Source organism: Oncorhynchus mykiss, chromosome 23, assembly GCF_057628025.1.
Source record: "Oncorhynchus mykiss isolate SJ-2025 chromosome 23, ASM5762802v1, whole genome shotgun sequence".
Classification (NCBI taxonomy): domain Eukaryota; kingdom Metazoa; phylum Chordata; class Actinopteri; order Salmoniformes; family Salmonidae; genus Oncorhynchus; species Oncorhynchus mykiss.
This window is the reverse complement of record NC_143044.1, coordinates 2422369-2494457: the sequence shown is the minus strand read 5'-3', so window position 1 is coordinate 2494457 and position 72089 is coordinate 2422369. Positions and strand designations below refer to the sequence as shown.

At 41.3% G+C, this 72089-nt stretch overlaps 2 protein-coding genes and 1 long non-coding RNA gene across 3 annotated transcripts; 2 read left to right on the top strand and 1 right to left on the bottom strand.

Annotated features, from left to right (window-relative positions):
- The first annotated feature begins 17902 nt into the window (after positions 1 to 17902).
- Positions 17903 to 53423, top strand: LOC110502234 (stromal cell-derived factor 1). The gene is made up of 4 exons (XM_021580108.3): positions 17903 to 18075; positions 32524 to 32641; positions 44303 to 44386; positions 53088 to 53423. Exons 1-4 carry the CDS (start codon positions 18009 to 18011, stop codon positions 53113 to 53115), a joined length of 297 nt encoding a protein of 98 aa, XP_021435783.1. The 5' UTR covers positions 17903 to 18008; the 3' UTR covers positions 53116 to 53423.
- Positions 21489 to 25620, top strand: LOC149972463 (uncharacterized). Its single transcript, XR_016490885.1, has 2 exons — positions 21489 to 21615; positions 23148 to 25620. It is a non-coding gene; the product is annotated as an uncharacterized LOC149972463 (long non-coding RNA).
- A 1217-nt stretch (positions 53424 to 54640) lies between the features above and the next one.
- Positions 54641 to 60204, bottom strand: LOC149972462 (uncharacterized). The gene has a single exon (XM_090218044.1). The coding sequence runs from the start codon at positions 55487 to 55489 to the stop codon at positions 54641 to 54643; it is 849 nt and encodes a 282-aa protein (XP_090074170.1). The 5' UTR covers positions 55490 to 60204.
- Between the last annotated feature and the right edge of the window lie 11885 nt (positions 60205 to 72089).

Below are 72089 nucleotides of genomic sequence, written 5' to 3'. Positions count from 1 at the left end.
TCAGATGAAGCAGATGCTAAACTACAGGACTGTTTTTATAGCACAGACTGGAATATGTTCAGGGATTCTTCCAATGGCATTGAGTAGTACACCACATCAGTCACAGGCTTCATCAATAAGTGCATCGACAACTTCGTCCCCACAGTGACTGTATGTACATACCCCAACAAGAAGCTATGGATTACCGAGCTAAACGGTAGAGCCGTCGCTTTCAAGGAGCGGACGCTTATAAGAAATCCCGCTATGCCCTCCAATGAACCATCAAACAGGCAAAGCGTCAATACAGAACTAAGATCGAATTGTACTACACCGGATCCTACGCTCATCGGATGTGGCAGGGCTTGCAAACTATACACTACAAGGGGAAGCACAGCCGAGAGCTGCACAGTGACACGAGCCTACCAGACAAGCTAAATAACTTCTATGCTTGCTTCGAGGCAAGTAACACGCAAACATGCATGAGAGCACCAGCCATTCCAAATGACTGTGTGATCACCCTCTCCGCAGCCGATGTGAGTAAGACCTTTTAAACAGGTCAACATTCACAAGGCCACAGGGCCAGACGAGTTACCTGGACGGTACTCTGAGCATGCACTGACCAACTGGCAAGTGTCTTCACTAAAATGTTGAACCTCTCCCTATCTGAATATATAGGACCAACATGTTTCAAGCAGACCACTGTAGTCCCTGTGCCCAGAAGGTAACCTGCCTAAATGACTACCGACCCGTAGCACTCACGTCTGTAGCCATGAAATGCTTTGAAAGGCTGGTCATGGCTCACATCAACATTATTATCCCAGAAACCCTAGAACCACTCCAATTTGCTTACCGCCCCAATAGATCCACAGATGATGCAATCTCTATTGCACTCCACACTGCCCTTTCACACCTGGACAAAAGGAACACCTATGTGAGAACACTAGTAACCGGAAGGTTGCAAGTTCAAACCCCCGAGCTGACAAGGTACAAATCTGTTGTTCTGCCCCTGAACAGGCAGTTAACCCACTGTTCCTAGGCCGTCATTGAAAATAAGAATTTGTTCTTAACTGACTTGCCTAGTTAAATAAAGGTAAAATAAAAAATAAAATAGTGGGCCGGGCGCAATGCATGCTGACACGTTCACCAGGTGTACAATGTTTCCTCCGACACATTGGTGTGGCTGACTTCCGGGTTAAGCGGGCAATGTATCAAGAAGCAGTGTGGCTTGGCTGGGTTGTGTTTCGGAGGACAAAAACAAAAATAATATTTAAAAAAGTTTGCCATTGACACAACAGTTGTCGGCCAGATCAACGTTAACGATGAGACAGCATATAGGGAGGAGGTAAGAGACCTGCCCATATGGTGCAAGGACTACAACCTCTGCCTCAGCTTGATCTAGACCAAGTAGATGATTGTGGACTACAGAAAAAGGAGGACCGAGCACGCCCCCATAATCGACGGGGCTGCAGTGGAGCGGGTTGAGAGCTTCAAGTCCGTTTCACCAACAAACGAACATGGTCCAAGCACACCAACCCAGTCGTGAAGAGGGCACGACAAAACCTATCCACCGTCAGGAGACTGAAAACTTTTGGCATGGGTCCTCAGATCCTCAAAAGGTTTGACAGTTGCACTATCAAGAGCATCCTGACGGGTTGCAATCACTTCCTGTTAGGGTGACTGCTCGGCCTCCAACCACAAGGCACAACAGAGGGTATTGCGTACGGCCCAGAACGTCACCGGGGCCAAGCTTCCTGCCATCCAGGAACTCTATGCCAGGCGGTCTCAGAAGAAGGCCCTACAAACTTTCAAAGACTCCAGCCACCCTAGTCATAGACTTTTCTTTCTGCTACTGCACGGCAAGCGGTACCGGAGAACCAAGTCTAGGTCTAAGAGGCTTCTAAACAGCATCTACCCCCAAGCCACAAGACTCCTGAACATTTAATCAAATGACTACCCAGACTATTTGCATTCCAAACCCCCCCCCCCCCCCCCCCCCGCCTCTACGATGCTGCTACTCTCTGTTATTATCTATGCGTAGTCACTTTAATAACTCTCCCTACATGTACATATTACCTCAATTACCTCGACACCGGTGCCACAGCACATTGACTCTGTACCGGTACCCCTTGTATATAGCCACGCTATTGTTATTTACTGCTGCTCTTTAATAATTTGTTATTCTTATCTCTTACTTCTTTTTTGTTTTTTCTTAAAACTGCATTGTTGGTTAAGGGCTTGTACTGTAAGTAAGGCTGTTGTATTCAGCGCATATGACAAATACATTTGTATTTTCTTCTGATCTATTTTTGAACAAATTCCAAACCATGAACATATCAATCAGAGTAAACCTCCCAGTGAGGAGAGAACTGGCTACCACTGATCTCAGACCAGCGTTGTGCCTTCATAATCCATCTTCACTCATATCCTGTCTGCTAGATATAATTTGAGAGAGTAAGAGGTTAAGAGAGAGAGTGAGAAAGAGAAAGAGTTTGAGAGAGTGGGTGAGAGAGAGAAAGATGGAGAGAGAGAGGTGGGAGTGAAAGAGACAGAGAGGGTAAAAGGTTGAGAGATGACAGACACACAAGACCTTTGTTAGGGATAACAGTTGTGGTTGGAAGTCAAGCCTGAGGCTCATTGTTTGTGTTGAGGTCTTAGGTTTCAGTGACAAAATTAACTTCTTTGTCAGAAGAGGAGTTTGTTGTTTATTCATGCTTGAGTGGGGGAATGTGTGTGTGTGTGTGTGTGTGTGTGTGTGTGTGTGTGTGTGTGTGTGTGTGTGTGTGTGTGTGTGTGTGTGTGTGTGTGTGTGTGTGTGTGTGTGTGTGTGTGTGTGATGTCCCTACTTCTGTAATTGCAACTTTATTGGATGTTCACTATAACGTTTGCCTTAAACCTTTCCATTCATCCAGATGCAAAGAATTATGAGGACAACCCTACTGTTTCTCTTTGCCAGACTCCCAGGACTTTACTGGAAGTCTAAATCTATCTCTGCCAGATCTACGCCAAACATGTATAAACAACACAATGAGAGACAGGCACACAACCCACACAGACAGAGAAGCATTTAGCCAAAAGACAGAGTAGCTTTAACAACTGGCAATGGAAGGGTCCACATTTCAACATTTGCGACATTGTTTAGATATGAACTTTCAAAAGAAAAACTGTATATCAGTATAACTAATATGTCATGACTGACCAGATTAACTGTTGGTGTCTTCTATAGTAACATCAGAGCAACAGGTGATAGACACAGGGTTGTGTTCCCGTGCCACACTAAACACCACAACACCAGGGGCCTGTCATACCACTGCAACCCTTAAATCAAATCCAATCAAATTGTATTGGTCACATACTCATGTTTAGCAGATGTTATTTTGGGTGTAGCAAAATGCTTGTGTTTCTAGCTCCAACAGCGCAGTAATATCTAACAGGTAATATCTAACAGCTTCACAAAAATACACACAATACAAACCAATCTAAACTAAAGGAATGGAATTAAGAATGTATAAATATTTGGACGAGCAATGTCGGAGCGGCATATACTAAAATACAGTAGAATAGATTACAGTATGTGCATATGAGATGAGTAATGCAAAATATGTAAACATTATTAAAGTGACTAGTGTTCCATTATTAATGTGGCCAGTGATTTAAAGTCCATGTATATAAGGCAGCAGCCTCTAAGTTGCTAGTGAATGCTATTTACCAGTCTGATGGCCTTGAGATAGAAGCTGTTTTTCAGTCTCTTGGTCGCAGCTTTGATGCACCTGTACTGACCTTGCCTTCTGGGTGATAGCAGGGTGAACAGGCAGTGGCTCGGGTGGTTGTTGTCCTTGATGATATGTTGGCCTTCCTGTGACATCGGGTGCTGTAGGTGTCCAGATAGTTTGCCCCCGGTGATGCGTTGGGCAGACTGCACCACTCTCTGGAGAGCCCTGCGGTTGCAGGAGCTGCAGTTGCCGTACCAGGCGGAGATACAGACAGGATAGACTCAATTGTTTCTGTAAAAGTTTGTCAGGGTTTTAAGTGCCAAGACAAAATTCTTCAGCCTCTTGGGGTTTAAGAGGCACTGTTGCACCTTCTTCACCATACGGTTTGTCTTGGTGGACCATTCAGTTTATCAGTGATGTGTGCGCCGAGGAACTTGAAGTTTTCTAACTTCTCCACTGTGGTTCTGTCAATGTAGATAGGGGGGGTGTTACCTCTGCTGTTTCCCTCATTTGTTTTGTTGATGTTGAGTGAGAGGTTATTTTCATGGCACCACACTACCAGGGCCCTCAACTCCTCCATGTAGGCTTTCTCGTTTGTTAGTTGTTAGTAATGTTAGTAATCAGGCCTACTACTGCTGTGTCATCTGCAAACTTGACCCACAAAACACCAGTCACAACGTCAACAGTGAAGAGGAAACTCCGGGATGCTGGCCTTCTAGACAGATTTGCAAAGAAAAAGCCATATCTCAGACTGGCCAATAAAAAGAAAAGATAAAGATGGGCAAAAGAACACAGACACTGGACAGAGGAACTCTGTGTAACGAACCTCGTCCTCCTCTTCTGAGGAGGAGTAGCGAGAAGGATCGGAGGACCAATTTGCAGCGTGGTAAGTGTCCATAATGTTTATTTTAATACATAAACTGAACACTACGAAATTCAAAACAGTAAACGTGAAATAAAGGAAACAGTCCCGTGTGGTACGAACACTAACACGGAAGACAAACACCCACAACCCAAAAGTGAAACCCAGGCTACCTAAGTATGATTCTCAATCAGGGACAACAATTGACGGCTGCCTCTGATCGAGAACCATACTAGGCCGAACTCAAAAACCAACATAGAAAAACAAACATAGGCTGCCCATCCAACTCACGCCCTGACCATACTAAAAGAAAGATAAAATAACAGCACTAAGGTCAGAACGTGACACTCTGCCTAAAAGGCCAGCGTCCCGGAGTCGCCTCTTCATTGACTGTTGACGTTGAGACTGGTGTTTTGCGGGTACTATTTTAAGCCTATATAAATATTCCATTAAAAAAATCTGCCATTTCCAGCTACAATAGTCATTTACAACATCAACAATGTCTACACTGTATTCCTGATCAATTTGATGTTATTTTCATGGACAAAAAATATGCTTTTCTTTCAAAAACAAGGACATTTATAAGTGACACAAACTTTTGAATGGTAGTGTATGTGGCAGGTTCTACAGACAATCAGACTACAAAAGGAAAACCAGCCACGTCGCACACACCGACATCTTGCATCCCGCTCACTTTGAGGATAACACAGTGCCACCTATGCGGCCAGCTTCCAAGGATCTCATTCTCTGTGGCCGATGTGAGTAAGACATTTACGCGTGTTAACCCTCACAGGGCTGCCGGCCCAGATGGCATCCCTAGCCACGTCCTCAGAGCATGTGCAGAGCATGTGTTTATGGACATATTCAATCTCTCCCTATCCCAGTCTACTGTCCCCACATGCTTCAAAATGTCCACTATTGTTCCTGTACCCAAGAAAGCAAAGGTAACTGAACTAAATGACTATTGCCCCATGGCACTCACTTCTGTCATCATGAAGTGCTTTGAGAGACTAGTCAAGAATCAAATCACCTCTACCTTACCTGACACCCTAGACCCACTTAAATGTTGTTAATAGATCCACAGACGATGCAATTGCCATTGCACTGCACACTGCCCTATCCCATCTGGACAAGAGGAATACCGATGTAAGAATGCTGTTCATTGAATATAGCTCAGCATTCAACACCATAGTACCCTCCAAGTTCATCATTAAGCTCGGGTCTGAACTTGGTCTGAACCCCACCCTGTGCAACTGGGTCATGGACTTGTTGTGTACTTGTGTACTGGGGCCTCCCACTCCTCTTTCTATTCTGGTTAGAGACAGTTTGCACTGTTTTGTAAAGGGTACACAGCGTTGTACGAGATCTTCAGTTTCTTGGCCATTTCTCAAATGGAATAGCCTTCATTTCTCAGAACAAGAAAAGACTGACGAGTTTCAGAAGAAAGTTATTTTTTTCTGGCCATTTTGAGCCTGTAATCGAACCCACAAATGCTGATGCTCCAGATTCTCAATTAGTCTAAAGAAGGCCAGTTTTATTGCTTCTTTAATTAACACAACAGTTTGTATCTGTGCTAACATAATTGCAAAGGGATTTTTTATGATCAATTAGCCTTTTAAAATTATAATATTGGATTAGCTAACACAACGTGCTATTGGAACACAGGCGTGATGGTTGCTGATAATGGGCCTCTGTACGCCAATGTAGATATTCCATTTTAAAATGCAACTGTTTCCAGCTACAACGTTTTGTGTCTGAGACGCTGAATTGCAACTCCACTTTCCCCGTACTGACGTTTTACCTGTTTGATTTCCTTACGGAGGGAATAACTACACTGTCTGTATTCGGCGATAATCCCAGTCACCTTGCCATGGTTACATGCTGTGGTTCGCGCTTTCAGTTTTGAGCGAATGCTGCAATCATTCCACGGTTTCTGGTTTGGGTACGTTTTAATAGTCACAGTCAACATCTCCTATAGATTTCCTGATAAACTCAGTCATTGTATCCATGTATTCGTCAATATTATTTTCAGAGGCTACCCGGAACATATCCCAGTTGGCGTAATCAAAACAATCTTGAAGCATGAATTCTGATTGGTCAAACCAGCGTTCAATAGTCCTGTTTGAGTTTCTGCCTATAGAAAGGGAGGAGCAAAATAGAGTCGTGATCAGATTTGCCAAAGTGAGTGCGGGGGAGGGCTTTGTAGGCATTTCAAAGTTGAGTAGCAGGGGTCCAATGTTTTCTCAGAGCGAGTGCTACAGTCAATGTGTTGGTAGAACTTCGGTAGCGTTTTCCTCAAATTAGCTTTCTTAAAATCTCCGTCTTCAATAAATGCGGCCACAGGATATGTAGTTTCCAGTTTGCATAGAGTCCACTGTATTTATTTTAGGGCCATCGTGGTATCGGCTTGAGAGGGAATATACACGGCTGTGACTATAACCGAAGATAATTTTCGTTGGAAGTAATGCGGTTGGCATTTGATTGTGAGGTACTCTAGGTTGGGTGAACAAAAGGACTTATTACAATCACAGCAAGAGTAGTTAATCATGGAACCTTATTGAGACTAAACAATGTCTCTGACCACTTTAGTGGTGGTCTATATGGTGGTGTGTGTGTGTTTGTGTGTGTATTGGTCTGTAAGGTTGTTAAAACCTCTTAGAACCACCCATTCCGGATCCGGTATATTTGTCATTAGCAACGCTGAATAGCATAGCGCAACTGTCAAATAATATTACTAGAAAATATTCATATTCATGAAATCACAAGTGAAATATAGCGAAACACAGCTTAGCCTTTTGTTAATCACCCTGTCATTTCAGATTTTGAAATTATGCTTTACAGCGACAGCAATACAAGCGTTTGTGTAAGTTTATCGATAGCAAAACAAAACAATAAGTACACCTAGCATCAGGTAACTTGATCACGAAAATCAGAAAAGCAATCAAATTAATCGTTTACCTTTGATGATCTTCGGATGTTTTCACTCACAAGACTCCCAGTTAGACAACAAATGTTCATTTTGTTCCATAAAGATATTTTTTATATTCAAATACCTCCGTTAGTTTGGTGTGTTATGCCCAGGAATCCACCGGAAAGAGCGGTCACGACAACACAGACAAAAATTCCAAATTATATCCGTAATGTACACAGAAACATGTCAAAGTTTTTTTATAATCCAGCCTCAAGGTGTTTTTCAAATATCTATTCGATAATATTTCAACCGGGACAGTTGGCTTTTCACTAGGACCGGGAGTAACAATGGCCGCCTCTCTCTTTTGCGCACAAATCACTCTGAGAGCCCCCACCTGTCCACTTACGCAATGTGGTCGTTCATGCTCATTCTTCAAAATAAAAGCCTGAAACTATGTTTAAAGGCTGTTGACACCTTAGGGAAGCGATAGAAAAAGTAATCTGGTTGATATCCCCTTCAATGGGCAATAGGGATGCATAGAAACACAGGGGTTTCAAAATAAGAGTCACTTCCTGATTGGATTTTTCTCAGGCTTTTGCCTACAATATCAGTTCTGTTGTACTCACAGACAACATATTTACAGTTTTGGAAACTTTAGAGTGTTTTCTATCCTAAGCTGTCAATGATATGCATATTCTAGCATCTGGTCCTGAGAAATAGGCTGTTTACTTTGGGAACGTTATTTTTCCAAACATAAAAATAGTGCCCCCTAGGAATTAGACTCCTATATCTTTATTTACAAATTCAATTAAACACTCTGCCCATTCCTAAGAATTTATAAGATACTTATTTGCATAAAATGGACAGAGGCCAGTCTCAAAATCAATCATTAGCGTTTATTCTCGAGAGTACTGATCATGGTACAGTTTACAACAGGTTATAAACTAAAAATTACTTCATAGGTTTTAAACTGTCCCTCCTCCACTCCGATACACATGGTCCACCACCTGTTAGATAATTTACAACCAGCCCAAGGTCTCTGCTCTCCCTGTGTAGATAAGCATTCTAGCCAGTCTGACGATAACTTAATTCGTTTCTACCAAGGAACAGACAGTCTTTGTTCTAATTCTTGATTATAATTACACACATTATATTCAGTACTAAGATTATAATAAGATTCATACATCCATACAGTAACATAATAGTATTCTGTTTAGTCATAGTTCTGATTGAAATGTATACATAATTAATTCATTCATGATAAAAATCCCTTAACAAAGGTTTGGAAGCTTGACTCTCCAGAGGAGTTAGAGAAAAAAAAAGACAGACACAACTAGCAGACCCTCAAGACAGCAGGGCTGTAGAGCCCCCATTGGGCCAGTCGCCTGAGTGCTCCCTAACACAGGATTGCTCTATGGAAACTGGCCTCCCTGCTATAATGCATGCAGTCATCCATACCTCAGCCATCTGAATCAAATCAAATAAAATTGTATTTGTTACATGCGCCGAATATGAAATGCGTACTGTACTTGCTTACTTACAAGCCCAACAATGCAGTTAAGAAAAAATATGTGTTAAAGTATTTATTAAATAAAGTGAAGTAAACAATAAATAAATAACAATAAATAAACAAATAAGAAAATAGAAAAATAACAAATAATTCAAGACAACAATATAATAACAGTAACAAGGCTATATATAGGGGGTTCCAGTAAAGAGGTAATTGAGGTAATATGTACATGTAGGTAGAGGTAAAATGACTATGCATAGATAAAAAGAGTGGTAGCAGCATAAAAATGGGGGGGGGGGGGGGGCAATGCAAATAGTCTGTGTAGCAATTTGGATAGCTGTTCAGGAGTCTTATGGCTTGGGGGTTGAAGCTGTTAAGAAGCCTTTTTGACCTAGATTTTGTACTCCGATACCGCTTGCCGTGCGGTAGCAGAGAGAACAGTCCATGACTAGGGTGGCTGGAGTCTTTGGCCATTTTTAGGGCCTTCCTCGGAAACCGCCTGGTGTGGAGGTCCTGGGTGGCAGGAAGCTTGTCCCTAGTGATGTAATGGGCCGTATGTACCCTCTGTAGTGCCTTGTGATAGGAGGCTGCCATACAAGGTGGAGATGCAAACAGTCAGGATGCTCTCGATGGTGCAGCTGTAGAACTTTTTAAAGACCTGAGGACCCATGACAAATCTTTTCAGTATCACGAAGGGGAATAGGTGTTGTCGTGCCCTCTTTACAACTGTCTTGATGTTTTTGGACCATAACAGGTCATTGGTGATGTGGACACCAAGGAACTTGAAGCTCTGAACCTGCTCCACTACAGCACCCATCAATGAAAATGGGGGAGTGCTTGCCCCTCCCTTTTTCTGTAGTCCACAATCATCTCCTTTAGGGAGGAGTTCAGAGACCACACTGCCAGGTCTCTGACCTCCTCCCTATAGGCTGTCTCATTGTTGTCGGTAATCAGGCCTACCACTGTTGTGTTAACGGCAAACTTAATGATGGTGTTGGAGTCGTGCTTGACCATGCAGTCATGGGTGAACAGGGAGTACAGGAGGGGACTGAGCACTCACCCCTGAGGGGCCCTAGTGTTGAGGATCAGCGTGGAAGATCTGTTGTTACCTTAGGGTTTCTGGGATAATGGTGTTGATGTGAGCCATAAACAGCCTTTCAAAGCACTTCATGGCTACAGACGTGAGTGCTATAGGTCAGTAGTCATTTAGGAAGATTACCTTGGTGTTCTGGGCACAGGGACTATGGTGGTCTGCTTTAAACATGTTGCTATAACAGATTGGTTGAACATGTCAGTGAAGGCACTTGCCAGTTGGTCAGTGCATGCTCGGAGTACCTGTCCTGGTAATCTATCTGGCCCTGTGGCCTTGTGATTGTTGACCTGTTTAAAGGGTGCCCGAGTGGCGCGGCGATCTAAGGCACTGCATCTCAGTGCAAGAGGCTCCTGGTTCAAATACAGACTGCATCACATCCAGTTGTGATTGGGAGTCCCATAGGGTTGCGCACAATTGGCCCACCGTCAACTGGGTTTGGCTGGGGTTGGCAGTCATTGTAACCGACTTGCCTAGTTAAATAAAGATTAAATAAAAAATGTATAAAAAGGTCTTACTCACATTGGCTATGGAGAGTGTGAGAATAGAAGTAATTTAGCTTGTCTGGTAGGCTCATGTCACTGCGTAGCTCGCGGCTGTGCTTCCCTTTGTAGTCCGTAATAGTTTGCAAGCCCTGCCAACTTCCGATGAGCGTCAGAGCCAGTGTAGTAGGATTAAATCTTCCTCCTGTATTGACGCTTGCCTGTTGATGGTTCGTTGGCAGCTTTACCCATTAGCTCAGTGCGGATGTTGCCTGTAATCCATGGCTTCTGGTTGGGTATGTACGTACGGTCACTGTGGGGATTGATGCACTTATTGATGAAGCCAGTGACTGATGTGGTACACAGCTCAATGCCATCAAACGAATCACGGATTATATTCCAGTCTGTGCTAGCAAAACAGGCCTGTAGCTTAGCATCTTCGTTATCTGACCACTTCTGTACTGAGCGAGTCACTGGTACTTCCTGCTTTAGTTTTTGCTTGTAATCGGGAATCAGGAGGATATAATTATGGTCAGATTTGCCAAATGGAGGGTCAGGGAGAGCTTTGTACACATCTCTGTGTGTGGAGTAAAGGTGTTCTATAGGTTTTTTTTCTCTGGTTGCACATTTAACATGCTGGTAGAAATTATGTAAGTTTCCCTGCATTAAAGTCCCCGGCCACTAGGAGCGCAACCTCTGGATTAACATTGTCTTGTTTGCTTATGGTCTTATACAGCTCATTGAGTGTGTTCTTAGTGCCAGTATCGGTTTGTGGTGGTAAATAGACAGCTACCAAAAATATTGATGAAAACTCTCTTGGTAAATAGTTTGGTCTACAGCTTATCATGACATACTCCATCTCAGGTGAGAAATACCTTGAGACTTCATTTATATAGCTGTACACCAGCTGTTTTTGACAAATAGATACAGACCGCCACCCCTTGTCTTACCGGAGGCAGCTGTTCTATCTTGCCAATGCACAGAAAACCCAGCCAGCTGTATGTTATCCAGGTCATTGTTCAGCCACGACTCGGTGAAACATAAGGTGAAACATAAGATATTACAGTTTTTAATGTCCCGTTGGTAGGATAGACTTGATCGGAGCTCATTCAGTTTATTATCCAATGACTGCACATTGACTAATAGGACTGATGGTAGAGGCGGTCCACAATAGGAGCCCGTAAAACGGCAGCCATCTCCTCCCGTGACATTATAATACCCTTTGATGAAGAAAATACCAAAAGGAATGATAAGTTAAGGAATGGTTTGCAATGGTTAGGAATGAGACATTCTCTCTTTATTTGTCAGGAAATTCTTCATGTTTGATGTTATATGGAGTGTGGTAAGATTCACCTCGGTGGATGTTTAAAATATTTAGGGAAGCGGTCATTTCTGAGATTAAATAAGAGTAATCCAAATGTTTGTTTGGGTCTTTGATTTTTCCAATGTGATGTGGTTTGTGTCACTTGCCTGTAGATTTACAGATTGGTTGGCAGTCGTAAACGCTAACAGAGGGCAGTATATCCGTGTGTCCTCTAAGTAATTTGTTACAGTTTTCTCCAAAGACAAGACATACGCTGTGCCTCTGCCCCACTGTCAAACATACAGACATTTACTTCCCTCTTATTTACATACACACACACCCACAAACCCACTCCAAAGAGATTCGGCTGTCTTGTCATTTGAAAGCACTTTAACTAATGACTCACACTAAGAGGAAGAGTTGGACACCTGGAATGAGAAATACCACAGAACACACATACCGACCGAGAGACACACAGACACACTGTCAGACACACCCGATCTCTAGATAGTAAGACAGGGTGAAGATAAACACCAACCAGTAACATTAATCATCTGCTCAGAGTTAAGTACAAAGTGTGGTACACCCGTGCAAACACGCACACGCTCGCACACACACACACACACACACACACACGCCTCATGTAAACAGAAAAAAAACACGTGAAACGTATATATATCTCAAACAGACTGTTTAAAAAATGCTTGCTATTTTGTCATATAACTGGATGTCACGTTGGCTCATTGGCTGACCAAGCCAGTCAGCTGTTTCACTTGTCATGAATATTTTTAATGAATGGCATGTGCCCACACCACCGGTTGAACCAAACCCTCTGTGTGTTTCATCAAGTTTTATGACGACTTTCACAACTACGTCTACGAATGAGTAAAAACGTTATAGGGTATAGGCATTCAGAAAATCATTGATTACACTATTCAAACATAGAAAAGCTGCTTTTAAACAATATGGAAAACCTGGAACGTTACTTTAAAGGTCCAGCGCAGTCAAACCCTAGTGTTTTATATGTATTTCCACACTATGAGGTTGGAATAATACTGCGAAATTGTGAAAATTATGATAATGTTCTTCTAGTGTAAGACCTGTTTGAAAAGACTACCTGAAATATCAGCAAGTCATGGTGGGGTGGAGTTTTGGCCTGCCTGGTGACATCACCAGGTGCTAAATTAGTTTACAGACCAAAAAGATAGACCGCTGCGCCACTCTGGAGCCTAAGGCACTGCATCTCAGTGCTAAAGGCATCACTACAGACCCTGGTTTGATTCCAGAATGTATCACAACTGGCCGTGATTGGGAGTCCCATAGGGTGGCGCACAATTGGCCCAGCATCGCCCGGGTTGGGTTTTGCCGGGGTTACATTTTTTTAAACTCTTCCAATAACAGCTGGTTTTCCCCTGCCCAATCAAACCACTCCTAGCAAAATTATTGCTTGTGAAATTGCTCTTTGTTTCTTTTTGACCATTTTAATTGAAAACAATCACAGTAGTACTTTATTACCCATCAATTATTTAATATTGAGATAAAAACGGCTTCATTGTACCTTTAGACTGTTCAAGCTTTCAGCACTCACTTTGAGAGAGAGAGCGAGAGAGATGTTGAAATGCATTCTCTTCATAATTTAATTAATGTGTCTATGTTTTAGAGTTTAGAACCAGCTGCATTGGTTTGAGTGGCAAGTGTTAGTTTAGATTGTGTATGTTTGCTTAGACAAGACATGTTCATATATTCAGAGCAGCCAGATGTCCATGTCATGAGGACTTCCATGAAATGCCTTGAAACCGGCCACAAGGGGCAACAGTGAGCGCTATTAGCATCAAGTAGGCTTGGGTTTTCGCTAGGGCACTGTGAACAGGGGTGGTGGATTGGCATAACATAATCCCATGACTCCAGCTCCGAAGGTCATGTGTTCAATTCCAGTGGTAGAAGGAGCAACCCAGCGTGTCAAAAACACTTTGAAATGTGATGTTTGGAGAAAAGTGCAAAAACGTCTAACTCTGCAGTGAGACTATAAGAGCTTGTTGATTCAGGGCTGTTAGGTCACTTACAGACACTAGTCGTCAGACACTATATGTTAAAACACCACCATCACCCCAAAGAGACACAACAACCGCCCATGGACTCAATACAGATAATGGCTGGCCCCTATCTGACACATCACAGAAGTGTTCAGGTGTAGTTAGAAGCTCTCTAATTGCTCCTTCAACGACTGTTTCATCATTAGTCAAACATGAAAAGCAAAAAGCGGTCAAGGCACAAAGACCTCACAGACATCACAATGACTGCACACACAGCATTTTTAATGTGTCATTGCACACTATACACCTCACTCACACACTGCACCCACTCGGCTTTCACACGCATATCACAGTCCCTCTTGCTCAGCTCTTTACTTTTCTTCTCCACCAAAAACTCACAGACAGCCCACATTAAACACACTCTCTCTCCCTCTCTCGCCCAGTATCCATCTGTTTGAGATAAGTCAACATGTGTCTGTGTGATATTCCTCTTTCTGTATTCAGATCTCAGTGTAAACAGTGCTCATCGGCCTCCCTGGTTCAATTAATTTCACTGCCCACAAACCTCTACAATCATACACACTCTCTCACACACATCATACACACACATACTGTTGTCTCTACGGTACCACTGACAGTGCTGGCATTCAAGGAACTCAAACACACAACATGTGCACTCACACACATGCGCACACACACGCACGCACACACACACACACACACACACATTTGCGCTGGTGGGCTAAAGCCAAATGTCTGGAAGTGGACTTCACATCTGCATCCTGTTAAACTCACTATTAACCCCCTCCAAACACAACACTGGACACACATTCTCCCCCCAACCCAAACTGGAAAGTTCCAGCCTGAGCTAAAGACAATTGTTTAGAGATTCACTTAAATTGAGAATAGCACAGATCATTCCTTTCTAACAGGACCATATGTTCTTCCTGTGGTTACTGTTTCTCCTATATTCATTAGCACACGTGTTGTAATATAAAGTAAGTCTGTAGCTTGGTGTGTTTTTACTCAAATGTAAATTTGATGTTTTGGCTGTTAGATAGTTGGGGTGTTGCAGGCTTATGGCAAAAAATTAACACACCAGAACTTAATATAAACATGTGTTAAATGTATCCTGCCATTTCTCTGAATGCAGCATGAAGACCATATACTGTAAAAGACAGAGCAGAATGCATAGATAATTTATGAGTAATGTGCTTTCTTCTCTGTATCATACTGTATCAAATGCACAGCCCCACTAAACACTGGCAATTTCATTCCCCAAAGCCAAATATACAAAATGTGCCATTATGCCACCATAATGGCACCAACTCTGGGAGTGTGGTGCCTGGAAAACAATCTCACACTCAAGGTCAACAAAACAAATGAGATGATCGTGGACTTCAGGAAACAGCAGAGGGTGCACACCACTATCTACATCGACAGGACCGCAGTGGAGAATGTGGAAAGCTTCAAGTCCCTTGGCGTACACTTCACTGACAAACTGAAATGGACCACCCACAAAGACAGTGTGGTGAAGAAGGCGCAAACAGAGCCTCTTCAACCTCAGGAGGCTGAAGAAATTTGGCTTGTCACCTAAAACCCTCACAAATTTTACAGATGCACAATTGAAAGCATCCTGTCGGGCTGTATCACCGACTGGTACGACAACTGCACCGCCCTCAACTGCAAAGCTCTAAGGGGGAAAACTACCTGCCCTCTAGGACACCTACAGGACCCGATGTCACAGGAAGGCCAAAAAGATCAAGGAGGTCAACCACCAGAGCCACTGCTTGTTCACCCCACTATCATCCAGAAGGAGAGGTCAGTACAGGTGCATCAAAGCTGGGACAGAGAGACTGAAAAACAGCTTCTATATCAAGGCCAATAGACTGTTAAACAGCCATCACTAGCACATTAGAGGCTGCTGCCTATAGGCATAGACTAGGAATCACTGAATGGAACACTAGTCACTTTAATAATGTTTACATATCTGCCATTACTCATATCATATGTATACATAGTTTTTCTATACTATTCTACTGCATCTTAGTCCATTCCGTTTTGACATCGCTTGTCCATATGTATATAGTCTTAATTCATTCCTACTTAGGTTTGTGTGTATTGGGTATAGTGGCAGATTTAGGCATAGGCGGCATGGGCAGCCGCCCAGGGTGGCATCTTGCCGGGGGTGCCACACACAAAACATTTTAAAAATAAAAATAATAATATTCCGAATGGTGACATATGTGCAATCTATTTTCTATCGCTCATTTGCACGTCACGTCAATGATATCATGTCACCATATGGGACGGAGTGGAGTGGGCGCCCTGATTCTAGTTTGTGAGCTAAGCAGGCTACTGCCTGGGAAGGTCTCCCACAAGTACGAGATGGGGAGGGGGCGGGGGTAGGTTTACCTCAGGTCTTCCCACTGGAAGCCTGAGGTGGGGGAGCAGGGGAATCTATCAGATAGCGCACCTTTAACTTTGTACAGTACTAATGCAATTAGTAATGAAAAAAGTTGTGCAATTTAGTTTGTGTGTTTCTTGTTTGAAGTGCAATAGTGTAATAAATCAGGTTCTCTTCTTTATAAGTGTGTTATTCTTATTTGTGTGATATAGGATTTGTGCAAATTAGTTTTATTTGTGTGTTTTTGTTAGCAATAGGGTAATAATTTGATTATCTTTTTTTATTTGTATTTATATAATACAATTTGTTTCTATTTATCTTTGTTACTTCTTTTTTATATTTACAGTTGAAGTCGGAAGTTTACATACACCTTAGCCAAATACATTTAAACTCAGTTTTTCACAATTCCTGACATTTAATCCTGGTAAACATTCCCTGTTTTAGGTCAGTTAGGATCACCACTTTATTTTAAGAATGTAACATGTCAGAATAATAGTAGAGGGAATTATCTATTTCACATTTTTGGAGCAGTGGCTTCTTCCTTGCTGAGCGACCTTTCAGTTTATGTCAATATAGGACTCGTTTTACTGTGGATATAGATACTTTGTTCTGGTTTCCTCCAGCATCTTCACAAGGTCATTTTCTGTTGTTCTGGGATTGAGTTGCACTTTTCGCACCAAAGTACTTTCATCTCTAGGAGACAGAACACGTCTCCTTCCTGAGTGGTATGATGGCTGCGTGGTCCCATGGTGTTTATATTTGCGTACTATTGTTTGTATAGATGAACGTGGTACCTTCAGGCGTTTGGAAATTGCTCCCAAGGATGAAGCAGACTTGTGGAGGTCTACAATTTTGGCTTATTTCTTTTGATTTTCCCATGATGTCAAGCAAATAGGCACTGAGTTTGAAGGTAGGCCTTGAAATACATCCACAGGTACACCTCCAATTGACTCAAATTATGTCAATTAGCCTATCAGAAGCTTCTAAAGCCATGACATCATTTTCTGGAATTTTCCAAGCTGTTGAAAGGCACAGTCAATTTAGTGTATGTAAACTTCTGACCCACTGGAATTGTGGTACAGTGAATTATAAGTGAAATAATCTGTCTGTAAACAATTGTTGGAAAGATTACTTGTGTCATACACATAGTAGATGTCCTAACTGACTTGCCAAAACTATAGATTGTTAACAAGACATTTGTGGAGCGTTTTAAATGACTCCAACCTAAGTGTATGTAAACTTCCGAATTCAACTGTGAGTCTTATTTTTGTTTATATTTTTATATACTTCCAGTTATATTCCCCATGCACTGTCAGAGCTAGAAGCACAAGCTTTTCGCTACATCCACAATAACATCTGCTAATCACGTGTATGTGACCAATAACATTTTATTTGAGGTAAAGCATGGGAAGTTTGCAAAGATTTTCGTAACACTTTGATTCAGGTCCAGAGATTTCTGATAGAGGAAACTCGCCTTGCCAGGGAGTCATAAATTAAATCCACACACACACACTTCCATCTTCTGAGAATGTGTGTGTATGAGTCCGCGTGCGTGTGTGCGTTCGCGCGTGTGTGGGGGAGGGGTAATTTGTTCATCCTCAGACACTCCCACTTTCCCTTTCCTCCTCTGCAGCGTGCATAACTTCAACACTCCGACCCACACTTTCACAGTGCGATCTGGACTCTACATTGGACAGATTATCCGACCGGTATCGTTAATCATGGATTTGAAATACTTGGCGGTTATGGCTGTGCTCGCTGTGGCGACATACGCTCCTTTCTCACAAGGTAGGTTACGGTGGATGAGTTTAGCTATTATTTGTTATTCGTTATTAACATAAAGCATTCATGTAATTGTCTGGATATGTTTTATGCCCCCGTGGGGTGGTTCGGTGTGTGCCCGAGGCGCTGCATGTTAAAAGGTTGTTCTAGTGCGATGCACCTGATCATTTTTGTCATTCTACTGTTTATGCCACTATCAGATATACATTAGCCACTCGTAATTAAAATAATTTAGGCTGTTTTATTTGTATTGGCCCTAGCCTAAACAATTGTCTGATCGTGGTGCAATTAAATATAGTGTAAACTATTTTATAGAATTTATTACTTCTGTTTTGAATAATTGAAAGAGTGGGATCACCAACAACCAACCTGCTTTATTTGATTATTGAAAGTCTAGTTCCTATGTTCACTTTGCTATAGCCTATGCACATAATTGTATTTTCAACTAAACCCTTCGATGAATGGCACTTTGAATTTCCCCTCGGAATATCATATATTTCCAGCTATATTCCCCATGAGCAGCAATAACAAGTGGCATAGCGCATGTATAGCCTACACGTCGTGCGTAAAGCAACCCCACCCGGGCACTAGAACTCTAGTAGTGTGTGCATATAGGCTGTCTGTAGCGCAGCAGACCTCAGTCGGATTGCTGATTAATATGTGTATTTGTCCTCCCTTTTGTTACCATTTAATTACCCTCAAATTAGCCTCCAACACAAAGCCAGTGCGATAGCGGTGCTGGCGACATCACTCAGCCAGGTAGATGGCTCTCTACTGCGGCTTCTTTCTCTTGGTAATGCGGCTGGTTCAGGTGTCGCGTCATTACAATGACCTCAGGGTACTTCTTTTGTGGAAGGAGAGGGTTAATCCAGGTTGTTATCACCTCACTTGATGACCGTTAAGCACCGGGGCTATAGTGAGAATTTGTCGATGAAGAGGGTTGAAACTGAAACTTGAAACGTTTTTAAATTGTGCAATAGCAGAACTACATAAAACATGATTTAATTGCGTTTGGCTATCTTTCCCTGGAGCTGCTCTATAAAATTCGTTGCGTCTCTTTTAATAAAGATAATCTATTAAACAGGCTGCAAATAACCCGAGATTGTATCTGGACAGGCAACGTGATCTCACCGATTTCGAGTAAAATCATGCAAGAACTATTGCAATATATTGTGCATTTTTGTGAGATCTCATTCATGGCAAAGATACAAATGAAACGAGAAGACACATGCGCCTCGAACAACCAACATGCACGAAATGCTGCAATAGGCCTACGTTTTGCACAATTTCACGGAAAATATGTGTGAGATTTAGGGACAGGATATAGCCTACTAACCCCTTTTCAAAAAATGTCTGATGGCTGTTATTTGCCAGGGTTGCGAAAGGTGATCACCCATAAAATATTTTTTTTATTAATGGTTTATACAAATGTCAATTCAATAGAGAATTGCATCAGAAAAACAATGGTCCAAACCCCATGTCTCTACCATATACACTGAGAATACAACACATTAACAACACCTGCTCTTTCCATGATACAGACTGACCAGGTGAATCCACTTCAATCAGTGTAGATGCATTTTTTAAGTCTTGAGACAATTGAGATATGGATTGAGTTTATGTACCATTCAGAGGGTAAATGGGGAAGACAAAATATTTAAGTGCCTTTGAAAGGGGTAATTATTTCTGTATTTCTTCCTCCAATATGATAACGAGGGGGTGTCAAGCAAATGTATGTGGATGGAATCTAACACACCGTTGGTTGATCAATGCCACGGCACGTTACTGGATTTGCCTTTGCCTGGGCTGCGTTCAGTATTACAGAATGGTGTTCAAAGTTTAAAGGCCATGTTTCACATTAGCACCCCCTCTCCATCCCCCCAAACAATAATGTGTAGCGTATAGCTATGTCTTAATATGATATATTTTGGGGGGGATAGCAGATAAAATCTATATGTTGCTGTGCTGCACGTGCACAATAAAAACACACAAAAACAACAAATGGAACATTGTCCTTGCTTGATGTAGAAACAGATCAACAGTTTTGGAACACTGAGCCATTGACTGCCTGCCTGCACTAGGTGGCTGTGTTACGAGTGGGCTGCTTTTGACAATAAGGCACCGGACTACAGCCATATCGTTTTAAACATAGAAGAAGATCAAGAGATGGGAGTGGTGGCCTACTCGTGTGGAGGCAAAAATAGATGGCGGAAGCGGACAATGAAGTGGATTCTGAATCCAATGGCGGTAGAATCAAGGAGAATTGGAATATTGTCCAAAAGAATGGATGACGGAGCAAATTAGTGTACAGTGATGAGAATGTCCCTTTGTATCTAGAGGGAGTTAGGGTTTGTTAATGAGGAGAAGCTGAGCAGATTACCAATCTTGAAGAAACCGTTTGAGATATCCAAACTGGTGGAGAGAGTGCTGGGTGAGAGTCAAGGGTTTCAGGATCAGGCTTGTTTAGATTTTTGGTGCTTCTGCTGATCAGAAGGAACGTACGTTGCGTCTCGCCCAATTTGATAAGTGTCATGTGTCTCTTCGGAACAAAGCACCCCTTATATCTGGCGTTTCGAGGGAAGTTGATTTTGAAGAGATGAAAAATATTCCTGGAGTGATTGATGCACGCTGGATGAATCGTGTGGTGAATGGTGAAAAAGTGAAGAGTAGTAGTCTTATCTGTTCTTTAGTTTTTTGATATGGAGTCTCCCCCTACTCAAGTGCAGTTGGATTATATAAAATACAGAGTCAGAACATTTATACCAAGACCAATGCAGTGTGATCATTGTAAAGTGTTTGCAGAAGCGAGAAGCCGATATGTCCTACTTGTGGAAAAGATAATATCATGTGTTTTAAAAGTGAGGAAAATGTTGCAATTGTGGTGGGAACCATGAAGCTATATCTTTCAATTGCCCGACAAGGGTAAAAGAGAATTAGGTGGCCAAAGTCAGGGCTGTCCAGAGCATTTCACATGCAGCAGCTTTTGAAAGGGTTGAGGATTTGAATGGCTCCTGAAGAGTCCATGGTGGTGGATAGGCCTTCACTGCAGGCTGCAGGGGCTGCCTTTCACCCGCAGTACCCTGACATTTTAAAGGTTAAGACGGTGGGCTTTGTGTCCTTTATAGCTATGGTGATTAATGGCACTATCAAGCTAGAGAAGGTCCAGGAAGATAGACATCATTGTGGATGCGGCAGAGCGGTTCCTGGGACTGAAAGATTTATCGGCGGAGGAGTTACATGGAATATTGTCAGTAAAGCCTGAGAAGGGAGATATGGAGATTTGAAAGAAGGAAGAAGTGAGAGTTTTGTTTTGGTTTTGCCAATGTACTCTTTTTATTTAGTTGGATTAAATTAGTTTCCCTATCACATATGGATTTTCTTTTACCTTGTTTTGGTTTTTCAACCTCTCCCGTTGGTGTCAGCAATACACCTTTTTGGGTTGTAGTCCGCCATAAAACCCACAGAAGAAGAGGAAGAAATGGGAGTATGCAAGAAGTAGTCGACCGGGATGTGCTAAAGGAATGTCCAGCTGGCCAGAAAAGCATGGTAAGCTAACGTTACTGAGTGATTATCAAGCTAGCTAGCTTGGTTACAACAGATAAAGTCGAGGTGGCTAGCTAGCTTAGTTTTACAGCCAGACTCTCAGTTTTACAGTTAGCTAGATAAGGAACTAAACTGCAAGAGTCATAAATCATTATTATCTAGCTAGCTACGGTAGATAAATATGTCAAATGTAAAGCAAGCAGAATTGTGGCATGTGTAAGAGGCAATGCATGTTTGCTAGCTCACAGTAGCTAGATAACCATGTTAAGTATCCACTCTATTACTAAATAAGTTATAATTTAGTTAGCTAGCTACATTTGATAATTCTTGACATCATCCATCTTTGAAGCAGTTTGGCTGCAAAATTCAGTGCCAACAATGACCAACATCTAAGCTAGCAGCTAGCTAACTACAGTCAAATAAGGAGGAGCATGTTGTCATGATGGAATAAGTCACCTATGTGAAGCTAGCCACAATAAGGATTAGCCACAATAGTGACATTTGCTGTTCGCCTTAGCAATTGTTAGTGAGAAGAGGCGCGGTGCCATAATATAAATAATATCTTAGCTAACGTAAACTCACCCCATTCCATACAAATGTGCGCAACCACAACATTCAAACGAGGCTACAAAGAAAACTAATGGGACTGTAGCGACTGTGTTGACTTCAAAATCGGGGGTGTGAACTAGGTTTCTATTCAAGCTTTGATCGACATGGTAATGGCTCTATAGTATTGGAGAAAAGTTTAAAAAACTGACCCTCCGTTACATCGTGACGTGTGATGTCGTAACGTATAGCACGCAAAAAGCAACTATTTCTGTCTTACAATCTCTCTCCACCAGGTATAGCACTTCTCTCATCGTTTAAAAACAAGAAATGGACATTGACAGGGGGTAAGGGGGGATACCTAGTAATTATTTTGCGTCATCATTGCATGCGATCATCATTCTCAAAGCCACCGTTTACTTCTACTTTAGCACCGCCCTAAAAACCCGATTCATATTCAACACAAACCTTCAAATAGGTATGTAATGACACATTATATAAACTCTTTATAGTGTTTTATTTACATTTTAGAGGCAATAAGGTGATAAGTTGGACAGATCGAGTGAAAAAAAAAATAAAAAATTCGCTTCCCCACCCGCCATTTTTAAAAAGACCCGACGTGGCTCATTGTCTTCTTGAATTATGCAGAAACGGGCAGCATGGGGGTCATGTAATTGATTCTGTTGGAAAGGGAAGAAATTGTGCTTTACAATGGTATTTGACATTACAGTTGATCTGGAAGTATTACGTTTTTGGGGCGCTAAAATAAGGTAAATTGTACAGACCAAGGCGATGTACAAAAGTGAGTGAGTTTGCGTTAGCTATAAATTCACATGTATGCCATGTAATTTGTCATAGCTGTTATCACAAATGGCATGTATACTTTTAATCAGATCTAATGTTGTCATTTAGAGACATGAATGTCAAGTAGGCAAACTGATGAATGAATCCTAAATACAGATAACATTTTATTTTGTTAATCATGGCAGGGTTGTCAACTGATTTATTGGAGCCTGGTGGAGATAGATGCAAACCTACCAGCAGGACATTCCTCTGCATCCAGGTTGAGGCTTGCTACCAGCAGGAACATGGAGCACTCTGTGTCAGTGAGTCATGATATTGTTTTCCTTTATATTGCATTAAACTAGGGAGGAGGCCCTGGGCCAGTGGGAGGTCAGGGTTGAGCGCTGTCTCTCTTTCTAGCACTCACCTTTCTAGCACTCACCCTTATCCATCTCTCTCCAGGTGCTACAGAGACAGAATGGTCCAAGGACTTTCAAAGCCTTCTGACCAACTAACTGCGATCTCTCCAGAGTACAGAGAAGTAGTCTACACTCATATTAGTATACTCGATGCACTATGTAAACCTACTTCACTATGGTAGTTCTGCCTGTGTGATAACATAGCATATTATCAAGGGCCACTGGTTGGATTGGATTTACTGTACTCACGCCAAAACTCTTGCTCTCCCCTCTCTGTAAAAAGCTCCCAAACATTTGTCAAAACTAACATGTGTCCATCCCCCTATCCCCAGATGAGTCTGCTAGGCAATGGAACTTTAGAGCAGCACATCAAAAGACCTGCCACCCTGTTGTCAGCTATCTACAATATCAAGGCTTTCAAAGGATACATTTTGGGGATGAGTTTTGTATAAACTCATTTTATTGTTGTTAGATTACAATACTACTTTTCATAGCATGTTTGTAATGTTGGGTCTTCACACTACCTTTGACTAACTTCTGTTGTAACTTAAACACAAAGACACTTGGAGCTTGTGATTCAAAAAGTCTAAAGTAAATGCAACGCAAGTCCAGGGTGAATACATTTTTATTCATGTACAGTGCATTCGGAAGGTAATCAGACCCCTTGACTTTTTCCACATTTTGTTACGTTACAGCCTTATTCTAAAATTGATTACATTTTTTTAAATCATCAAAACAACACCCCATAATGACAAAGCAAATTTCTAACAAACTTAAATATCACGTTTACATAAGCATTCAGACCCTTTACTCAGTACTGTGTTTTTGGCAGTGATTACCGTCTTGTCTTCTTGGGTATGACACAACGACCTTGGTAAACCTGTATTTGGGGACTTTCTCCCATTCTTCTCTGCAGATTCTTTCAAGCTCTGTCAGGTTGGATGGTGACTGTCGCTGCACAGCTATTTTCAGGAATCTCCAGATATGTTCAATCAGGTTCAAGTCTGGGCCTCTCAAGGGCATACAGAAACTCCCGAAGCCACTTCTGTGTTGTCTTGGCTGTGTGTTTACGGTCCTTGTCCTGTTGGAAGGTAAAACCTTCACCCCAGTCTGAGGTCCTGAACGCTCTGGGGCAGGTTTTCATCAAGGATCTCTCTGTACTTTGCGCCGTTCATCTTTCCCTCGATCCTGACTAGTCTCCCAGTTCCTGCTGCTGAAAAAAATACCCGCAGCATGATGCTGCCACCACCATGCTTCACTGTAAGGATGGTGCAAGGTTTCATCCAGACATGACGCTTGGCATTCAGGCCAAAGCATTCAATATTAGTTTCATCAGACCAGAGAATCTTGTTTCTCAGTCCTTTAGGTGCCTTTTGGCAAACTCCAAGTGGACAGTCGTGCCTTTTACTGAGGAGTGGCTTACGTCTGGCCGCTCTACCATAAACGCCTGATTGGTGGAGTGCTGCAGGTGGAGTGCTGGTTGTCCTTCTGGAAGGTTCTTCCATCTCCACAGAGGAATTTCCCTGGCCAAGACCCTTTCCCTCGGTTGCACAGTTTGGCCAGCTTTAGGAAGAGTATTGGTGGTTCCAAACTTCTTCCATTTAAATATGATGGAGGCCACTGTGTTCTGGGGGACCTTCAATTCTACAGACGTTTTTTGGTACCCTTCCCCAGATCTATACTTCGATACAATCCTGTCTTCGAGCTCTGACAATTCCTTTGACCACATGGCTTTGTTTTTGCTATGACATGCACTGTCAACTGTTGGACATGTGTGTGCCTTTCCAAATCATGTCCAATCAATTGAATTTACCACAGGTGGACTCCAATCAAGATGTAGAAACATCTCAAGGTTGATCAATGGAAACAGGATGCACCTGAGCTCAATTTCGAGTCTCATAGCAAAGGGTTCGAATATCTATGTATATAAGGTATTTTGTTTTTTATTTTTTAATACATTTGCAAAAATTTCTAAAAACCTGTTTTCATTTTGCCATTATTTGGTACTGTGTTGATTGATAAGGGACAAAAATATCTAATCAATTTTAGAATAAGACTATCGTAACAAAAGGTGAATAAATTCAAGCAGTCTGAATACTTTCGAAATTCACTGTATATCAGATACATCACACAGGTGTGTCAACTAAAATATATATACCAGATTGAAGAATGGGGAAGGTAGACAAAGTGAATAGAAGTCAGTGATTGTGTCCGTATGAATTTGAGTGGCTACATATAATAAACTCAGCAAAAAAGAAAACGTCCTCTCGCTGTCAATTGCGTTTATTTTCAGAAAACTTAACATGTGTAAATATTTGTATGAACATAAGAGTCAACAACTGAGAGAAACTGAACAAGTACCACAGACATGTGATGAACAGAAATGGAGTGTGTCCCTGAACAAAGGGGGATCAAAATCAAAAGTAAGTCAGAATCTGGTGTGGCCTCCAGCTGAATTAAGTACTGCAGTGCATCTCCTCCTCATGCACTGCACCAGATTTGCCAGTTCTTGCTGTGAGATGTTACCCCACTCTTCTACCAAGGCACCTGCAAGTTCCAGACATTTCTGGGGGGAATGGCCCTAGCCCCCACCCTCCGATCCAACAGGTCCCAGACGTGCTCAATGGGATTGAGATCCAGGCTCTTTGTTGGCCAAGGCAGAACACTGAAATTCCTGTCTTGCAGGAAGTCACGCACAGAATGAGCAGTATGGCTGGTGGCATTGTCATGCTGGAGGGTCATGTCAGGATGAGCCTGCAGGAAGGGTACCACATGAGGGAGTGGGATGTCTTCCCTGTAACACACAGTGTTGAGATTGCCTGCAATGACAACAAGCTCAGTCCGATGATGCTGTGACACACCACCCCAGACCATGACGGATCCGCCACCTCCAATCCCGCTCCAGAGTACAGGCCTCAGTGTAACGTTCATTCCTTCAACGATAAACACGAATCCAACCATCACCCCCGATGAGACAAAACCGCGACTCGTCAGTGAAGAGCACTTTTTGCCAGTCCTGTCTGGTCCAGCGACAGTGGGTTTGTGCCCATAGGCGATGTTGTTGCCGGTGATGTCTGGTGAGGACCTGCCTTACAACAGGCCTACAAGCCCTCAGTCCAGCCTCTCTGTCTGAGCACTGATGGAGGGATTGTGCGTTCCTGATGTAACTCGGGCAGTTGTTGTTGCCAACCTGTACCTGTCCTGCAGATGTGATGTTTGGATGTACCAATCCTGTGCAGGTGTTGTTACACGTGGTCTGCCACTGCGAGGACGATCAGCTGTCCGTCCTGTCTCCCTGTCTGCGCTGTCTTAGGCTTCTCACAGTACAGACATTACAATTTATTGCCCTGGCCACATCTGCAGTCCTCATGCCTCCTTGCAACATGCCTAAGGCACATTCACGCAGATGAGCAGGGACCCTGGGCAACTTTCTTTGTGTTTTTCAGAGTCAGTAGAAAGGCCTCTTTAGTGTCCTACGTTTTCATAACTGTGACCTTAATTGCCTACCATCTGTGAGCTGTTAGTGTCTTAAGGACCGTTCCACAGGTGCATGTTCATTAATTGTTTATTGAACAAGCATGGGAAACAGTGTTTAAACCCTTTTACAATGAAGATCTGTGAAGTTATTTGGATTTTTACAAATTATCTTTGAAAGACAGGTTCCTGAAAAAGGGATATTTCTTTTTTTGCTGAGTTTCATGTTGACAGAATGGCAGCGAGACAGAGAGACTGATGCTGTACATCCCAGTAAGGCCCTTAGGCCACAGGCAGGCAGCTTGTAGATTTGTCACCTTCCAGGCCCACGTCACAGCATGTAGTGATAGGGAGATGACAATAAGTGTATTATATACCTTTCAACACAAAAGTCATTTTAGAATTTACTGCACATGTTGCTGAACATTTCAACACTTTTGTTAGTGTAATTTGCTTGGTTTCCATCCAATTGGTGACACATTTTCATCCAAATATTCTAAAATCTGCATAAAAACAATATGTGCATTTTCCCACCAGAGATGTGTTTCCATCAAATTGACTTGTTGCAGATAAATGGCTGTGCATGATGATGTAGTGCACATAAAAATACATTGTGTTTAAATTCCCATATGCCGAAAAAAAAACACTAGTTAAATGAGTTTCCATCACATTTTCAACTCTACTGATAGTTTTCTCACAAAAAATGTTGCGTTACATAATGAGTGTGACCACTCTGGAATTGGCATGTGCTCTCTAGCCAACAACGCATTCTCACTAGTCATTATTCACGATGCAGTCAGGATTATCCACAATTATGGTAGCATCTACATTAGAAACATATTATATTCTTATTTACAATAAAATTGACTCATGACAATACATTATTTACCATTAATTTATATTACGCACAAAATAATCTGAAACACAACCGACACAAACAGCAAATGCACTCAACAAAGTCCTGCAATAAGAGTTATGAACTTAATATTTTGTAATCTTAACCGTTGTGTTCTGTGTGCGTAATTGAGTTGGCTGATACCCCATTTCATGGACCCAAGATCCATAGGTAAGGCTGTACATTTATATTGCAATGTCCAATACGCACAAAAGACTGACAGGTGAGGTGATTTCCCATAGTCAAAGTCCCGCAATATGAGCTACAACATAATATTTGTAAACTCTTCACAGTTGTGTTCTCTGGGTGTCACTGAGTAGGCTGATAACCCTTTTCATGGATCCATAGGTAAATAGGCTGAATAGTGAGGTGATTTCCCACAGTTAAAGTCCTAAAATAAGCACTACGATGCTAATATTTGTGTAAACTCTTCACAGTTGTGAATATTTAATGGATCCAAGATCTATTGGCAAGGTTGTACAATGCATGCAATTCACCACCACTATCTAGTCCAAATGTAGCATGATTCCACAATTTGTATCAGTGTCAATGAGGGATTTTTATTTTGAAGGCGAACCACAAATTATACTATCGTGGCTATTCGTTATTGTGGCTAGCTTCACATAGCGGGTGCAAAAGCGATCGAAGTAACGTGCCATTACATTGTTCAACCAATGGTGAGTTAGATACCACCCACAGACGTTTGATTGACACCCCCTCATTATCATATTGGAGCAAATAAGATTAAATTAATTAAAGTTTGAATAATTAGATATTGCAAAGAAGCATTGTTTTAGTTATCTATTTATGTGTGCATTTCTTCATTTAATTCTAATTAAGGCAGGTTTGGTCCTCCGTGAAAAAAGGGAAATCACCTGGCCATGATGGCCTGTCAGTTGAATTCTATAGACAGTTTTGGGAATTACTATAAGACTCGATTTTCAATATGATTCTAAACTAGCATTGGTCACGTAAGGGATAATCAACAAGGGGCTATGCGTTCTATGGAAAATAATGAACGACGTGGAGGTTGTGTTCCACGACTCACTAGCGGAGTGGAACTGACCTTCCACGGAGTTGCATTATTTTCCAGAGAACGCATAGAGCCCCGAGTTGATTCTCTTTTATACAATGGTTATAATTGAAAACATTTGCCACTAGAAATGTGTTCATTTGCTGGTAGAAATGTGTTGAACATCCACTGAAGTAGCTAGCAAGTTTAGTAGATTGCTACAGTAGTTGCCATGGTAACCAAACAGACATGCTAGTTTAGCCCGTTCAAATTCATGAAAGACATACCCTCAACCACTTAACCTTGCCTTATGCCATTGGGGGAATCCCCGCGGCCATATTTGTCGTTGGTCCAAATGATTAGCCAAGCAAGAGAAGTTTGCAACGTAAGCCCCCCAGCCCTCGTTTTTAATGGAGTATACAATTATGTTCACTTCAGACCTGAAATGCCCCATAGTTCAATTCGGGATGATAGTACATCCGCTAAGAAAAGTCAGTCAAAACTTAAAACCAACATTAATATGGAGAAGTCAACATACAAGTGTATATAATTTTTTTTAAGTAAGTTTAGAATTGTGCTACTCATGCACATGATGGCTCAAACCCTTCATTAAAGTAATGCTGTTTTTGTTCGGTTAACTTTTGTAAATTGTAAAAATAAAACATTTTCCTTCTTCAGAAGTTCCAGTTAGGCAGGCTAATGTTAGTTAGCTAACTAATTTGCTAGCTATCATACAGTAGGCATATATTAATAATTATATAGTTAATTTAATTTGACATCATAATTGACTGTATCGCAAATAAAGAACCCACATGCTACCAGTGGCTGAAAACACAATTGTTGCAGGATGAACGTGTGACAAATTTCCTGCCAAGGGCGGTCCATTTAAAATTAATTCCTTCCTTTCTCATCCCCTTGCCCTGTAAGTGTAAATTCATCAGACGTCATATATCATCATGGTAATAGTGTAACGACCCTGTGTTTATAAGCGCGGAAGTCGTCCCTGCCGCACGAGCATGCTTTTGCGGCACAGTCGATAGCGCGCCGGACCTCGGGCTCGAAGGTCGAGGGTTCGAGACTTGCTCCCTGCTGTTTCATTACAATATCATAATTTGTCAATTCCTTTAATGAAAACCTTTACAGCTCTCAATTTCAGGAAGATGGTTGTGAAAGCTACATTTGCCACATTCTGAATTATGTCCCTGTAATTGAGGATGATTTCCACTCAGTTTGCGATTCACCTGTGTCAATTGAAGAAATTAGAGAGCCTCTGAATTCAATGAAAAAAGGGAAATCACCCGGCCATGATGGCCTGTCAGTTGAATTCTATAGACAGTTTTGGGAATTACTATAAGACTCGATTTTCAATATGATTCAAGATTGCATTAAAAATGGGGAAATGGTCTCCACTATGAAACAGGACCTTATTTCATTGATTCCGAAGCCCGATAAAGACCCTTCTCTCATTGACAATTGGAGACTAATTACTTTATTAAATGTTGATTACAAATTGATTGCTCTGGTTTATGCCAAAATATTAAAGAAAGGAATAGATACCATTATAAATGAGACAAACCATGTAAGAATTAACTACAGCCATTGCTACCATGCTGATGTACTGTTCATTACAGGGAAATAATGCACGCTCTAGAATACACTTCAAGCCAATCAGGAATTAGTATTCAACAATGCCATGGAAAGCAAATTAACGTTCTTATTTCATCAACAACTGTCAAGTACATGTCTATTATGGTTATAATATTGTAGAGAACAATCTAATGATTAATTCAATGTGATTTATAATGACATAGGGCAAAAGAAAACAATGTTTTGACATTACTTTCATAATATCCCTTATTGAATTACCCCGTTTTTCTCTACATTCTAGAGCAGTGAACGCCCTAAACACTGAGCTTAATGTGGTATGAAATTGAATTAGGACTAGACCTACTCTCATTAAATTACCTTTTAACTTCAGAAATGTTCAACAAATAATGGGCTATTTAAGCCTATTTATCACAAAATGTTTATTTGTTGTTTAGTAAATTACCGACTTTGTATTTCTAATCACAAATCTAAATGTCCTTGTCTTGAAAATGGTATGATTAACCACAGAACAGTAGCCTACTGTCGGTCTGATATTGGGACATTCTGTTAAATGATTTCAAACATCCACCGCCTCACCAAGTTAAAGAAAATACAAAGCTTACCAAACAACATGATTTACTAAACAAACACACTAATATACACAATATACATGTGTGAGAGAGAAAGTAAGAAAGTGAGGGGTTTAGTAGTATAATATTAATATTCTCCATGTTCAACTTGACAGTGGGGGTACTCATGTTGCCTTGCTCATCTCTGACAGTATTATTTGACTAGGCCTTGGGTTCTCTCCTGTTGTCTGAGACAATGAGTGGTTGTATTCATATTCTCCACGTATCTCTTACTGTAGATGTTTCTCATTGACTTAAGCAGTTGCTTAGGGCCCCCAGCTGCTAGGGACCCCCTGACAAATATATATATATTTGTACAGTACCAGTCAAAAGTTTGGACACACCTGCTCATTCCAGGGTTTTTCTTTATTTTTACTATGTTCTACATTGTAGAATAATATTTAAGACATCAAAACTATGAAATAACACATGCAAAGGAGATTTTGGATACCCAAAAGTGAGTTCATCTGCGCCTTCTTTGCATTATATATATGTCGGTGTTCAGGCCAAAGTCAATAGCATTGCTTTGGTGGTTATCGTAATAAAGCTATGCAACCCATTAATTTCGCATTGGCTATGCTTCAACAGCTTCTTTATCTGTACCTGCATCCACACTGAAGATCATGGGGCGTTGGTCATCTGCTTCCTACGAACGCTATTTTAGATTAAATGCAAATTAGATTTTGGATGCCCTTGAGTGTTCATCTGCGAGTTCCATGCATCATATATAGTACCAGTCAAAAGTTTGGAGACACCTACTTTTTCCAGGGTATTTATTTATTTTTACTATTTTCTACATTGTAGAATAATAGTGAAGACATTAAAACTATGAAATAACATGTGGAATCATGTAGTAATTAAAAAGTGTTAAACAAATCAAAATATATTTCATATTTGAGATTTGTTAAAGTAGCCCCCTTTACCCTTTACCTTGATGACAGCTTTGCACACTCTTGGAATTCTCTCAACCAGCTTCACATGGAATGCTTTTCCAACCGTCTTGAAGGAGTTCTCACATGTGCTGAGCACTTGTTGGCTGCTTTTCCTTTACTCTGCAGTCCAACTCATCCCAAACCATCTCAAATGAGTCGAGGTTGCGTGTTGCGTGTTAGAATAGTAGAATACGCAAAGTGCAAGTTTCAAATTTGGTTCGGCATTAGCAGTTTGTCTCTTGTTATGTCAGTCACTGACCGTCACTCAATTAGCCATGCCAGCTATAATTTTGGGGATTGGTAAATTAGTCTAGCCAGTTATCTAAACGAGCATGCTGGGCATGTGCCCAGGGGCCCTGACCTCCAGGAGGCCCCCCTTGATTTGGTTAATTGTTCTCACCAGATATCATTAACATGGCATAAGTCTTGACAAAACGTGTAGAATTGCAAGAAATTCGCTTTAAAACTAATGAACTTCTCTCCGTCCTGTGACAAAAATTTGTAGAATTGCAGAAAGTTTGCTTTAAAACTGCAACAATTTCTAAACTCGCCATGGCAAAATGTGTAGTTGAAGGATATTATATTCATGTTACTGTACATTACATTCATGTTCTCTGTTCAACCCCCTCCTCAGCTAAACCAATCAGTCTGGTGGAGAGGTGTTGGTGTCGTTCTACAGTTAACACCGTCCCCCAGCGCAACATCCGAGAACTGAAGTTCCTGCACACACCCAACTGCCCCTTCCAAGTGATGTGAGTACCTCCCCAACACACACATGTACGGACGGACAAGATCACAGAACAACAAGCTTTCAGAGCCTCACTGCAAAATAGACATTTCTCCAAACGTCACATTTCGAAATTGCACCAAACATCAACATTTGAGGTGTTTATTGATACCGCAGTGCCTATCACTGGGATTGAACACATGACCTTTGAATCCAGCATCCGCCCATCTGCCAACCACAACACCCTAGCAAAAGCCAAGCCTACTTCATGATAGTAGTGCTCACCGTTGCCCCTAGTGGCCGGTTTTGACTTATTTGGTTTTACATTTATTTCAACAGGGGAGTCCCATTGTGACCAATGTCTTGATTTAGGCATTGATTCTGACTTCGTTAAAGATGAAACATGCAGAAATTGCTAAGCCATTTCCTGGTTGCTAAAATTCTAACAGTAAGCCTCCTTTCAGTTTATGTGACAAAAAAAGCAATCATTGTGTGGAGACTCATTGTACCATCTTAACAGCTGTGAAATACATTTTCCATAACCAAAAATATTGTATTTTCAGCTGTTTGAAGAGGGTGTACAAAACCGACCGAAAGTAAAAGACGCAAAAATTAAACTTAAGCACGGGCAGCATAGAAATTGTGCTCATAGACCAGATCTACCGCTTCTAAGACTTGCTTTCAATGACAGATCTATAACTCACATTTCTATGTGAATTTGGTCTGGTCGCCATATTGCAGCTTTAAGTAAAACAGAAAGGCATTAATTCCGATTGGTTAACAGTCAGGCATTAATTCCATTTGGTTAGGGTTAAGGTTTGGGATAGGGTTCATTTTATTCAGGCATTCATTCTGATTGTTTATGTTCAGAAAAACAACTCCATTGTTTAGTTTAGCCATTAATTAAGACTGGCCTTGCAAAGTTCGTATGGATGGATGTACCGGTGGTCTAAGCAGCTGACTGCTCTTTTATAGCCCCGGGTTCACCACAACACTTTTTAAATGTTGGCCGTAGTGGACAGATTTGATGTCATCTCCCGATGTCCTGGGGTCTTACAAAAACTCGGCATTTTGAAAAATCATGCACATACACACACCCAAGACCTTCTGGCTCTGAAACATTTCATACCATCAATCTCATGGAGCTGACAGCCAGTGAAAGGAGACGCGCGCGCACACACACCACACACACTGCTGATGCCCATCTCATTGTCCATTCTGTACGCCATACACACATAATTAGACACATCCACAGGAAGCGTTATTGTGAAAAAGAGTGAGTGTGAGTGAGGGGGGTTGGGAATTGGATGCAGTTTTGTTTTTCTCTAAATATTTGGTCTGTGTTCTCACGCACTGGCTTTTCTCTAGCTCCTAACTCACAGGGTCTGGTACTGCTCAACATTATAAGATTAAGATCTCTTTATTGGTCATTTGCACACAAGGTCCAACTGAAATTGACTTCTGCTTCTAACCCAACCATCTGAAAGTCACACATACATATACAGGTTTTTGGAGAGGTGCTGTGGTCTGCCACACTGGGCGCCCAGGGAACTTTTGTTGTGGGGGGTTAAGTGTCGAGATCAAGGGGACAACATAGCAGTGCTGGCAACAATAACTGCAGTAACCCATGGGGTCACACTCAGATAATGAGAGAGGGGGCAAATTATTGTGGCCCTGGTGGAAAAAATGTATCAAAGTTCTGTCTGCACAGAGATGCTTGTGGAAATGGTCAAAATGGGGGACCAGCGTGTGTGTGTTTCAAGGGAATGGGGTGTATCTGAGCTCCATCAGCTAGGACTTGGCATTGTTTAATCAAATCTTCCCATACATGCTAAATGTTGCATGCCGTCTCAATCAGCTACAAGCGTATATGCATTCGCACATCAAGTATTTTCTTGAGGTGGGCACGGGGATGGAACAACTGTTGAACTTGTTGAGCTTGTGGTTGTTTATGGGGGAAGGGTGGAGAGTGTGTATGAGTGTGTGTGTGTGTGTGTATGTATCCCACATCTGTTGCTATGGGGTAATGATGTTAGGGACAATATAGGATGAATCACAATAATTGTTTGCCAAAATAATAATTGCAATCCTGGTAACAAATCCTTCACATTAACTGCCTACATTATTACACATGTTATTAGTTAATTGTGGAAGTAAATTAAGATATGAAACATATTTTAATATATATACAGTACCAGTCAAAAGTTTGGACACACCTAATCGTTTAAGGGTTTTTCTTTATTTTTTACTATTTTCACATTGTAGAAAAATAGTGAAGACATCAACATTATGAAATAACACAGATAAAATCATGTAGAAAACACTTTTTTTTTTAAACAAATCAAAATATATTTTATATTTGAGATTCTTGATGACAGCTTTGCACACTCTTGGCATTCCCTCAACCAGCTTCATGAGGTAGTCACCTGGAATACATTTCAATTAACAGGTGTGCCTTGTTAAAAGGTAATTTGTGGAATTTCTTTCCTTCTTAATGTGTTTGAGCCAATCAGTTGTGTTGTGACAAGGTAGAGGTGATATACACAAGATAGTCTTATTTGGTAAAAGACCAAATCCATATTATGGCAAGAACAGCTCAAATAAGCAAAGAGAAACGACAGTCCATCATTACTTTAAAGGTCAGTCAATCTGGAAAATTTCAAAAACAATCAAGCGCAATGATGAAACTGGCTCTCATGAGGACCGCCACAGTAAAGGAAGAGAGGGAAGTTAGAGTTACCAGTCTCAGAAATCGCAGCCTAAATAAATGCTTCACAGAGTTCAAGTAACAGACACATCTCAACATCAACTGTTCAGAGGAGACTGCGTGAATCAGGCCTTCATGGTTGAATTGCTGCAAAAAAACAATATTGAGGGACACTAATAAGAAGAAGAGACTTGCTTTGGCCATGAAACACGAGCAATGGACATAAGACCGGTGGAAAAATGTCCATTGGTCTGATGAGTCCAAATTTGAGATTTGTGGTTCCAACCAAAGGCACACAAATAAACAGCATGGCTACCACAGCATTCTGCAGCGATACGCCATCCCATCTGGTTTGCGCTTAGAGGGACTACCATTTGTTTTTCAACAGGACAATGACCCAACACACCTCCAACCCAATTGAGATGGTTTGGGTTGAGTTGCACTGCAGAGTGAAGGAAAAGCAGCCAACAAGTGCTCAGCATATGTGGGAACTCCTTCAAGATGGTTGGAAAAGCATACCAGGTGACGCTGGTTGAGAAAATGCCAAGAATGTGCAAAGCTGTCATCAAGACAAAGGGTGGCTACTTTGAAGAATCTCAAATATAATAGAACACTTTCTTGGTTACTACAATTCATTACTACATATACAGTGCATTGCGAAAGTATTCGGCCCCCTTGAACTTTGCGACCTTTTGCCACATTTCAGGCTTCAATCAAACATGCTGTTCACAAATGCTCTCCATCCAACCTCACTGAGCTCGAGCTGTTTTGCAAGGAGGAATGGGAAAAAATGTCAGTCTCTCGATGTGCAAAACTGATAGAGACATACCCCAAGCGACTTACAGCTGTAATCGCAGCAAAAGGTGGCGCTACAAAGTATTAACTTAAGGGGGCTGAATAATTTTGCACGCCCAATTTTTCCGTTTTTGATTTGTTAAAAAAGTTTGAAATATCCAATAAATGTTGTTCCACTTCATGATTGTGTCCCACTTGTTGTTGATTCTTCACAAAAAAATACAGTTTTATATCTTTATGTTTGAAGCCTGAAATGTGGCAAAAGGTCGCAAAGTTCAAGGAGCCCGAATACTTTCGCAATGCACTGTACTTCTCCCATGGGCAAAGAAACTCCAAAGGGGTGATGCTATTAATTAACAGTAATTTTAATCCGAATTTGCAAATTGTCCAAACAGATCCGCAAGGTAGATGGATTATTTTAAATATGTTATTGGACCATAAACAAACTATCACCCACATGCACTGGGTGATAGTGGATATATGGAGGCTTAAAAATCCTGACCTATTGAGATATACATGGTGGAAGCTCAATCAAGCTAGTCGTCTTGACTACTTTCTTATGTCATTCTTGCTGGCACCAACGTTTAGAAAGTGTTTATAGGGGACAGAATGCAGAATTCTTACAGAATTCTTACAGAATTTCCATGTCGGTGAGGATATTGGAAATGTAATCGAAGCTTATTGGATGATAACTTGTTTTTAACTAGGACAGAAGAATTCATTACTGACATTTTCCGACATAACATAGGAACAGCAGATCCCATTATTGTATAGGACACTTTTAAATGTTCCTTTACAGGCCATGCAATTCATTACTCATCTTTAAATATAGAGGCACAGAATAAGTTATGGAAAAAACTAAAATAAATGGGAACTTATCCAATATGATCAGGTCTAATGGGGCGGCAGGGTAGCCTAGTGGTTAGAGTGTTGGATTAGTAACCGAAAGGTTGCAAGTTCAAACCCCTGAGCTGACAAGATACAAATCTGTCGTTCTGCCCCTGAACAGGCAGTTAACCCACTGTTCCTAGGCCGTCATTGAAAATAAGATTTTGTGACTTTACCTCTAGTTAAATAAATGTAACAAATTTATTATAAAATAAACCGAACTGGATGGAATATGGGGGGAAATGCAGCAAATCATTTTTTAATCTTCAACATAGAAGACTGGGAAACTGATCAAAATTGAAGTAATGATGGATGGCGCTAAATACAGGGAAATTCTTGAGGGAAACCTGTTTAAGTCTTCAAGAAATGAGAGAGGGACAATGACCCTAAGCATACTGCTAAAGCAACACTCAAGTGGTTTAATGGGAATCATTTAAATGTCTTGGAATGGCCTAGTCAAAGCCCCAGACCTCAGTCCAATTGAGAATCTGTAGTATGACTTAAATATTGCTGTACACCAGCAGAACCCATTCAACTTGAAGAAGTTGGAGCAGTTTTGCCTTGAAGAAGGTGCAAAAATCCAGGTGGCTAGATGTGCCAAGCTTTTGTGCCCCAAGAGGCTAGCAGCTGTAATTGCTGTGAAAGGTGACTCTACAAAGTATTGACTTTATTTTGCATCTTCAAAGTGGTAGGCATGTTGTGTAAGTCAAGTGATACAACCCCCCCCCCCCCCAAAATCCATTTTAATTCCAGATTGTAAGGCAACAAAATAGGAAAAATTCCAAGGGTGGTGAATACTTTCGCAAGCCACTGTATTCCAAACATTTTTTGATATACTCAGAGGACAGTTTTAGCATGTTTTAACCACTCCTATTACATTTTAGATAATTAGATACTCAACAAGTATACAGGTTTTCTACATGGATGATACATTGGAGATAATATAAGACAAGTACTGTAAACAATAGAACACTATTACAAATCTGGGATTGAATAGCTGACATTGAAAAGGCTTTTGATAAAGTACGACTGGAATTCATATACAGTGTGGCAAAAAAGTATTTAGTCAGCCACCAATTGTGCAAGTTCTCCCACTTAAAAAGATGAGAGAGGCCTGTAATTTTCATCATAGGTACACTTCAACTATGACAGAAAAAATTAGATTTTTTTTCTCTCCAGAAAATCACATTGTAGGATTTTTTATGAATTTATTAGCAAAATATGGTGGAAAATAAGTATTTGGTCAATAACAAAAGTTTATCTCAATACTTTGTTATATACCCTTTGTTGGCAATGACAGAGGTCAAACGTTTTCTGTAAGTCTTCACAAGGTTTTCACACACGGTGGCTGGTATTTTGGCCCATTCCTTTATGCAGATCTCCTCTAGAGCAGTGATGTTTTGGGGCTGTTGCTGGGCAACACAGACTTTCAACTCCCTCCAAAGATTTTCTATGGGGTTGAGATCTGGAGACTGGCTAGGCCACTCCAGGACCTTGAAATGCTTCTTACGAAGCCACTCCTTCATTGCCCGGGCAGTGTGTTTGGGATCATTGTCATGCTGAAAGACCCAGCCACGTTTCATCTTCAATGCCCTTGCTGATGGAAGGAGGTTTTCACTCAAAATCTTACGATACATGGCCCCATTCATTCTTTCCTTTACACGGATCAGTCGTCCTGGTCCCTTTTCAGAAAAACAGCCTCAAAGCATGATGTTTCCACCCCCATGCTTCACAGTAGGTATGGTGTTCTTTGGACGCAACTCAGCATTCTTTGTCCTCCAAACACGACAAGTTGAGTTTTTACCAAAAAGTTATATTTTGGTTTCATCTGACCATATGACATTCTCCCAATCTTCTTCTGGATCATCCAAATGCTCTCTAGCAAACTTCAGATGGGCCTGGACATGTACTGGCTTAAGCAGTGGAACACGTCTGGCACTGCAGGATTTGAGTCCCTGGCGGCGTAGTGTGTTACTGATGGTAGGCTTTGTTACTTTGGTCCCAGCTCTCTGCAGGTCATTCACTAGGTCCCCCCGTGTGGTTCTGGGATTTTTGCTCACCGTTCTTGTGATCATTTTGACCCCACAGGGTGAGATCTTACGTGGAGCCCCAGATCAGTGGGCTTGTATGTCTTCCATTTCCTAATAATTGCTCCCACAGTTGATTTCTTCAAACCAAACTGCTTACCTATTGCAGATTCAGTCTTCCCAGCCTGGTGCAGGTCTACAATTTTGTTTCTGGTGTCCTTTGACAGCTCTTTGGTCTTGGCCATAGTGGAGTTTGGAGTGTGACTGTTTGAGGTTGTGGACAGGTGTCTTTTATACTGATAACAAGTTCAAACAGGTGCCATTAATACAGGTAACGAGTGGAGGACAGAGGAGCCTCTTAAAGAAGTTACAGGTCTGTGAGAGCCAGAAATCTTGCTTGTTTTTAGGTGACCAAATACTTATTTTCCACCACAATTTGCTAATAAATTCATAAAAAATCCTACAATGTGATTTTCTGGATTTTTTTTTCTCATTTTGTCTGTCATAGTTGAAATGTACCTATGATGAAAATAGAGAGAATAGAGGCCTCTCTCTTCTTTTTAAGTGGGAGAACTTGCACAATTGGTGGCTGACTAAATACTTTTTTGCCCCACTGTATACATTCCTGAAATATAACAATTTTGGGGAATCTTTATACAATGGGTTAAAGTTATGTATAGTTACCCTAGGTCTAAAAGAGTAAATGATGGTTACTTCTCAGAACGTATAAACTGTCAAGAGGAGTAAAATAAGGTTGTCCACTATCGGCATACAGTGCCTTGCGAAAGTATTCGGCCCCCTTGAACTTTGCGACCTTTTGCCACATTTCAGGCTTCAAACATAAAGATATAAAACTGTATTTTTTTGTGAAGAATCAACAACAAGTGGGTCACAATCATGAAGTGGAACGACATTTATTGGATATTTCAAACTTTTTTAACAAATCAAAAACTGAAAAATTGGGCGTGCAAAATTATTCAGCCCCTTTACTTTCAGTGCAGCAAACTCTCTCCAGAAGTTCAGTGAGGATCTCTGAATGATCCAATGTTGACCTAAATGACTAATGATGATAAATACAATCCACCTGTGTGTAATCAAGTCTCCGTATAAATGCACCTGCACTGTGATAGTCTCAGAGGTCCGTCAAAAGCGCAGAGAGCATCATGAAGAACAAGGAACACACCAGGCAGGTCCGAGATACTGTTGTGAAGAAGTTTAAAGCCGGATTTGGATACAAAAAGATTTCCCAAGCTTTAAACATCCCAAGGAGCACTGTGCAAGCGATAATATTGAATTGGAAGGAGTATCAGACCACTGCAAATCTACCAAGACCTGGCCGTCCCTCTAAACTTTCAGCTCATACAAGGAGAAGACTGATCAGAGATGCAGCCAAGAGGCCCATGATCACTCTGGATGAACTGCAGAGATCTACAGCTGAGGTGGGAGACTCTGTCCATAGGACAACAATCAGTCATATATTGCACAAATCTGGCCTTTATGGAAGAGTGGCAAGAAGAAAGCCATTTCTTAAAGATATCCATAAAAAGTGTTGTTTAAAGTTTGCCACAAGCCACCTGGGAGACACACCAAACATGTGGAAGAAGGTGCTCTGGTCAGATGAAACCAAAATTGAACTTTTTGGCAACAATGCAAAACGTTACGTTTGGCGTAAAAGCAACACAGCTGAACACACCATCCCCACTGTCAAACATGGTGGTGGCAGCATCATGGTTTGGGCCTGCTTTTCTTCAGCAGGGACAGGGAAGATGGTTAAAATTGATGGGAAGATGGATGGAGCCAAATACAGGACCATTCTGGAAGAAAACCTGATGGAGTCTGCAAAAGACCTGAGACTGGGACGGAGATTTGTCTTCCAACAAGACAATGATCCAAAACATAAAGCAAAATCTACAATGGAATGGTTCAAAAATCAACATATCCAGGTGTTAGAATGGCCAAGTCAAAGTCCAGACCTGAATCCAATCGAGAATCTGTGGAAAGAACTGAAAACTGCTGTTCACAAATGCTCTCCATCCAACCTCACTGAGCTCGAGCTGTTTTGCAAGGAGGAATGGGAAAACATTTCAGTCTCTCGATGTGCAAAACTGATAGAGACATACCCCAAGCGACTCACAGCTTTAATCGCAGCAAAAGGTGGCGCTACAAAGTATTAACTTAAGGGGGCTGAATAATTTTGCACGCCCAATTTTTCAGTTTTTGATTTGTTAAAAAAGTTTGAAATATCCAATAAATGTCGTTCCACTTCATGATTGTGTCCCACTTGTTGTTGATTCTTCACAAAAAAATACAGTTTTATATCTTTATGTTTGAAGCCTGAAATGTGGCAAAAGGTTGCAAAGTTCAAGGGGGCCGAATACTTTCGCAAGGCACTGTATATACATTTATTATGGTCATTGAAATGTTAGCTTTTAAAATCAGATCTAACAATAAATCAAGGGTCTAGAAATCCAGGGCTTAAAAACAAAGGTGTCTTTGTATGCTGATGATTCATGTTTTCTTTTAAATCCACAATTTGGATCCCTCCATACGTTTTCTAACCTCTCTGGATTAAAACCAAATTATGACATATTGGATCACAAAAAAAAAAAACTTTTACATTACCGTGTCGTTTATCAATAACATGGTCAGACGGTAAAGTGGAATTATTCTGTATTCATATCCCGATTGAAAGAAATGATCTAATTTTAATAGAAAGTTAGCAAAATAGCTTGCTACCATGTAAAGGAAAATACCTGTCTAATTGAAAATAAAATAATCTCAGAAAGTTCACTGTTTTTTTTAACAAGCCAAAGAGAGTACATTGCAATTTCAGTTTAATGCACCTGAAAAGACAGAATATATCATACAACAAATATTGTGGTTAAACTCAAATATACTAATCGATTAAACAAACAATATTTTTTTATTTATTATTGTTTTTAAAGTACGATTTTTGTAAATTATATAATAAATAGTACTGATGGAGATATTTCACACATAGAGCTAACAAAAATATATGGAATATCTGCGTCAGTAGAAAGCCCTCTTTAGTGTCCTAAATTTTCATAACTGTGACCTTAATTGTCTAAGCTGTTAGTGTCTTAAGACATATTGAGCAGGGCTGGAGAATCTACAGTGAAATAAGACAACATTACTAACCAAAACAGCAATAGACAAGGCATATTGACATTAGGGAGAGGCATGTGTAGCCGAGTGATCATAGGGTCCAGTGAGTAGCTAGGCGAGCTGGAGGCACGGCGATTTAGACAGCTAGCAGGCCAGGGATGCTTGGAGATGGTCCTCAGGGGAACGTCGCAACGGGAGAGTCTGTTGAAACCCCCTCGGACTGTTATGTCGGCAGATCAGTCGTGATGGATCGCCGGGTCTCCGTTTCGGCAGCAAAAAGTCCAGGCCAATTGGCAGAAGAGGTATTGAAGCCCAGGAATTATCTGATGGAATTCTTTGGCTAGCCAGGAGAAGGGCCTAGCTCCAGGCTAACTGATGCTTGCTTCGGGACAGAAACCCCCTCGGGCGGTTACCTTGGTAGACCAGTCATGATGGATCAGCGGGGCTCCGTGTTGGCAGAAAAGGGTCCAGGCTAATTGCCCGAAAGAGGTCATTTTAGCCCAGGGATTGCTTGATAGTCTCTTCTGCTAGGCGGGAGATGGGCCTAGTTCGAGGCTATCTCCAGGCTAACTGGTGCTTGCTTCGGGACAGAGACGTTAGACAGGAGTAGCGACTCGGATAGCAGCTAGCTAGCTGTGATGATCCGGAGTAAAGGTTCAGAGCTTGCGGTAGGAATCCGGAGATGTGGTAGAGAAAAGCAGTCCGATATGCTCTGGGTAGATTTCGCACTGTGCAGAGTTGCCCGGGCTGAGGCTGGCAGTCTGAGTTAATTAACGGTGATGACCGCTAGCAGTGGCTAACTGAGTCCTAGCTAGTAGCTAGTTAGCTGGCTAGCTTCAGAAGGGGGTTTCCAGTTCAAAAGTGTAACAATATCAGATCCATACCACATTGGGTGAGGCGGGTTGCAGGAGAGTATGTTCAGTCCGTAGATGGAAAATGAGATAAAAAAATAAATAATCAAATATATGATAGAAAAAACGATATATACAAGGGACTGGACAAGACAATCAAAACAGACATCCCCACTGCTATGCCATCTTGGAAAATAAAAACATGTGTTCATAACATGTGTACTACACACTTCAAGCACTGACCCCCCACATAGAGACACATGATCTAACCCATGACCCATCTGCAAATAGATTAGGGTTATTCTGGTCTAAGCCAATTGCCACAGGTTTTTCTGGATATAGCCAATAGGCACATGGTTAGGGTTATTTCGTCAAAGGGCAAGAGGGGATGGATCATGGATCCCTTTAAATACCAATCTTGAACTGTCTATAATTAAAACCAATACAACATAATGCTTAAACGTATCCTGTAAATACAATCTGTGACACCTTTAAATATCCACTTCTCTAATGTGTTTATCTGTAGAATACCTGGCTACATCTGAAACATATCTCCTCCCAGGGAACTATTTAACACTGGAAACAGGGATAGGGATGAGGAATTAACTAGTTGATAGCTTTATGAGTGACTGGTTGACTGGATATCTTTATCTAAACCGCCAAATGCACAGTTGTCACTTTTTAAAACTTAGAAGGTAGTGAAAATTCAATCTTCTAGCCTAGGGCAGATAGGTGATAACATGATAATGGTGTGTGAGGATAGGGGTTGGGGAACACACATAAGAACAATGGAATGCACCTGGGGTGATGACAGACCAGCATAGCTTTACCTGGTAAACATATGGAGGCAATGTGGAGTTCAGCCAATTTATGTAACACTAATGTTTATTGACTAAGTCAATTACTGTATATAGATATCAAGAACCATGGCTAAAATGTAGAGAGATATCTCCCCCATTTAGAACTCCAAGTCTGAATGCAGCTCAGTTGCTCAAGGGTTGGTTTAAGAGATAAGCACATGTAGATGTTAGATATAAAATCAAATCACTGTTTATTGGTCACGTGCACAGGATACAGGTGCAGTAAAACGGTGCAGTAAAATTCTTACTTACCAGCTCTCCTCAACAGTGCATATACACAGCTTTCCATGTTACTGCACATAAATGTGGATTGAATGGAGGTGAAATTGAGGCAGTCTGTGCTGGAATGGAACAGCGCACCAGAAACTATTAATCTCATCACTCTCCTCTTTCTCAACTAATCTTACCCCTCTTTCTTTTCTTTCTTCTTAGTGCCAAGCTGAAGAACCACAAGGAGGTTTGTATCAATCCCGAGACCAAGTGGCTGCAGCAGTACCTGAAGAATGCCCTCAACAAGTAAGAAACCCCTTGAGAGAACCTATAACCTAAAAATGATTCTCTGCATGTCTACACAGAGACACGGTATCTGAGAGTAACGGAAAATTACAGTCTTCCTGAAAATGTCATTCACCCAATTCTCCAATTCATACAGTAGTAAAGTAGTACACGCTCATGGCCAAATCTGGATTTGATCTGCATACGTGTGTAAATCCCAATTTTCACGGACGTCTGCCACTGACATTCATAGGCCTAGGCTACATGATTCAGGAGAAAGTCAGAGTTATGTGTGCAAATATGAAATGATTAGGATTGGGCTCTCAGCCACAGACTGCTCTACAAAAACAGTAATACATTTAACATTTAACTAAATCAGATAGACTGGTCACATAGACTGGTCCCCTAAATGATCCCACCAGACTGTTCCCACAACCTAATCAAGCATTCTGGGAACCATTTATAGAACAGACTAAATGTGTTCTGAGAATGTTCTTGCAACGTCAGGCAAATGTTTTATACAAACATTGTACAATCACCAGCACACCTGCACAGTTTTGTGTTATGAAAACAGTTGCTTTAAACTAACGAATGTTCTGGGAACTTTCACAGAAAGTTCAGAAAGTTCACATTATGCAAGGGATAATCAACGAGGAGCTATGCGTTCTATGGAAAATAATGAACGCCGTGGAAGGTGTTTCCAACGACACGCTAGCAGAGTGGCACTGACCTTCCACGTAGTTGCATTAGTTTCCAGAGATCGCATAGAACCCTGAGTTGATTGTCCCTTTTATACCATGGCTATAATTTAATACATTTGCCTTTAGAAATGTCTTCATTTGCCGGTATAAATATGTTATAGGGAGTTTTTCTTAGCCGCCGTGCTTCTACATCTGCATTGCTTTCTGTTTGGGCTTTTAGGCTGGGTTTCTGTATAGCACTTTGTGACATCGGCTGAAAAGGGCTTCATAAATCAATTTGATTGATTGATTGATTCAACATCTACTGAAGTAGATAGCAAGTTTACTAGATAGCTATAGTAGTTGCCGTGGTAACCAAACCATCAGTCCTAGCTTGCTATTATGAAAATGTATTTTGATAACAAAATTAAATAAAATAAAAATAAATAAATACAAAAAAAAAAAAAATCTACATTTGCTTTCAAAAGCAGCTTAAACAAAACAAGTAAGAATGAACTATAGCTATTGCATTTGACTGTGCTTATATGCCATGTGTTAGAGGGAAATAATGCACACTCTAGAATGCCCTTCAAGGCAATCAGAAATTAATATTCAACGATGCCATAGTATAAAGCTCAGTATTTTAATTATTTGTTTTATACATTCATTTTTGCTCTTTATCAAGGGTGTCAGTACAAGAGTGTCAATAATTTTGGACCCCACTGTATATGTTTTCTTCCTGTTTTCTTCCTGTGTAAGGGTTAAGACAGGAATACTAATTAGAGACGCACCCATAATTCAAACTTCCTCAAACATGAGCACAAATCTTGCTCTGACATCAGTGCATGATTTATTTATTTAAGTTCATCACGCATGTTTTGTAACGGTTGTCTTCTGACGAGGAGGAGTAGTAGGAAGGATCGTAAGACCAATGCGCAGCGTGGTATGTATCCATGTATTTTAATAGGAATGAATACGAAAATACAAAAAAACAAGATAATCAAAAATGAAAACCCGAAAACAGTCCTGAATGGTGCAAACACTGAAACGGAAACATAATCACCCACAAGTCAAAAGTGAAACCAGGCTACCTAAGTGGTTCTCAATCAGGGACAACGATTGACAGCTGCCTCTGATTGAGAACCATACCAGGCCAAACACAGAAATCTCAAAACATAGAAAAAGGAACATAGACAACCCACCCAACTCACGCCCTGACTATACTAAAACATAAGACATAACAAAATAACTAAGGTCAGAACGTGACATGTTTGCAGTTATTCAATTACCATCTATGTTATAAATATAGCTACCTGCCATCTATGTTATGTATATGTGTTCTCGACTTTGCCTTCCTTTACTTTGAACTCGGTTGACTATCATCGGGAATACGTATTCTTATTTTTTCTGGACACTCTTCCATGAAGCCCAGCTCTGTGCAGTGTATGGCTTAAACTGGTCCTATGGACAGATACTCCCATTTCTGCTGATTTTATTTGATTTGGAACTTTGCAGTTCCTTCAGGGTTATCTTTGGTCTCTTTGTTGCCTCTCTGATTAATGCCCTCCTTGCCTGGTCTGTAAGTTTTGGTGGGCGGCCCTCTCTTGGTAGGTTTGTTGTGGTGCCATATTCTTAAAGCAATTGAATAATAGATTTAATGGTTATCCGTGGGATGTTCAAAGTTTCTGGTATTTTTTTATAACTCAACTCTGATCTGTACTTCTCCACAACTTTGTCCCTGACCTGTTTGGCGTGCTCCTTGGTCTTCATAGTACCCCTTGATTGGTGGTGCCCCTTACTTTGTGGTATTGCATGCCTTTCAGAACAGGTGTAATATATACTGAGATCATGTGACACTTAGATTGCACACAGGTGGACTTTATTTAACTAATTATGTGACTTCTGAAGGTAATTGGTTGCACCAGATCTTATTTATGTGCTTCATAACAAAACATATGAACGCACCACTTTTCTGCTTTTTATTGTATTGAAACAAGTAATTTTTTTCATTTCCCTTCACCAATTTGGACTATTTTGTGTTTGTCCATTACATGAAATCCAAAAAATATATATTTAAATTACAGGTTATAATGCAACAAAATAGGGAAAACGCCAAGGGGGATGAATAGTTTTGCAAGACTATATTCCACATTTTTTATGATACAGCCTGAATTCAAAATATATTAAATAAATACAAAACCTCTCACCCATCTACACACGATACCCCATAATGACAAAGTGAAAACATGTTTTTAGAATTTTTTGCAAATGTATTGAAAATGAAATACAGAAATATATAATTTACATACATTTTCACACCCCTGAGTCAATACATGTTAGAATCACATTCGGCAACGATTACAGCTGTCTTTTTGGGTAAATCTAAAAGTTTTGCACACCAGGATTGTACAACATTTCCACATCATTCTTTTAAAAATTATTCAAGCTCTGTCAAGTTTGTTGTTGATCATTGTTAGACAGCCATTTTCAAGTCTTGCCATAGGTTTTCAACCCGATTTAAGTCTACATTTTAAGGCCACTCAGGAACATTCAATGTCAACTTCTTAAGCAACTACAGTGTATATTAGGCCTTGGGTTTCAGGTGAATGTCTCCCAGCTCTTTTTGTTTATTTTTTATCCCCCCAAAAAACTCCCTAGTCCTTGCCAATGTAAAGCATACACATAACATAATGCAGCCACCACCATGTTGGAAAATATTTTGAATGCTACCCAGTGATGACTTGCCCCAAACATAATGCTTTGTATTCAAGGACATAAAGTAAAAAAAATTGCCACAATTTATTTGCAGATTTACTTTAGTGCCTTATTGCAAACAGGATGCATGTTTTGGAATATTTTGTATTCTGCACAGGCTTCCTTCGTTTCACTCTGTCATTTAGGTTAGTATTGTGGAGTGACTACATTGTTGTTGATCCATCCTCAGTTTTTTCCTATCACAGCCATTAAACTCTAACTGATTAAAAGTCACCATTGGCCTCATGGTGAAATTCCTGAGGATTTCTTTCTCTCCGGCAACAAGTGTCTTTGTAGTAACTGCCGGTATTGATTCACCGTGCTCAAAGGGATATTCAATGTCTGCTTTTTTATCTTTACCCATCTACCAATAGGTGCCCTTCTTTGCGAGGCAATGGAAAACCTCTCTGGTCTTTGTGGTTAAATGAGTGTTTGAAATTCACTGCTCGACTGAGGGACCTTACAGATTATTGTATGTGCTGGGTCCAGAGATGAGGTAGTCATTCAAAAAATCATGTTAAACAATTATATTGCACACAGTGTGAGTCCATGCAACTTATGTGACTTAATAAGCAAATCTTTACTTGTGAATTTCACACATTTTAAATGCATTGCTTTTCACCGACAGCCACATCTTATTAATCAGCTAGACCTATTGCCACGCATGCTGCTCAAATTACGGGCTTCCCAACTAGGCATATAGACCTACACACATGTGATTTGAAACAATCCACAGCTTTAAAAAAAGGTAATGAGCCTTTGTGGGTAAGTCATGCTCGCCGATTAAGTATTTCATTTGTTTCTGTATAGACTGGAGTAATTATATAATTTTAGCAAATTTATTTCAAATTACTTTTGTTACCCCTTTTGTTGCCCTATGCTTAAGTGATATTTTCAAAACCTTGAGAATGCCTTCGTTCAAGAAGAATTGGATCAGTAAAAACTGTTTCTCTGTTCTGTGGGTAGAGAAAAGAGAAACAGAGAAATATGGAGTGCAGAACCAGGGTAGCTCAGATGAATTGTAGAAATGTGAGGTTGGAGTTGGCTGAGTTGAACAGGGAAACAGGTCCTGAGGGGAATCCAAGGTAGTGGTGGTGAATGATATCCAGGGCAAGGTGGTTGGGTGGTGAGTTGTGGAACAGGAGACAGGGACAGAGCGGTAACTGCAAGAGAGGACAAAACGGTGTAAGGAAGGGAAAAAAGCACAGCAGAGCAACAGGATCTTCAGAACTAACAAAGGCTAGGACTGATGACTGACTCAGTCAGGCTAATGACTGACTGAGCAGAGATTACGATCTGGCAGGGTGGACGTTGCTATCACTTCCGGAACCGACAGAGATGGCCTGCCTCGCTTCGTCTTCCTAGGAAACTATAAAGTATTTTGTTTTTTTATGCGTTATTTCTTACATTGTTACCCCAGGCAATCTTAGGTTTTATTACATACAGTCGGGAGGAACTATTGGATATAAGAGCAACGTCAACTCACCAAAATTACGACCAGGAATACGACTTTTCCGAAGCGGATCCTCTGTTTGGCCTACCACCCAGGACAATGGATCGGATCCCAGCCAGCGAACCAAAACAATGGCGCCGTAGAAGGGGCAGACGGAGCAGTCTTCTGGTTAGTCTCAGTAGACGGGCACATCGCGCACCGCTCCCGAGCATACTACTCGCCAATGTCCAGTCTCTTGACAACAAGAAATCCGAGCAAGGGTAGCATTCCAGAGAGACATCCGAGACTGTAACGTTCTTTGTTTCACGGAAACATGGCTCACTTGAGACACGCTATCTGAGTCGGTACAGCCACCTGGTTTCTTCACGCATTGCGCCGACAGAAACAAGCATCTCTCTGGTAAGAACAAGGGCGGGGGTGTATACCTTATGATTAACGAGACGTGGTGTGATCATAACAACATACAGGAACTCAAGTCCTTTTGTTCACCTGACTTAGAATTCCTCACAATCAAATGCCGACCGTATTATCTACCAAGAGAATTCCCTTCGATCATAATCACAGTCATGTATATTCCCCCCAAAGCAGACACACTGACGGCCCTGAAAGAACATCATTGGACTATGTAAACTGGAAACCACATATCCCGAGGCTGCATTTATTGTAGTCGGGGATTTTAACAAGGCTAATCTGAATACAAGGCTCCCCAAATTCTATCAGCATATCGATTGTGCTACCAGGGCTGGCAAAACTCTAGACCACTGTTATTCTCTAACTTCCGCGACACATATAAGGCCCTCCCCTGCCCTCCCTTCGGAAAAGCTGACAACGACTCCATTTTGTTGCTCCCAGCCTATAGACAGAAACTAAAACAGGAAGCACCCACGCTCAGGTCTGTTCAACGCTGGTCCGACCAATCAGGGTCCACGCTTCAAGATTGCTTCGATGACGTGGACTAGGATATGTTCCACATTGCGGTGAACAACAACATTGACGAATACGCTGATTCGGTGTACAAGTTTATTAACAAGTGCATCGGTGATGTTGTACACACAGCGTCTATTAAAACATTCCCCAACCAGAAATCGTGGATTGATGGCAGCATTCGCGCAAAAATGAACGCACGCACCACTGCTTTTAATCGGGGCAAGGTGACCGGAAGTATGACCGAATACAAACAGTGTAGCTATTCCCTCTGCAAGACAATCAAGCAGGCTAAGCTCCAGTACAGAGACAAAGTGGAGTCGCAATTCAACGGCTCAGACACGAGTGGTATGTGGCAGGGTCTATAGTCAATCATAGTGTACAAAATAAAAACCAGCCCTGTCGTGGATCACGATGCCCTGCTCCCAGACAGACTTTGAGGACAATACAGTGCCACTGACACAGCCCGCTACCAAAACCTGCGGGCTCTCCTTCACTGTAGTCAACGTGAGTAAAACATTTAAACGTGTTAACCATCGCAACCCTCCCAGATGGCATCCCCGGCCGTGTCCCCAGAGCTTGCACAGACCAGCTGGCTGGTGTGTTTACAGACCTATTCAATCAATCCTTATCCCTGTCTGCTGTCCCCACATGCTTCAAGAGGGCCACCATTGTTCCTGTTCCCAAGAAAGCTAAGGTAACTGAGCTAAACGACTACCGCCCTGTAGCACTCACTTCCGTCATCATGAAGTGCTTTGAGAGACTAGTCAAGGACCATATCACCTCCACCCTACCTGACACCCTAGACCCACTCCAATTTGCTTACCGCCTCAATAGGTCCACAGACGACGCAATCGCTATCACACTGCACACTGCCCTAACCCATCTGAACAAGAGGAATAGCTATGTAAGAATGCTGTTCATCTATTACAGCTCAGCATTTAACACCATAGTACCCTCCAAACTCGTTATTAAGCTCGAGACCCTAGGTCTCGACCCCGCCCTGTGCAACTGGGTCCTGGAATACCTGGCGGGCCGCCCCCAGGTGGTGAGGGTAGGTAACAACAACAGCCCTCTCCTGTACTCCCTGTTCACCCACGACTGCGTGGCCATGCACGCCTCCAACTCAATCATCAAGTTTGCAGACGACACTACAGTGGTAGGCTTGATTACCAACAACGACGAGACGGCCTACAGGGAGGAGGTGAGGGCCCTCGGAGTGTGGTGTCATGAAAATAACCTCACACTCAATGTCAATAAAACAAAGGAGATGATTGTGGACTTCAGGAAACAGAGGGAGCAGCCCCCTATCTACATTGACGGGACAGTAGTGGAGAGGATGGAACGTTTTAAGTTCCTCGGCTTACACATCACAGACAAACTGAAATGGTCCACCCACACAGACAGCGTGGTGAAGACGGCTCCTCTTCACCCTCAGGAGGCTAAAGAAATTCTGATTGCCACCAAAAACACTCACAAACTTTTACAGATGCACAATCGAGAATTTCACCACCTGGTACGGCAGCTGCTCCCCCCATAACCGGAAGGCTCTCCAGAGGGTAGTGAGGTCTGCACAACGCATCACCGAGTGCAAACTACCTGCCGTCCAGGACACCTACACCACCCGATGTCACAGAAAGGCCAAAAGATCATTAAGGACAACAACCACCCGCGCCACTGCCTGTTCACCCCGCTATCATCCAGAAGGCGAGGTCAGTACAGGTGCATCAAAGCGGGGACCGAGAGACTGAAAAACAGCTTCTATCTCAAGGCCATTAGACTGTTAAACAGCCATCACTAACATTGAGTGGCTGCTGCCAACATACTGAATCAACTCTAGCCACTTTAATAATGGAAAAATTTATGTAATCAATTTATCACTAGCCACTTTATATAATGTTTACATACCCTACATTACTCATCTCATATGTATATACTCTACGCTATACCATCTACTGCATCTTGCCATCTTGATGTACTGTATCACTAGCCACTTAAAACAATGCCGCTTTATATGTTTTCATACCCTACATTTCTCATCTCATATGTATATACTGTACTCTATACCATCTACTGCATCTTGCCATCTTGATGTACTGTATCACTAGCCACTTAAAACAATGCCGCGTTATGTTTTAATACCCTACATTACTCATCTCATACTGTATGTATATACTGTACTCTATACCATCTACTGCATCTTGCCATCTTGATGTACTGTATCACTAGCCACTTAAAACAATGCCGCGTTATGTTTTAATACCCTACATTACTCATCACATACTGTATGTATATACTGTATATACTATCTACTGCATCTTGCCTTTGCCGTTCGGCCATCGCTCATTTATATATTTTTATGTACATATTCGTATTCATTCCTTTACACTTGTGTGTATAAGGTAGTTGTTGTGAAATTGTTAGGTTAGATTACTCGTTGGTTATTACTGCATTGTCAGAACTAGAAGCACAAGCATTTCGCTACAGTTGCATTAACATCTGCTAACCATGAGTATGTGACAAATAGATTTGATTTGAAGTGGCAGGAATGAGCATTTGTAGAGATCTTGATTTATGGAACAATTTGCAGCTGGTAGGGATCTGCTCCGACTCCAGCACGTGTGTGTGTGTGTGTGTGTGTGTGTGTGTGTGTGTGTGTGTGTGTGTGTGTGTGTGTGTGTGCGCACGCTGCAGGTCAAGAGAACACCGGATGACCACCAGAGGGCGTAGCAGGAGCAGATGTTACAAGTATAACTCTGGGAGGCAGACTATAACTAAAACAAATAGTCATTAATCTAAATACAGTCGCGCAACAGTCAAGTGGTTGACCTGAACTCACAGGGGGGAAACAAGAAAAAAATTGATGGCTCTGTTAACTGTCTTATATTAATACTCTGTTTTGTTCTTTCAGGATGAAGACATCCAAGCAGACCAACTAGAGAGCCTGCAGGAAGACCTACCAACAGACATGTAACATGAGACGTGTAGGTTGTAATATGTAACATGTACTCTCCCATCACGCACGCTGAACAGCACTTATCCTGTCCATCGCGGAACCTTATCCTGTCCTTTCCAAAACCACCACCTCTGTTACCATCACCACTGGCACCCCTTATAGACTCCACCCCTGCTAGCGCCAAGTGCAATTATATCTGTGTGAGTGTATGTTTTTATCAATTATGTATATACCATTTTTTATTATCCTATTTCATCAGTAAAGAGCAATTTTTTGTTGCTGTTTTGGCCACCGGCTTCTCTGTCATTCAGGAGTAAGGACTGGGTTTAAAGTACGCATTGATGGGGCTGAGCTGGAGAGAGAGGGAGGATTCATAACAGGATTCAAGCCTCACAATCCAACTCTATCAGCTTGTCCAGGGGAGTGTACAAGGTTCAATAGTACATTCTGGGAAAGATCTAAGGGGCATGGAGGTGTTCACACATGCATGGCAGAGCCACTAGAACATACAATGGCTCAATCCCTTAGCCCTCCCCCTCGTTTTCTGTGGGGGAGTGGCACTCAAAAATGGAGCAACTAGTGGTATGGAGAGCTATAATAACACTTGGGAATGGGACATCGCTACATCACTTGCGCACATCAGAAACAGCCACGGACACCACGCAATTAATTGACGATGAACCTTGTGTTTTTCAGAATGCCAGTAATAACTTTCCTTATATTTCTCATGCAACAAATATGTACCATATGAACATCAAATGAGAACAGCAGAACAACAATGTACCTGTATTGTACCCATCCTCTGGCTGCGGTTCAATGTGGAGTAGTACAGAAGCAGGACTTATATTCCATAGCGGTTTAACAGTCACTTTTCCTTCAATCATTACCAGTGAAGTCACTTTAGCTAGAACAATTAAAACTACTGTTCTGAACTAATATTTATACCAAACGTTTTCAGGGTCAGTACACAGATCGGCTACATAGCTACACATCCATAGCATACAGGTATTTTTATCCTCCACTACACAATAAGGAAGAAAATCGTTAGCTAGGGGTAGCAGGGGTTGGAACAAATTATTTTCCAATCTCTTCGTTCTGAACCACCATTCTTTTTTGTTTCTTTCCACTGTTCCGATTGGAAAAACAAAGTTCTGAACCGGTTTGATGTCACGTTCGTTATAAGAATCGGACAAAGGCGCAGGGTGGTATGCGTGCATTCTTATTTATTAAAAATAATGAACACTGAACAAAATAACAAAACGAAACGTGAAGCTATACAAACGAGTGCTGACAGGCAACTACACATAGAGAAGATCCCAAAAACACCAAAGGGAAATGGCTACCTAAATATGATCCCCAATCAGAGACAACAATAATACCATAGACATACAAATCACCTAGACCGAGGAAAAACCCTAGTCATACAAAACCCCCTAGACAAGACAAAAACTAGTGTACCCACCCCAATCACACCCGGACCTAACCAAAATATAAAGAAAACAGATATCTCAGGACCCCCGCCAAAGGTGCGGACTCCCGGCCGCAAACCTGAACCTATAGGTAGGGTCCGGGTGGGAATCTACCTTCGGTGGCGGCTCCGGTTCTGGACGCAGCCCCCCCTCTTTACGCTGATTCCTCCGCCTCTGTAGAACCGGACCATGGATCATCGCCGGAGGCTCTGGACTGCAGATCATCGCCGGAGGCCCCGGACTGGGGACCGTCGCCGGAGACCCCGGACTGGGGACCGTCATTGGTGGTTCCGGACTGTGGCCCGTCATTGGAGGTTCCGGACTGTGAAATGGCGTTGGAGGTTCCGGACTGTGAAACGTCGCCGGAAGCTCTGGACTGGGAACTGTCGCCGGAAGCTCTGGACTGGGAACTGTCGCCAAAAGCTCTGGACTGGGAACTGTCGCCGCAAGCTGTGGACTGGGAACTGTCGCCGCAAGCTGTGGACTGGGAACTGTCGCCGGAAGCTCTGGACTGGGAACTGTCGCCGGAAGTTCTGGACTGTGGAGGCGCACTGGAGACCTGATGCGTGGTGCTGGCACTGGTGGTACCGGGCTGAAGACACACATCTCAGGGCGAGTGCGGGGAGCAGGCATAGGAGGTGCACTGGAGATCTGGAGCGAAGAGCTGGCACAATGCAGCACAGGACGCACTGGGCTGTGCAGACGCACCGGAGACACAGTACGCAGAGCCGGCGCAGGATATCCTGGTCCAAGGAGGTGTACTGGAGACCAGGAGCACTGGGCCTGCACCATCCGTCCTGACTGGATGCCCATTCTAGCCCGGCAAATGCGAGGAGCTGGAATAGAGCGCACCGGGCTATGAATGCGAACTGGAGACACCATGCGCATAACTGCGTAACACGGTCTCTGACCAGTCACACGCTCCCCATGGTAAGCATGAGGAGTTGGCTCGGGTCTCCAACCTGACTCAGCCAACCTCCCTGTGTGCCCTCCCCGCAAAAAATGTTATGGGGCTGCCTCTCGTGCTTGTCTCGTTGGTACAACTCCTCGTAATATCGCCGTTCCGCTTTCACTGCCTCTATCTCCTCCTTAGGACGGCGATACTCCCCAGCCTACGTCCAGGGTCCTGCTCCACCCAGAATCTCCTCCCAGGTCCATTCCTCCTGACCACGATGCTTGGTCTATTTTTGGTGGGATCTTCTGTCACGTTCGTTATCGGACAAAGGCACAGCGTGGTATGCGAACATTCTTATTTATTTAAAAGAATGAACACGGAACAAACAAACAAAATAACAAAATGAAACGTGATGCTATACAAACAAGTGCTGACAGGCAACTACACATAGACAAGATCCCAAAAACACCAAAGGGAAATGGCTAACTAAATATGATCCCCAATCAGAGACAACGATAAACAGCTGCCTCTGATTCGGAACCATATCAGGCCACCATCACCTAGACCTACAAAAACCCTAGACATACAAAAAACCCGAGACAATACAAAAACTAGCGTACCCACCCTAGTCACACCCTGACCCAACCAAAATATAAAGAAAACAGAGATATCTCAGGTCAGGGCGTGACATTTGAACCAAAATAAAGGACCGATTTATATTGTTCCTTTCTGTTTGTTTTTTAACCTGTGAAATCAACATTTAAAAAAACAAAACATTTAATAAATCAATCAAATGTATTTATAAAGCCCTTTTTACATCAGCAGATGTCACAAAGTGCTTATACAGAAATCCAGCCTAAAACCCCAAACAGCAAGCAATGCAGATGTTGAAGCACGGTGGCCAGGAAAAACTCCCTAGAAAGGCAGGAACCTAGGAAGAAACCTAGAGAGGAACCAGGCTCTGAAGTGTGGCCAGTCCTCTTCTGGCTGTGTCGGGTGGAGATTATATGAGTACCGCACAGTACATGGTCATTAAGGCCAGATGGTTCTTCAAGATGTTCAAATGTTCATAGATGACCAGTAGGGTCAAATAATCACCAATCAGTGCGGATAGAGCAGGTAAGCTAGTTGTTTACATGCATGATGGACAGACAAGTGTCGCCTAAGGCACTAAATGCGACTGAAATTTTGCAGGTGGGGAGAGAGGGTTGAGGCTTGAAGCGCTGGGAATCTTGCTATGACATGCATTATCTCTAACTAGGCGTATAGTATCCTTAACTAGCATTGAAAAAGTTTACCAATTCTCTAGCTAATTAAAAATCTCTCTCCCTATCTTCTGAATCAAGCTTGTAATGTCAGTGCAGTAGCCGATGCTTGGGTGGGGTGAGTGGCAGGTAGCCCAAGCACACACAATCAAATATTTTTGACTTAAGTAAGTGAAAAAGAGAGGGCTTTGCATAAGCACTTTGTTGTGGGACTAGAAAAAATGCTTGGAACGTAAATAAAGTTATTAACCAGTTCCAATGCTTTTAAAATAATGTTTCTGTTTCGGAACATATGGATCACTTTCGTTCCAGGTTTCGTTTATGAATCTTGATGATTTTTTTTCCACTTTTCAGTTCCCTGAACCGGTTCCAAGCCCTGCTGCTACGATACCTGCATTGGCAAATATCTCCAATCTCTAACGTTAACGTTACGTTACTACAATAAAGTGACTGGCTTTGAAATATTTTTTAATAAAGGCAAAATTACAAAAATTCTACATTCAATTTGCAGCAAGTTAGCCAGGTAGTTAGTTAGCAAGTTAGATTCTTTACATCAGCTGGATTTCTCAAGATGACTGGCTGGATTGTTCAGGATTCCCTAAAACATTAAACAACACAAATTACAATTCATATAAATGTCAAATGCCCATATAGCAAACTAAATGTTTAGCTAGTTGGATAATGTTAGCTAGTCAGCTAGATAGCTTGTTAATAAGTAGGTTTTTGTGAATTAACTTTGACTTAAAATATGCATAATCACTTGTCTCTAGATTAACTAACATATTTCTCTGAACTGTACATTTTTTGCACGATTCAGTATGAAGTAATCATGCATCTCAATTTCCTTTGTTTGGAGGGCCAACTATATCTTTTTTTTATTTAACTAGGCAAGTCAGTTGAGAACACATTCTTATTTAAAATGACAGCCTACCGGGGAACAGTTAACTGTCTTGTTCAGGGGAAAAATAACAGATTTCTACCTTGTCAGCTCAGGAATTTGATCCAGCAACCTTTCTGTTATTGGCCCACCACTCTTACCACTAGGCTACCTGCCACCCCAAACTAGAGTGCTGAAAAGGCACTACCACTCCCTTAAAGTTGAATTGGGACAGCACTGCGACTCGATGAGGATCGAGGGATTGCACAAAATGGAGGGGGAGGGCTATAGGGGGGTATTTGGATTGAGCCTATGTCTGCCTATGTTTACACACAGGAGTGATTGGACATCCAGGTCTAGTACCCAATCAACCAATACTTTTTGTTTGGTATCCAGCCATGCTGCATGTTGAAGTATTTTATATTAACAGTCTTAATGTGAAAAATAGTCTTGATGTTATTTTCCGAGCAGCTTCAGAAGAGACACAGATATACACAGTTTGCCAAAGTTCATTGGAGATTTAGAATTTCAGTCAGTGACACATTGGCACTAAAAGTTCCAAGATAATTACTCTCTAGTTAGAATTATAATTACAATGTTGTTGTCATGTTTGGTGCCAACAGTTGGTTGATAACTGTGGAACTGTGACTGGTAGTGAGACCATGTATGACCCCGTCACTGCATGTGTGTGTTTGTTTGTGTGTGGGTGTATGTATGTGAACGTGTGGGCTGTTTTAGCTGTTAGGGGAACACGGTCAATGAGCGATAATGTGGAATGATATGCTGCTTTTGCATTTCCGGTCTCTCTGAAAATTCTAGAACATCTGGAGTCAGAACTCTGCTAATTGAGCGACCAATGAGAGGGTAGCGTTCCGTAGCTCCGTCACAGTTCTGGAAACATTAAGGGAACAGTATGACCAGATGCTATTAAAGGAACAGTTAACCCAGATTGTTAAAATAACAGTACTGACATATTTTATTAAAGGGATAGTTCACCCAGATTACTTAAAAGGGATAGTTCACTCAGATGACTAATAACTTTGTAGTTCAGGTTTCCCTTTAATTCTGACATTGACCAGAGTACATTACTGTATGAAAATCTCAAACACATGCAGTGGGTTAACCAAATCATCTTTGTTGTCAGCCAGACTACCATGTAAATGTTTCATAAAACATTATGGAATTTAGAAAGTATCGTATTTAGCAAACCACACACTATGAAAATCAATGTTATAGTAATAAAGAACAAGTCATAATCTCATCAACAGTTGTTGTGTGATAGTATTAGTAGCAGTATAGTAATAGTAGAAGTAGTGCAGGGGGGGACTCTTTTTAATTGGGGGGAACTCAGTTGGGGTCTCAACTCACTGTATATTTCGAAATTTGTGCATTAATAGTCACTCATTTAGCCCATGAGTGCTCATTTTTAAATTATTATTGCTAAGTTAGTATGTCAGCCAGCTATCTAAACTTGTGGTAAGCACGGTCGTATTACAGACCGGGGTGGGGCCCATTGATCATCAGTTATCATACTAAAAACGGCAAACCCTTTTGCAGGAAATTAGCTGTAAATCTGTTAATTCCTCTCCGCCCCACAGCTAAATAAGTAGAATTGCATGAAATGAGGGTATGCAGACCCACGAGCCACTATGTCCCCCCATGATGAGTAAAAACAATGTGTGGCCCCCAACCCCATCAAAGTTGCCCATCCCCGATCTAGTGGAATACAGTGGCTTGGCTGCCTATTAATGTCATATACTGTATGTTATTTTGGATACCGATTAACTTTATGTCCAACAAATTCATTAATTTTCATTTACATTTTAGTCATTTAGCAGACACTCTTACCCAGAGTCGACTTTGGGCAAAATAAAATAAAAAACATCCTTAAACAATTAATTGACCAATGCATGATCATACCAGGTCATTTAATGCTTGAAACAACTTGATAAATAAGATATTTGGCTACAGAAGTGCTATTTCTTACCGAGCTCTACAGCTTCCATCCAAAAACAAATCCTGTGAAATTGCGTCAACACATACTGGAGAAGTTACTGGCTAGCTACAGAGGTTAGCTTAGCTAACAAACTAGTTATGTTGGTCGTCGCGCATGACCGGAATGATCCACCAAAGGCACACCCCATTTCTGTTTTAAAATGGAGAAAGGGGTGGAGTTGGAATGTTTTTTGTGCCCAAAGTCGACCTATAAGATAGCTGGGTGACACAACCACATATCACAGTCATAGCAACAACAACAAAAAATCCCTTAATAAAGTAGTTAGCAACAATACATAACTTTAGCTTTAGAATGTGATAATGAGAACAAGAATAGGATCCACATTAGTCAACTGTTGTTAATGTACTTTTTCATATAAATAATCTTAAGCATGAGATACATCACATTTTCATTTTGAACCTTTATCTTTCCATAGGTTAAGGATGTACTCTTTTATATGTCAAAAACACACCGTTCTTATGAAGGAGCTAGATGTAACATCGTTTCAATGTTTAACTGTATATTGTTGAGTTAAACGTAGTCTTTTAACCATGAATAAAAGGTATTAATTTCTATGTTTGCATTTTTTTTTTTTAAGTAAGTGGGGGGGGGTCAAATTAAGTTGCTTTCATGCCATTGCTAATCTGAACACCTGCACTTTTCATGCAAATCTTGATGAAATAGGTTCTGCTCCTTCAGGGTAACTCACTGCCCAAGCAAAGTCTGAATATAAACAGTGAGCGTGCCGCCCCAGGCGGCAGGGTAGCCTAGTGGTTAGAGTGGTGGACTAGTAACCGGAAGGTTGCAAGTTCAAATCCCTGAGCTGACAAGGTACAAATCTGTCATTCTGCCCCTGAACAGGCAGTTAACCCACTGTTCCTAGGCTGTCATTGAATGTTCTTAACTGACTTGCCTAGTTAAATAAAGGTAAAAAAAAATAAAATGTTATACCATCTTGCCAATTTTTTATTTCACCTTTATTTAACCAGGTGCGCATAAACTTGCTTACTACCACCTTAAAATGGTGTGCCGTCGTACTGCAATGCTCCAAGTAGATGCTGTGGAAGGGATAGCTAGTGTTGGCCTCTGTCACCACGAACCTCACTGTGTTCTATTGGCAATAGCAATAATAGCAACCATGCCATAACGAGTATGTGCAGATGATACAGAACATAACAATCAATGCATGAATTAGCACAAACATTCACCTCTGCAAGGTGATGGATACAGAACCTAACCATGCACGTGCAGCCATGCCATTAGGCATACTGTGTATAGAAAATGAAGCAAAGAATATCACTGTGCGAGCATTCACCACACAAGAGTTGCAGCCTAAAATACATGATAGAACTAAGACGTGAAGATAACAAAATGCAAGCAAAAGATTAATTAATGACAGTACTAATTCGTGAAGACTAGAATGAAGACATTGCTACAATACCATATGATAGAATAAGAACAGTCGCTAGAATAATACTACTACAGTGCTTGCGAAAGTATTCGGCCCCCTTGTCCTTTGCGACCTTTTGCCACATTTCAGGCTTCAAACATAAAGATATAAAACTGTATTTTTTTTGTGAAGAATCAACAACAAGTGGGACACAATCATGAAGTGGAACGACATTTAATGGATATTTCAAACTTTTTTAACAAATCAAAAACTGAAAAATTGGGCTTGCAAAATTATTCAGCCCCCTTAAGTTAATATTTTGTAGCGCCACCTTTTGCTGCGATTAGAGCTGTAAGTCGCTTGGGGTATGTCTCTATCAGTTTTGCACATCGAGAGACTGACATTTTTTCCCATTCCTCCTTGCTAAACAGCTCGAGCTCAGTGAGGTTGGATGGAGAGCAATTGTGAACAGCAGTTTTCAGTTCTTTCCACAGATTCTCGATTGGATTCAGGTCTGGACTTTGACTTGGCCATTCTAACACCTGGATATGTTTATTTTTGAACCATTCCATTGTAGATTTTGCTTTATGTTTTGGATCATTGTCTTGTTGGAAGACAAATCTCCGTCCCAGTCTCAGGTCTTTTGCAGACTCCATCAGGTTTTCTTCCAGAATGGTCCTGTATTTGGCTCCATCCATCTTCCCATCAATTTTAACCATCTTCCCTGTCCCTGCTGAAGAAAAGCAGGCCCAAACCATGATGCTGCCACCACCATGTTTGACAGTGGGGATGGTGTGTTCAGCTGTGTTGCTTTTACGCCAAACATAACGTTTTGCATTGTTGCCAAAAAGTTCAATTTTGGTTTCATCTGACCAGAGCACCTTCTTCCACATGTTTGGTGTGTCTCCCAGGTGGCTTGTGGCAAACTTTAAACAACACTTTTTATGGATATCTTTAAGAAATGGCTTTCTTCTTGCCACTCTTCCATAAAGGCCAGATTTGTGCAATATACGACTGATTGTTGTCCTATGGACAGAGTCTCCCACCTCAGCTGTAGATCTCTGCAGTTCATCCAGAGTTATCATGGGCCTCTTGGCTGCATCTCTGATCAGTCTTCTCCTTGTATGAGCTGAAAGTTTAGAGGGACGGCCAGGTCTTGGTAGATTTGCAGTGGTCTGATACTCCTTCCATTTCAATATTATCGCTTGCACAGTGCTCCTTGGGATGTTTAAAGCTTCGGAAATATTTTTGTATCCAAATCCGGCTTTAAACTTCTTCACAACAGTATCTCGGACCTGCCTGGTGTGTTCCTTGTTCTTCATGATGCTCTCTGCGCTTTTAACGGACCTCTGAGACTATCACAGTGCAGGTGCATTTATACGGAGACTTGATTACACACAGGTGGATTGTATTTATCATCATTAGTCATTTAGGTCAACATTGGATCATTCAGAGATCCTCACTGAACTTCTGGAGAGTTTGCTGCACTGAAAGTAAAGGGGCTGAATAATTTTGCACGCCCAATTTTTCAGTTTTTGATTTGTTAAAAAAGTTTGAAATATCCAATAAATGTCGTTCCACTTCATGATTGTGTCCCACTTGTTGTTGATTCTTCACAAAAAAATACAGTTTTATATCTTTATGTTTGAAGCCTGAAATGTGGCAAAAGGTCGCAAAGTTCAAGGGGGCCGAATACTTTCGCAAGGCACTGTATAACGCAAAGATGGACTGACAGGCAGGACCACCTATTTAAAATGCGTGTAACTCATAAGCATAAGCACACTGAAATGATACCGTAAAAGGTATGCTAAAAGTGTGACTCATGGAACAGTATGCACTAATGAGCTAGCATTCACCACACTAATACAGACCAGTCTGCAAGTTATGTTGAATGCAATCTAGCTTAAACTGTGTAAGGGAATACGGTTCCAAAGAATAACCAAAGTCAGATTAACTTGTACAATATTTAAAGTGTGACTGCCGGAGGAGGTCGACTGGGATGACCCGTAAAATGTAGGCCATCGCTGATAGTGTGAATTGATTGCAGCGTTCTCATGAGCTGCACCACACGCAGTGATAGCTACACTAAACCAATGCTAATTCTACTTAGCTAGCTAGTTGGTAGCCAGCTATTGACTGACAACTGCCACGCCCTGATCTGTTTCACCTGTTATTTTGATTGTCTAAACCTCCTCCAGGCGTCGCTTATTTTCCCCAGTGTATTTATCCCAGTGTTTCCAGTCTCTCTGTGCCAGTTCGTCTTGTATGTTTTCAAATCAACTAGCTTGTTTTTTCCCTGCTCCTGTTTTCTATTCTCTTTTTTCTAGTCTTCCCGGTTTTGACCTTTGATTTGCCTGTTTTTTCTGGACTCCGTACCCGCCTGCCTGCCCCTTCTGCCTGCCCTGTCATCGAGCCTGTCTGCTACTCTTTACCTCTTGGATTCAGGATCTGGTTTTGACCTGAAAGACCGGAAAATAGCTGTGCAGCGACGCTCCCCATCCAACCTGACAGAGCTTGAGAGGATCTGCAGAGAAAAATGGGAGAAACTCTCCAAATACGGGTGTGCCAATACCCAAGAAGACTCTAGGATGTAATTGCTGTCAAAGCTGCTTCAAGAATATACTGAGTAAAGCGTCTGAATACTTATGTTAATGTGATATTTCAACAAAAAATGTTTTGGTACATTTGCAAAAATGCTTGAAAACCTGTTTTTGCTTTGTCATTACGGATTATTGTGTGTAAATTGAGGGGGGGGGGGGGGCAATTAAATCAATTTTAGAATAAGGCTGAATTGTAACAAAATGTGGAAAAGTCAAGGGGTATAAATACTTTCCGAATGCACAGTGCCTTCAGAAAGTATTCACGCCCCCTGACTTTTTCCACATTTTGTTGTGTTATAAAGTGGGATTAAAATTGTCATGTTTTGTTAACGATGTACATAAAAAAACACTATCTCAGCGGAAGAAAAAAAATCTACATTTTGATCATATAAGTATTCAGTCTAATTATGTTAGAATCACGTTTGGCAGTCATTACAGCTGCAACTAAAATGTTTTTGATCCATCCTGAGATCTCCTATCACCATTGGCCTCATGGTGAAATCCTTGAGCGGTTTCGTTCTTCTCCGTCTGAGTTAGGAAGGATGGCTGTATCTTTGTAGTGACTGGTGATTGATACACCATCCAAAGTGGAAATAATAACTTCACGATTCTCAAAGGGATATTTAATGTCTTCTTTTTTATGTTTACCCATCTACCAATAGGTGCCCTTCTTTGTGAGTCATTGAAAAACCCCTCTGGTCTTTGTGGTTGAATCAGTGTTTGGAATTCACTGCTCGACTGAGGGACCTTACCTATATTTGTATGTGGGGGGGGGTACAGAGATGAGATAGTCATTCAAAAATCATGTTAAACAATATTATTGAACACAGAGTGAGTCCATGCAATTTATGTGACTTGTTAAAACTTCACTAGGGTAGGGGGCACTATTTTCACCTCCGGATGAAAAGCGTGCCCAAAGTAAACTGCCTGCTACTCAGGCCCAGAAGCTAGGATGTGCATATATTGGTAGATTTGGATAGAAAACACTCTAAAGTTTCCACAACTGTTAAAATAATGTCTGTGAGTATAACATAACTGATATGGCAGGCAAAAAACAGGGAAAAATCCACCCAGAAAGTGGGATTTTTTTATGTTTGTTGTTTTCTATTGAATGCCATTACAGTATCCATTGACTTAGGACTCAAATTGCACTTCTTATGGCTTCCACTAGATGTCAACAGTCTTTAGAAATTGTTTCAGACTTGTATTCTGAAAAATGAGAGAGTAAGACCACTCTGAATGAGTTGACCCTACAGTGTCCCAGAGGTTTTTCATGCGCACGACCGAGAGTGAGCCTTTCTTGTTTATCTTTTATTTTGACGACGTTATTATTTTAGGCTAAAAACAACCTGAGGATTGATTATAAACATCGTTTGACATGTTTCTACGAACTTTACGGATACAATTTGGATTTTTCGTATGCCTGTTGTGACTGCGTTTGAGCCTGTGGATTACTGAAAAAAATTGTGCGAACAAAACGGAAGATTTTGGATATAAACAGGTACTTTATTGAACAAAACAAACATTTATTGAGTAAATGGGAAACTTGTGAGTGCAACCATATGAAGATCATCAAAGGTAAGTGATTAATTTTATCGCTATTTCTGACTTGTGTAACTCCTCTACTTGGCTGGTAACTGTTTGTAATGATTTGTCTGCTGGGCGCTGTCCTCAGATAATCGCATGGTAAGCTTTCGCCGTAAAGCCTTTTTGAAAACTGACACCGTGGTTGGATTAACAAGAAGTTACTCTTTAAACCAACGTATAACACTTGTATGTTTTATGAATTTTTATAGTGAGTATTTCTGTTTATGAATTTGGCGCTAGTCCCACGTACCCTAGTGAGGTATTAAGCAAATTTTTACTTGTGAATTTCAAATTATACTGAAGACACATTATCTTCACACATATTTTAGATGCATTGCTTTTCACTGACAGCCGCATCTTATTAATTAGCTAGGCCTATTGCCACGTGCGCTGCCCAAATTACAGGGTTCCCAACTAGGCATATAGGCCTACACGCTTGTGATGTGAAACAACTCACAGCTTTAAAAGAAGCTAATGATCCTTTGTGGCTAAGTCATGCTTATTGCACACAGTTAGTCCATCCAGCTTATTATCTGACTAGTTAAGCATATTTTACTCCTGAATTTATTTAGGCTTGACATACACAGGAGTTGAATACTATTAATTTGTAAAAATGTCTAAAAACATAATTCCCCTTTGACATTATGGAGTATTGTGTGGCACAAAATCTAAATGTAATACATTTTAAATTCGGTCTGCAACACAACAAAATGTGGAAAAAGTCAAGGGGTGTGTATACTTTCTGAAGGCACTGTATAAAACATAGGATAATCACATTTGTGAATGCACAGGAAATTTTACTGAACCGCTGGTCATTACGAACACATTAAAGTAAACAGGTTTGCCCTTGGAACGCTGAGTGGGGGAACTGAGTCAGAACTATAGTCTCTTTGATCAGAGACATCCTTCTGATGAAACCGGTTAGTGGAGGCTGGTGGGAGGAGCTATGGTTGGGGGGGTGAGCAGGTGGGTCTGGGCAGGGTGATGTCGTTGATGTTTGTGTGTGTTTATATGCTGTCTTTTATTTTGTATTGTAAAAAAAGAAAAAAAAAAAAAAAAAAAAAGAAGAGGCAAGTATATTTGAACAGGACCAAGTGACCTGGATTCATCTTGGCAGAATGTGTATGTTTGTATTCCTTGGCCCATGTGATAATCTTGATGATATCACTGTTAAAATCAACCAACAAAAATTATGCCTTTTCAAAGCCATGGGCTGAAACCAGAGAGCAGCTAGGCAGAGGTACAGTACATGACGTACAGATGTTTGATAAGCAAGTTTTTATGAACATTAATCTCAATGTTCTACTCTAAAAATGTTATACATTTATCTGACTGAGGCTTTCTATATCTTATGTATTGCAAACATGAATTGGGAAAGTAACAGGTACTTTTCATATTGTAATGATTAGGACTTATGATTAGTGGCACATGGACAAAGGATAGATTTGTCATATAGAATGTGTGGAATGACAGAGAAATGGAGGACAAATAAAGCATACACACTCAGTTGGCTGGCTTACTACATCTATCACAGGCTCTAAAAGGTTCCCAGATGTGTAGAAGCACACAGGGGAATTCATTACCAGAGTTTTTTTTATTATGAGATATCAAATTTACGTCTGTGTGTGTGTGTACATGTGTGTCTGTAAGTTTCAGTCTGTAAGTATGTGTGCTTGTGCAGTTTCTAAATTTCAACCTTTATTGACACACACTGACTGTATAGAATTGAGACTGCATGTGTGTGTGCGTAGCGTTAATTGCACAGCCAGTGGCCCACTAGGACATTAATCACATTCATGACAAAATAATTCAGCTGAGTGCCTCTAGAGTTTGTTACAGAGACGAATGTGAAGAGTGAGCAGAGTCCGAGTGTGTGTATGTGTGAGTTTGTTTTTGAAAGTGAATGGGGATCTAATAGAGGGGCCTCCTAAACAGGAGAAAATAGCCCTCCTGCAGACGGTCTACTTTTCATGTGTTAATAACCCTTCAGAGTAAGTATAGTATGAGCTATGGGGTTATGAGACCTCACGCCATCCAACTAAACACAGAAAGATACGGATATTAAGACAGACACACACACACACACACACACAGTACAGACTCCACGGCCTCAGCACACACACATACGTGACACCATGGGGCCTGGTCTCAGTACAAAGGCGGCGTGGAGGCCCAGATTCCTTTGGTGTGATTCAGACGGCTTATCCAAACCCACAGCTCCATTCACTGACTGGGAGCAGTGTAGATATGTAGTTTAAGATGAAGCGGGGACAATGGCTGTTTGAGGTGAATCAGTGTCCAGTGGGAGGGCTCTATCTGTGGGGCCCACTGAAATTAAAGTACCACCGTCTCATTCCATGTCTCTGGTCCCTGAAAATGACCATAAGTACATCTGGAGATGGGGCTTTATAATGTGACGTATTGAAGCCATAGTTTTAATGAACCCCTTTCCCATGGAGTTTTGGCCCCTGTCTGAGACCCCTGGTGATTCACGCACATATGCACACACGTACATACAGACGGACGCATACACGGACATATGGTCCAGAGACTGACAGGGAGGTCTCTGATAAATCTTTACTCCTCTCCTTAGATTGGTGTTCTTAAACCTTGCGTGGTAAGAAACCAACACATTCATTCATATAATTCACATGGTTGACAACGTTTTGACTTCCAGCGTCATTCACCCTCATATGTTCTTTAACCACTGCATGTCTAGATGAAAGTTACCTACATTCCTCCACTCGTGATTCACACTATGCAGCACATTACTGTAATAACATTTGGTCACATTTGTCCTGTGTACAAATCAACATTTAGACATTTCAAGTTTCCTGTGTCAAACAGAGGCCTGGGTATTAGTCAAAATCAGATCCAAACCTGATCTGTCCAACATGATACTTCACATAGCCAGTTCATAGACAAAATTCCAGTATCAATCAGAAACTCTGGGAACACTTAGCCAAACGTGAGCCAAGGCAACAAACATGGCACATGACGGTCCAAACCAAACACCATCCCACGTCTCTACAGGAGCCTGCTACACATCCTTCTATCTCTAGCCCTCCAGCATCCATTGCCCCATGGTTACTGCTTTTCCCAAAATTACCCATAACAGTCATAGTCTTCTCATAACACTCTCTTAATAGTAACACATGTAAAAGTGTATCAAAAGAAAACCTGAAATGAATTTCCACCCGGTACCCTGCAGCCAAGCCTGTTAGTTGTAACATATTTTAGTTATATTCTCCTGGCTGACCTGACTGGATCTCTGTTTATTCTGGAATAACATCTATCACAGGTCTCTCCAACCCTGTTCCTGGAGAGCAACCCTCCTGTAGGTTTTCGCTCCAACCCCAGTTGTAACTAACTTGACTCAGCTTATCAAACAGCTAATTATTAGAATCAGGTGTGCTAGATTACGGTTGGAGCGAAAACCGACGGGATGTTATCTCTCCAGGAACAGGGTTGGAGAGCCTTGATCTATCACAACATGCAGGAGAAAACAAAATAACCTCACCACAAACAATCTATTTATTATACATGGCACAAATGAAAGCCACACTTTACCTCCACAACAACAGATAATGGTGTTAAGAATTTTAAAAAGGTAACTAGAGAGAACAAGACTTAAATGTGGCCACTTTAACTAGTTGCCTTGAATGCTGCTCCGTAGCAACTCAACAAGCACCAGCTGCTACTCATTGCAATCAGCCTCCACACCTGTCCTCCCTCTCCTTAAACAACACTCACACCCTACTTAAATCTGACCAAACTAACATTCCTCCTCATTGTTCTGCAGTGCATGTCACGTTGCTAGCCTCATCAAGTTTTTGCAGCCTGCATCCCCTTAGCCCCTTTCTATCCAATATTCTTCCAAGGATCTCACCACAACAGCCTAACTACCACGGCCAGGTGATGACTTCTCCCTGAGACTACGAGCCAAACTTTAGAGTCCACCCCACAGATCCTTCATCTGCAGCCCTCTGGTTCAGTCGCACTCCCTTTTTTGAATTCTCATTCACACATTCATCCCATTTCCACAATGCATATGATAAACCCATTTCAATGTCTGGTCCTTAAACTTGTGAATGTAATGATGAAGTCTAAAGCATTTGGTTGTGTGTTCAAATCACAATATGGACCATTTTAGCTACAGTGCCTTCAAAATATTAATCCCCCTTGACTTATTCCACATTTTTTGTTGTTACAGCTGGAATTCAACATGGATAACTTTTTATTATTTTTTTAAATTTTAAATTAACAATTCTCATTTAGAACTTTTCACACACATGTTAGTCAACTATGGCAGCAACTACAGCTGTGAGTATTTCTGGGTAAGTCTGTAATCGCTTTGCACAACTAGATTGTGCAAATATTGTACATTCTTTTAAGAATGCTTCAAGCTCTGTCAAGTTTGTTTATCATTGCTAGACAGCCATTTTCAAGTCTTGCCATAGCTGATTTTAAGTCAAAACTGTAATTAGGCCACTCAGGAACATTCAATGTCAATATTGGTAAGCAACTTGTGTATTTAACATTTTGTTTAAATTATTGTCCTGCTGAAAGGTGAATTTGTCTCCCAGTGTAGGTGAACGGATAATCTCCGCATGTGTGGCTCCCACCATGAAGCATGGAGGACGAGGTGTGATGGTGTGGGGGTGCTTTGCTGGTGACACTGTCAAGGATTTATTTAGAATTCAAGGCACACTTAACCAGCATGACTACCACAGCATTCTACAGCGATACGCCATCCCATCTGGTTTGCGCTTAGTGGGACTATAATTTGTTTTTCAACAGGACAATGACCTAACACACCTCCAGGCTGTGTAAGGGCTATTTGACCAAGGAGTGAAGTGCTGCATTAGATCTGGCCTCCACAATCACCCTACCTCAACGCAATTGAGATGGTTTGGGATGTGTTGGACTGCAGAGTGAAGGAAAAGCAGCCAACAAGTGCTCAGCATATGTGGTAACTCCTTCAAGGCTGTTGGAAAAGCATTATAGGTGAAGCTGGTTCAGAGAATGCCAAGAGTGTGCAAAGCTGTCATCAAGGCAAAGGGTGGCTACTGTTGTGACTTTACTTTCATTAACTTCTTGGTTACGGGGCAGTATTTTCGTGTCCGGATGAAATGCATGCCCAAATTCAACTGCCTGCTACTCATCCCCAGAAGATAAGATATGCATATTATTACTAGATTTGGATAGAAAACACTAAAGTTTCTAAAACTGTTTGAATCATGTCTATGAGTATAACAGAACTTATTTAGCAGGCGAAATAAGGACAAACCATCTCAATTTTTATTTTTTGATGTCATTCGTTTCAATGGGTTTTCATTGGGAATCCAGATTTCTAAGGGACCTTCTTGCAGTTCCCATCACTTCCACTGGATGTCTTCAGAGATTGGTTGAGGTTTTTCCTTTGTGTAATGAAGTGCGGCCATCTTGAACGAGGGTCACTTGAAGTGTACTGTTAGATAGAGGCGCGTGATCAGAAAGCTAGCTACAGTTTGTTTTCCTCCTGTATTGAACACAGATCATCCTGTCTTCAATTTTATCGATTCTTTACGTTAAAAAATACCTAAAGTTGTATTACAAAAGTAGTTTGAAATGCTTTGGCAAAGTTTACAGGTAACTTTTGAGATATTTTGTAGTCACGTTGCGCAAGTTGGAACCCTGGGTTTTTCTGTCTCAAACGAGTCAAATAAATCGACATTTTGCGTATATATCGACAGAATTAATCAAACAAAAGGACCATTTGTGATGTTTATGGGACATATTGGAGTGCCAACAAAAGAAGCTCGTCCAAGGTAAGGCATTAATTATATTTTTATTTCTGCGTTTTGTGTCGCGCCTGCAGGGTTGAAATATGCTTTTCTCTTTGTTTACGGAGGTGCGATCCTCAGATAATAGCATCGTTTGGTTTTGCCAAAAAGCCTTTTTGAAATCTGACATGTTGGCTTTAATTTTCTATCTTGCATGTTTTGATTTTTATAGTAATTTATTTGAATTTGGCCCTCTGCATTTTCCCTGGCTTTTGGCCAGGTGGGACGTTAGCGTCTCACATATCCCAGAGGTTAATCTGATTTATTTAATCCCTTAAACTATATTTAATTGTTGATTAAATTGATAATGTAATAATTAGCTCAATAGGATTTGGGGTACTATGGAATAAGTTTAACTAGTTACCATCTCCTGAATTAAACTCTAGATGTTTATATAGCGATAAGTCACTTATTAATCATTACTTTATCAGTCTCATAATCTGAACGGTCGTAACATTCTTGGATCCGCAAAAGCCTCAGCTTTACTGATCATTCTGTACCACACAAATTGGTGTAATTATTTAGTCAGCTAGTAAATAAATATTGCAGAATAACATACACACTTACATGAGACAAAGGTCCCTAGTGGATTGACAAGATAGTATGGCTTGTTACAACATAGATTGATGGGGGAGAGAGACAAAGGGAAAGGGACACCTATCATTGATATGTTTGGAAACTACCCTCAAAGTAATCATAATACCTTGCCCACAAACCACCGGACATTTGGAGCAAAAGTTATTTATGTATTTACGTGTGAATGCTGTTGTTCGTCTCTCTGAAACCAAGCCTTCTTGAAAGGTTTTTTTGGCTCTTTACTCAGCTCACGCGTAAGGCTCTGATTGTCCTCCAGAGGTCAATGTCCTTAGTTGTCCGGACACCAGTGGTGGCGTTGTTCAGAACTTGTTCTTAGCTCGTGTGGATAGTCAGAGTTTGAACCACTTTACACGCACAGCTGCAGCCTGACAATGTTCAGGTCTGGTGAGTTTTTTCACCTTGTGTTGAGGTTCAACTTTCTAACTATTTCAAATGTGTGGACCACGGTCTACTTCC

Bases quoted from the DNA above. Each gene is read 5' to 3' on its own strand.
- LOC110502234 (XM_021580108.3), top strand. From the start codon at position 18,009: ATGGATTTGAAATACTTGGCGGTTATGGCTGTGCTCGCTGTGGCGACA. The intron at 32,642-44,302 runs GTGAGTACCTCC...CTTTCTTCTTAG, and splicing joins AACTGCCCCTTCCAAGTGAT to TGCCAAGCTGAAGAACCACA. The intron at 44,387-53,087 runs GTAAGAAACCCC...TTGTTCTTTCAG, and splicing joins CTGAAGAATGCCCTCAACAA to GATGAAGACATCCAAGCAGA.
- LOC149972462 (XM_090218044.1), bottom strand. From the start codon at position 55,489: ATGCGCATGGTGTCTCCAGTTCGCATTCATAGCCCGGTGCGCTCTATT.